Source organism: Lissotriton vulgaris, chromosome 5 (assembly GCF_964263255.1).
Source record: "Lissotriton vulgaris chromosome 5, aLisVul1.2, whole genome shotgun sequence".
In the NCBI taxonomy this organism is placed as follows: Eukaryota; Metazoa; Chordata; class Amphibia; order Caudata; family Salamandridae; genus Lissotriton; species Lissotriton vulgaris.
Genome location: NC_141693.1, coordinates 508,970,245 through 509,042,333, shown reverse-complemented (window position 1 = coordinate 509,042,333; position 72,089 = coordinate 508,970,245).

Here is a 72,089-nt window from a genome sequence, read left to right as displayed (position 1 = left end):
ATATAAAATACCGCAAGCAAAGGAAACTACACCGTGATTGCGGAGATTATGAGAGCGGGCGGATCCTGACGTATAGCCCAAAGTATGACTATCTCTACAACCAACATGAGACTACTACAAGCACTGTGAACCAAATCCATTTGGAAAGTGATCAGACCATATTTATGCATTATGCATGTATGTTTATATTTTTTTGAGTCAATTTATTTATTATATTTGTTAAAATTTACATTACATCTAAATAATTTTTTAAAGGGTAATTTTATTAATTAATGTCTTTAACATTATTTTTATATATGAAAAAACGATGTTTTGTACATCTATATTTTTAATATCGATATTATTTATTTGATATTTTTGTACTTTACGTTATAAAGATAGGATGTAGTTTTTTTTACATCGATATTTATATGTCGATATTTGTGCATGGGATTCTTTTTGTGATCGATATTATGTCAGTGATCCAATTGTTATATTATGTAAAACTTCTGCCATTCGTCTTTTTAGGATCTGGATCTCTAAATCTTCCATTACATAAATCTATGTTATCATTTACTGCTCTTCCCACATTTAGAGGTCTATCCTAGCCCTGGAAAGGTTTCTTTGTCATGCTGTACTTTAACTTCCCTAGGTTTTACATATTCAATTAAAACTCAGATGCAGTAAATGTTTTTCACCCTTGCAAAAAATGACATGCTCAATGTAGCAGGCTTCACAAACTGAAGTAACATCATAATATATTCAAATCCTATTGTGAGACATAAAGAGGTAGGATTAAAGAGCCATTACACTCTTTTCACAAGAAAATATGTCAATAATTTGAGCAATCATAATGTGTTTCAAAGCCTTTAAAGGTTACTGAGTGCAATTAGCAGTAATTGCACATTTCACAGTAGAAACTGTCCACGAGAGACAGAATTTGCTTCACGAATGAAAGGTGTGGTCTTCAGGGAATGATGCGGCAGCCCCTTGAAGTGCTTCACTTTCCACCATTTTTTTCTTTTCCAAAGTGCCAATTTAATTGGCATTGCATTGACTACACTTCTAACTTGTTATGTTCTGAGGCTTCCCCTGACCTGGTGTGGTGAAGCACTTTTTTGATTTTTGGGGGATGTTTCACGTTAGTCTTCATAAATGTTTTCCACCAAATATATCCATGCGTAATGTGCTGCTGTTTGTTCCCACGTGTTGTGGATTCTAAAGGTACCCAGAGTTTGTGTATTACCTCAGATGGAACCAAGGTAAAAGGAAAAATGTAGCAAAATGTAGTATGTTTTTTGAGAAAGCACAAGTTTTGGCTTAAAAAAGTTTACGTAATATTTTTTCACCGCAGAGTTTCCAACTTTGTAAGTAATGGTCTACCTATATAAAGTTTGTGGAAGACAGATGCGTGAAACACATTGGTGATCTCAAAATGTTTATATTTCTCAAATGTAGAAATTCAGAAGTCAGCAAAGGGTCATTGGCATAGATCAGATTCAGTTTTCCCGAATAATCTAATCATCCTCATCAAAACTAATGAAAGCAGGTGGGAAAGTAGAAACAGGTGACATTGTTTAATCTATAAGCTTTTACCTGATGTCTTATCCACAAATATATTATAGTGTTGCACCTATCATCCCCTCCTGGGTTGATTCCAAGAGGATACAGTGTTTCACCTCAGTACTTTTCGAACTTTTTTGTCTTGTGGCAATTCTGTCCCTTGAGGAGGGCATTTAAGTAATTCCTGCTTAAATGTGCCCTTTAAGGGGGAATGGGCAGACAGAAAGAAGGTCCAAAATTGGGGGGCACCAGATGCCTTAGCATGACTGTCCCCCATGCCCTATTTTAAAAAAAATGCTTCACTCCATTGAGGGCATAAAGCTCCAAAGCCCATCACGTACGAAAAGAGAGACCAAATGGCGTGCAAAACTTTATGTACTTGCACAGGGACATAACTCCTACTCCAAGTGGCATTCAGCCTCCTTCCTTTTTAGGGCAACTGATTGGAGAGTTCACTTCCTTTCTTCTTACCCCTACTGGCAGACATGCCAGCAATCTTTAGGGATTAGTGTCTCAAAGAGGAATTGCATGAGGCATCAGCCTGTGTTGATGTTGTATCCTTTACCCAGGCATTAGATTGTCTTTTTTACTGCCCTGGGAAAGCAGAATATGGGGAGTCACTACCCAAAGGGATGAAATCATCATAGAAAATCCCAAAGAAGAGGCTGCCATTTCTGCGATAGAAACAAAGCTATTGGCCCTTCAACCACAGTAAAGAGATGACAGCCTTGTCAATGAGTCCTCTAGGGGACTCACAGGATCTATACAGTATACACAGCACAGTAAACCTTAGAAGTGGTCAGAGATCATGCATGAAATCCCTTTTAGGGAGTGTTCATGACCTTATGGTCAGTTGCAGATTTCTACCATCACAATTGAACATACACCACCTCCCTACAGTACAAAAAAGGCATTCCGTGCACAAGAGGGCTGATAAGGATGGGGCGGACTTCAGCCCGCCTGCCACCTTAGCGGTCACGGGGCAGCCCGCCTGCCATTCTGCAGTCCTGCCACCTCAATCAATGATGCGACAGCCAACGCGGCGGTTGCATCTAGCATTTTAACATTGCAGCGTTTACTGCTGGCTGCAGCACCTGCCTCAATGGTGAAATGCCATGTTGTGCATGGCAACGTAGGCCTGCAATGGGCCCCCAAAGCTAATCCCCGCCAGCCTTTCCATGGTGACATTGCCGCCATGGAAAGGCCCTACACCGCACACATCATATTATGGATGGCAGTGCCTGCTAGGCACCACCACCATATTTATTTATTTTATTTTAATTTCTTCTATAGCGCAGGAATCAATCCCGTAAGGGTATCTCCGCGCTTTGCCAGCTAAGAAGGTTATTAGGTGGAGCAGCCTACGGTTTATGTGGATGGAAATGCTTCTTGGAAAAGAAGGGTTTTTAATGCCCTTCTGAAGGACAAGTGGTTTATGGTGGTTCTTAGGTAAATGGGAAGGTTGTTCCAGAGGGCAGGACCAACAGCGGAGAAAGCACGGTCACCCTGCCTAGTCTTCTTTGTGTTGGGAGGTTTTAACAGGGCTTGGTTGCAGGAACGCAGGGTCCTGCTAGGCTGGTACAGTTCAAGAGACTGGGCTAGGTATTTAGGGCTTGCTCCATACAGACATTTGTGTACCGTGCAACAGATCTTAAAGTGGATGCGCTGTCGTATGGGAAGCCAATGCAGTTCTTTCAGCAAGGGCTTGGAAGGAGTCCTGGCAGGTGCACCCATGACCAGTCTGGCTGCCGTATTCTGGACCACCTGTAAGCGGCCTACTGCATCCGTACTGGCTAATGTCAGCAGGCCGTTACAGTAGTCCAGGCGGCTGGTTACCAAGGCCTGTACAAGTGTCTTTCTACATGTGGCAGGAAGAAAAGGAAAGACACGCCTGAGTAGACCAATGGTGTGGAAACACAGACCCGCGATGTAGTTGGTGTGTTCTTTCATGGTCAATTTTTGATCAAACTTCACTCCAAGATTTTTAACATGTGTTTTGGGTACAGGTACTGGGCCAAGGTCTAGTGGCCACCAGTCAGGGGTCCAAAGGATACTTGCTTTGCCAAAGAGCAAGACCTCAGTCTTTGTTACATTACACTGGAGGCAGTTCTTCGCCATCCAGTGTGACACCGCTCTCATACCCTCAGCAAAATTCCCCTTGGTTTTAGTGTTAAGGGAGCTGAAAGGGTAGAGGAGCTGAGTGTCATCAGCGTAGGAGACCGGTATGAACCCGTATTTCCGCACAATCTCAGCAAGGGCGGCCACATAGACATTAAACAATGTAGGGCTAAGGCATGAGCCCTGTGGCACCCCCTTCGTGAGCCCCCTTGAGATGGAACGAAAGGGGCCCAGGCTGGTAGATTGTGATCTCCCGGCGAGGAAACTCTCCAACCAAGATAGTGCTACGCCTCCGATTCCTACTCCATGCAACCGGTTCAGTAGGGTGTTATGAGACACGGTATCGAAGGCTGCGGACAGGTCCAACAGCACTAGAATCATGGAGCCCCCTCTATCTTGTGACATTTTGATCTGATCTGTCACAGAGAGGAGGGCTGATTCAGTGCTGTGGTTGGGCCTGAATCCAGATTGGGATTGGTCCAGGCCCCCTGTCGCTTCGATGAAATTGGAGAGGGTGGTGTTGACGTGCTTCTCTGCCAGTTTGCTGATGAAAGGAAGGAGAGAAATCGGGCGAAGGTTGGAGAGTGTAGACCAGGGCAAGGTGGAATTTTTGCAAATAGGGTTCACTACCGCTTCCTTCCAGGCAGATGGAAGTTGGCCTTTGGCAAAAGACAAATTAAGTAGGTTCTGAATATGAGGACCCAGTATCTCGATTAGCGGGGGAATGAATTTAGCTGGTATCAGATCAGAGGGAGAACCAGATTTAGTTTGGTTAATGAGAGTGGTCAGGTCCTTAGTAGTTATTTTTGGGATGTCCAGAAGAGTTTCACCAGAAGTCAATTGCGGGGCAGTTTCAGGGACCTCAGTCCCCAAAGTGTCAGAGACTATAGTGATTTTTTGATATATTGCTTCAATTTTGTCCTCAAAGAACTGAGATATTTCATCGCATAGTTCTTGGGTGAAGGTGTCTGGACTTTCACATATTTCAGGACTAGTGAAAGTTTGAATGATTTTAAATAACTCTTGTAGAGTTGCCTGCCTCTGCGATTTGAGTGGTCAGACTCATTTTCCTAGCTTTTTTGATATTTTTATAATAGGAGGACATGGCCTCCAAGTAGTGGCTCTTGTCATCCCTATTACCTGTACGTCTCCACAATTTTTCCATTTTTCTGCATTTCTTCTTTTCACTTTTGAGGGCTTCCGTATACCATGTTTCCCTTTTCGCTATAGTGGGTTTTTTGGCATTTTTCTGTGGGGCTAGAGAGTCAATAGCTGTCATCAGCGTAGAATTGAACATGGAAAGAGCAGTGTCGATGTTGTCGATATTGGTAAGTAGAGGCTGTTCCCAGGTTTGAGTGAGTTTGGGAAGAGTGATTTTGTGCCATGGCCTACGTTTAATAGAGTGAGTAGCCGGGCGGTTAGTGGAGTTGGATAGGTGTGGTATGGAGAAGTCAATACGTTTATGGTCCGACCAATTAATATATTTAGGGGGATGGCACTGGACATTAGGTTGGGTAGTAAGGATCTTGTGGCGCAAGTCCGCCCAGACGGCAATCGGAATGTTTGCTGACCGACGGAAAAGTGGCAGACGTACTTTGAGTCCCCTGCGATACCCCCGCCAATATGGCGGGGGTAAATCAGGTTACGATGGCGATCTGCCCGCCATCATACTCAGTCCCATAGAGAGGAGCTGTGACATCTTTCTCCAGTAAACTCTTTGGAGGTAGCTCCTTCAATAATCAAATATCAGCAAACATAAAGACAAACCTTTATCCAGAATACAAATGCAGAAGCAATAGAGACATATTAAATAGGGGCAATACTTTAGGACTTCTAGCCACCAACAAAGATTTGAACCATTTGACCTTGACTTTTATGGTACCTTTCAAATTCAGGCCAACCTTCATTGGCAACAAGAATGAAGCAACAATAGTAATTTCACTTGAATAAGCAGCCCTTCTTCTTTTCAAAACACCAAGAACTGGCTGACTGGGGTATTGCAGCGTCACAAAAAGAAGTGAAAAGATGTCCATCAATACTGCTTGCAAAAGAAAACATTGAAGCACAGCATGAAGAGCAGCAACCCTGGGAACGTAGCTGGCCATATGAGACCCATCTCGATTCTCAAAGATGCCTTGTGAGCTGGAGAAAACAATAAGAGTCCATCTACGGAATCAATAACTATTTCCTGGAACAAATCAGAAGACTGATGCTGCAAAAGGATTAAAACATCAAACTGACAAACAGTTAACTGGGGATGGGTTTGAACCATGATCAATTACAGCAAAACACGTTGACTACCCTTTGAGTAACATGTCTGTGAATCCTACTGGTCAATATTTAGCTTTAAAGGTGCCTCTTTCATCCCATCGAACATTGCTGGTGCAAAAAAAGACTAGGTACTGATCCAGAACCAGAGAACTTCTTAACGTCCTGCATGCTTCTTTGCCTTCAAGAAACTTGAAAGGAGGTAGAACGGCCCTTGTATGGATATGCAGAATATTTTACACCATCGAAAAATCCAAGAAAAAGGGCCACCGAAAAGGGGTATTATCCATATATGTGGCACTCAAGAAGCTATTTGTAGTTAGGAATATGGATCTGAAAACCTCCAACAGGCTTGGAATAATAGTTCAAAATTGTTGTTTTGGAAACTATAGTGGCTCGTGTAAATAATCAGTCTCGACATCAATTCAAAATCGACCAAAAAAAACAAATCATCAATATTCTATAGCACAACATTCCAGATTTAAGCATTAAATTTGCAACATACCCTGGATAGCAACAGGAGATTTCAACTTAAACCTGGTCAACCGCCTCAGTAGAGATAACATCACACTCAGAATCGAGAGCAAGTGAGGGATTTCAATCCAGGTATCAGCAAAAAACGTAATTGTTGGTTGAATAGCCTTGTAAGCCATAGTCAAGCAGCAACCACGATCATTGTAAGAGTAAGGCACATGCAAGCGCCAAATTACCTGCACTCACCCCTTTGGTAGATTAGCATTAGAGTAGACCAGTCAGGCTTAACTTAGAGGCAATGTGTGAAGTATTTGTGCAGCACTTCAAACAGTAAAAGAGTGAAAACACAGCACAAAAGGAACCCATAACATATTTAGAAAACTAGGGTAATGTTTATTAAATAAAACAAGACCAAAATGCTGAAAATCCAATTAGTAGAACCAGAGATATTTAATTTTTGATTTGTCTGCGAAAATAGAGCCATAAAGCTCAATGCTCAAACTGGCGATATCTGCTCATGCCAGACTGGGACAAAGTCACAAGTTCAGGCCGACCATGATGGAGCTCAGGCCACCACAAAGACCCAGTTCGGCCCACTCATTAGAGTACCTCAAAGCCTTGTTGCCAAGCTTTGCATGGATCCGTATCAAAGGTACTTTGAGCAGATGAAGTGATGCATCGGTTCCGAGGTCCTGGTATCTTAGCATCAAGGAACCCACCAATGGGGTTTTGAAGAGACGTCCGATGTCGGAGAAGTGGTGTGCAGTGGACAATGCTTTGGTTCTGCGCTTAAGAGTTTATAGTTACCATTGAGGCAGATGTGGACAAGAGATGCGATGACATGAGCTGTGGAGGCGCAGCACCGTTAGGGCAATGCATCAGTTCTGAGGGCTGCGTAGGCGATGTGGGTCTTTTTGACGTGTTCAATCCATGCAGCAGAGGTGATGTATCACTTCTGCCCAGGGATGTGCCGCTCAGCTGGGGAGATGCGTCAATTCGGCTTGGGGATGCATTGCTCAGCAGAAAATATGCATTGGTTCCACTGGCAAGCACCTTAGTCCCATTTCCAAGGGTCTGTAACTGGGGTGGCTCCACTTGACGGGGTAGACTCATAGATGGTAGCATCCAGATACAGTCGCAAAGTTGATAGAAGCTTGTTATGTCCCTGAGGCTTCAGATTAGGAGGCCAGCCAATTAGCCCTTGTGGTCACTCTGGAATCTGGGTTCAAGAGAAGCAGGTTCAGTCCTTCTCACCCAGGAAAGAGGGGTGCAGGCAGCAGTTCAGCAGATCAGGGCAGCAGTTCCTTCAAAACAGCAGTCCAGCAGAGTGGCAGTCCTTCTCCTGGCAGAGTAGCCACAGGTCCAGAAGTGTACTGCAGTTGTGATGTATGAGGTAATTCTTTTTTTACAAAGTTGTGCCTTTGAAGGTGGGAGAAGCTTTTAGAGGCATACCTTTAAATTGCAGTGATGCCCTACTTTCCCTGCCCTGGCTCCAGATTAACTACAGGGGGTATGAAGTGGTATGTGTGGGGACAGGATGCAGCCTCTTCAGATATAATTGATGCAGGGCCCTGCACCTTCTTCCCATCATGCCAGTGATAGCCCACTCAGTCATACCTAAGCTCCCATTGTGTGTGGCTGTCGAGGAGGAATATACAAAGCCTGACTGCCAACTACACACAGTCATGTGGCAAAAGATAGACTTCACGCACAAAATGGCTAAGGAGAGAAAATGCCAACTTTCTAAAACTGGTACAAAAGGGGGTGGTGATGGACGGAGCATCCGAGTCAATCAGACCGCCCTGATCCCATCAGAAGCGGCCGCTCCTCACGCTGCTCCCTGCTCTACCTACCGCCTGGTATCGTAGCGCTACACCGCCAGACTGCTGTCTGCTACCTCACCTTGCTCCCACAATTGCTATTGCCTGACTGATCATTAGAATTATATCGCAGCGCTAGATTGCCTGTTTGTTTAATATTTGCTAATCTGATTTATATCGTAGCGCTAGATTGCCATAGTGCGCTTTAACAATATTCTCAATTGTGCTGTGCTGCCTGTTGAAATCATTTGTGCCTGATTGTGCCGGTGCCACTGCCATTTGCATTGCGTTCATTGTGATTGTACCCCAATCCTGTTTCGATTTTGGCTTGCTGCCATTTTGTTGGTGTTGTTTTGCCTCCCTGCCCGGATCTCCACCCCGCTCCCGCCTCCCAGCTGCTCCTCCCTCGCCCCTCCCCTCCACTATCCTCATATGACAGATGCTTTTGCACGCAGCGTTCACGTGCAGCGGAAGCGCCCCATACCCCCTGGCCCCCGCAAAATCCACTCCGCCCGCATAACATACGACTCCGCTACCCTCTCAGCCCTCAACCCCAGCCGCCCACCATCCTGCTACCAAGCCGCCCCAGGACACACACATGGACCCCTCACCTGCCACTCCTGACGTGAGTCCCATGCGCTCCACACCACTGGATTCAAGCAAGCCGGGCTGAAGACGGCTGGAATGCCAGACACCCGTCCTCTGAAGCCGTTTCCGGTCCAGGGAAGGCATGGCTTGGCAGTTCGGGCTGGACTGTTCCCATGAGGCACAGGGTCAGACTGATTTGCATATGGCCATGTCTGAACTGGGGTGGTGTGGAGTGCAAAAAAACGATGAATTTAGGCCCAGATGTCTGTACTGGGGTGAATGTATGACATTGTTCTGCATTCTGTCCATCAACTGTGGTTTTTGCATTTGTCACCCCGACTGGGATGGGTGTGCTCAGACATGAGTTTCATGCGCTCCACACCACTGGATTCAAGCAAGCCGGCCTGAAGACGGGTGGAATGCCAGAAACCGGTCCTAGGAAGCTTGTTTCCGGTCCAGGGAAGGCATGGCTTGGCAGTTCGGGCTGGACTGTTCCCATGAGGCACAGGGTCAGACTGATTTGCATATGGCCATGTCTGAACTGGGGTGGTGTGGAGTGCAAAAAAACGATGGATTTAGGCCCAGATCTCTGTACTGGGGTGAATGTATGACATTGTTCTGCATTCTGTCCATCAACTGTGGTTTTTGCAACGTTCTAAAACTGGCCTTTCCGAATTGTAATTTAAAATTTATGATTCTAAATTACGATTCCAAAGACACCAAACTTGAACTAGTCATATCACCCCATTTGGAAATTGCACTTAGAAAATGTAATGAGGCAACTCCAATGTTATCTAATGGAGAGATAGGTCTTGCAGTAGTGAAAAATTAATTAAAGAGTTTTTTTACTACCAGGGCATGTAAAACTTAAAATTACATTCCCTGCTTTTTAGGTACATTGTACCCTGCCAAATGAGCTTTCCAGGGCCTACTCTAGGGGTAACTTATATCTATCAAAAAAAGGGATACCTAAGTGGATGGCACAAGAAGTGCTGCAAGCACACTAGTAGCATTCCATTGACAGACCCTTGACTCATACCGTGCATTGTACTAGGGACTTATAAGTAAAGTAAAGTAAATATGCCAATTGGATATGAGCCAATATTACCAAGTTTAGAGGAGAGATCTCATGCACTTTAGAACTAGTTAGCAGAGTTAAAGTGCTCAGAGGCCTAAGGCCAGCACAAACTAGGTCATTAAAAATGGAGAAGAAAGGCAAAAAGTTGAGGGGAAGATCACCCTAAGGGTGTCAGTTCTAACAGTAGCCAAATACTGCAATCCTGATCAACTGGACCACCTACTACTCAGTGGCTTAGATGCTTTAGGGCTGAGTGCATCAAATGAACGTATTGATACCGACAAACCAATGATATAGATATACAATGCCACTAAGTCTAAAACTGTTCTGGATTACACCTTTTTCTCTCTCTCTCTCAGTCTCTCTCTCTCTCTCTCTCTCTCTCTGTTCCACACAATCAAAAGCTTTATGGTGGCCCCAGATGCACAAGACGATCCACAGCAATAAGAAATAACAACAGTATGGAGAAACCAGCAACATCACTTAGGAATGAATCAACACAACGTTTCTAGAAAATAGTCAATTGGAACACAGTCTCTCTGCCAAATTATAAAAGTTGGAAAATATCAGGAAATGCAGAAGCCTGGGAGCTTATAGATCCCATAAAAGCATGGGCCATGGTTCAAGCAGAACTAAAAGTTTGCCTTTTACCTCAGTCTTGCAATCAATTCTTGCATATTACTCATAGTCGTCATAACTGGTACTTGAAAACCAAAGAATACAGTTCTGTGCCTTGGACAAAGAAGTGAGGAAACCCAAATGTCTTCAGCACCAGGCAACTGAGATACGCAGGTTTAATTAGTTAAGAAAACCATGTAAGAATAAAATATGGGAAGCAAAATGAGCTCAAGAAGACCAATACTGAATCGAGATTACACAACAATCCCTTGCACAAGCTATGGAGTATACACAACAAGTTAATAATGGTGTACGAACAATCTTGGTCCATTGCTTGATCATGTAGTACAATTTGTATTCTTCTCATGGTCAAACGTAAACAAAGCCTTAGCCAGCACGTGTTTCGTCGCATTCTGCTGCTGTGAGTCGTGACTTCATCACAGCTAAGAAACATATGTAAGCAATATGGGGATCATAAGTGTACAAAATACGTTCCTAATAGCACATTCACCACTGTGACATAGCATCCAAAACAGTTTGGTTCAATTTGCCTGCTCCAACCTGTGGAAACCCATGCTAATGTAAAACAACAACATAGTGGTCTAAGATCATCTGGTGCAGTGGTAGTTCGCAAGTGATGTGTACACCTACAGATTTTTTATAATCAAGCAAAGCTTGTTTATGAACAACCCCGTCATTGGTTTCATAGGAAGATCTCTATTTCCTTTCCAGGCGGTGACATATTTGTTTTTGCAGTACCAAGGTTCAGTGTGTCTTGACCTATGGTTAATGATGGATTTAACCGGTAGCACCTGATCAATTGAACTCTTACTCCATTAATCAAAGGCAGCGGCTGCCTCACTTGGATCCTCGATGAAGTTGGGAGGATACTAACACACTGGGGTCTCAAACAAGGGTGTGTGCTCGCCCCAAGACTCTTTAACCTTTTACCTCAGATCTGAGCACTCAACTCGATTCTGTCAACTCTCACCTTCTAAGATTCGGAAGCTGCTCAATAGCTTCATTACAATGTGCCGACGAGTTTGTTCTCCTAATTCTAAGAGGGATAGATCTACGTAGTCTTTTAAATAGCTTGATCATATATTTCTGCGTGAATGAGATGGCTGTCAAATTCGAGAAACAAATATAGTGTTTTTGGAAAAAGAATGGTCCACAAAAGGCAACTGGAGTTTAAGGGGGACACAAAGCTTTTGGAATATGGCTACGAAATTGGGGCTCCCGCAAGGCATTAAAGACAAACTTGGCATCTTTAACAGTTGCCTTTCAGGCGTTTTCACACAAGACATCACCTCCAGCATTCACTCCATCACTGAAAGTGATAAAGACAAAGCTAATACCCACAATTGCTTTTGGCACAGAAGCCTTGGCAGTTAGATGGATCCAAAAGTGGCCCAGAAAGTGCCTCTCCTTAAACATTTGTTAATATAATGACAAGCAGGTCCTGTTTCTTTAAGATCATGTATTTGGAATGAGGTACATTTGGAGGAGCTCAAAAATTCGAGGGCTTGGATGATATCGCTAGTTGAGGATCTAACATTTTCAAAAGCCGAATCGTTATAGGAACACTTCCCATCATATATAATTTTTTTTAACTCTTGAATATACAAGCACACTGCCTTTCATTAACTAGAGACAAGCAAAACTTAATAAACAGAAGCCGTGCCTGGCTATCCGTTCCTATAAATGACTACTACCACAGTACTTTCAGGATGAATCAGTCAAAGGCCATTTCAAAGTAAATCTTTAACAATTGAGATCTCTGTGTTCCCTTCGTATAGACAGACCCTTTGCCAAAATGGACAGACAGCTTGCCCTCAGGAATCTGCAGACTTTGCAGATAGCATAAGGAACGCATAATTAATTTACTGTGCACCTGCACTTTCCTGCTGAATAATTGCAAGTTCTTGGCATCAAGCGATCATTTTCTGAGAGGAGAATTCACCCATGTGACTGTGCGCTTTGTCAAATTCATTGACACAGTAGGGAAACAGCTGCTAACCAAATCTGCCAATGGAGAACCTTCCAGCAACACAACAAAGAAATGGCAAACATCAGCTACAACTTGGGCCTGTTTGGTACAGATGATAAACTTTTTACATCACTTGTCTTTAGACGCAATTATATTTCCTGAGTAAGGGACTGTGAGCATCGAATCTCCAAGAAGCGTGTAATAGATGCAAAGAAGACAATAATGTTTCATGCACCCTTTTGTACATCACTGTTAACTTAATGTGAATTAACTTAAATGCCAATAACTGAATTCCAGTCTACTTTTCAATGTTAGTATATGAATGTGGCCAATCTGTTTTAATGCCTCTTTTTCATTCTTTTTAATTGCCACTGGTCTCCGTAGTGGTTTTATATTATGAATTTGTTTTCAATTGCATGTAAACAGCCATAGTTGTTGTTAACTGAATTGACTTCTATTTTTTCATGTACGACTAGGGAGGGTGCCTTTAAGCTTCCATCAATTTGGTGTGTATCTTTGGGATGAGATTTTTAGTGCCATTTGTAGTTTATATGAACCTTTCAAAAGCAGTATGTCTCTTGCTGCGGCCTTGCAGATTTAGAAATTCAGTACCTCTGATTTGTATATAATGTACCCTTTCATTCCTTCCAGTTCAAAAGTCCATCTTACATTTTTCAAACAACTTCACTACTTTTTAAAATATCATCAATAACTCTCCATAACGTCCACTCCACTAGGCCATTCATTATATCATTTTTATTTCTTATCAGGTTACCCTTCCTAGTGAGAGGAAACCTAATGTATTAAAGTCTCAACATACAAATTGCAATTTGCAAAAAAGTATCACTCACAAAATGTGATGTGCAAATTATTATGCGATAATGCAACTGATATTTCATGCAAAGTGTAATGTTTCTCAAACACAATGCATCATGGGACCGATAGTTCAAATATAACTGATCATAAAAAGAAATCCTGGCAAAGAAATAGGTAAGACAAAGTTCCCTACGATCAGTAACAATCAGAATTAGTAACAGCTGTTCAAGCGCGTTCTTGTTATTACCAATAAAACTATGTTTCTCTAGAATTCCAAAAATAATCAAGGATCAGCTTACCTCTTTGTTCTTTTTCAATATTTCTGTTAATATCTTACCCACTTCTAGCCAAAAGGCATTCACTCCAGGGCATGCTGGAACATATGCACGTCATTTGCATTTGGCAGCCCACATTTTGGACAGTATCATATTTCTCCTCCTCTTCTGGACAGCTTCTTTGGAGACAAATATACCCTGTGCAAAGTGAATAAATGTTTTTTCCTTAAAGGGGCATCATTAACAAACAAGCATAGTGTGTTCATAGATACTTGCCACAGTGTTGTTAAATTGAGGTCTGGAAGGGCCCCTTTCTTCTTTTCCTGTAGTGGTATCATATTGGAGTCTTCCTCTTGGGCTAGCATCCAGTGCCATTTAGCAGTTTCTTTTTTCTGTGGAGGGTTGTCATGTAAAACTGTTTCCAACTCATTCAAGGCTCCTACAGATGATTGACTTTGGGCCCAACTTGTTAATTGCAAGTAATTAAATTAATTGGATCTCCAGTAGCCCACCGCCTTGCGTCTTAGTTAAAGACTGCTAGACGATTTGGTAGACTAGACTGCATAAACGCTTCCATGAAGAGAGTCAATATATGGGAACCACTTGTTAGCCATGCTTTAATTTCACCTAGTCAATAAAGGTTGAAAATGGTCCAAGGATTAAGACATTTTAATCCAATAGGAGGTATGCGTGGGATTCCTCAACACCTCGAAATAAAGGTTCATAGTTGGTGTATCAGGGCAAGGGAACATCCGGTAGGCATCACATGTACACTATGTTCTGTAAACCCAACATGCACTGTAACAAACACCTTTTAGATTGTCGTATATGAGGACCAAAACATAAATAAAACAAAAAAAAGAAATAGTTATGGTCCACAAAAAAATAGATGTAATGCTTGAGTAAATGCTATTCACTGGTAATTTTTCAGGTCACATCCTACTCCATCTTTTTTTGCACAGTATTTCACCTCAGTTTATACCCAGTCATATGCACATCAGTCTTGACTCTGCTCCAATGGGAACAGTTCAGCCTGAGCTTCCAGGCTCTAAACCGGAACAGAAAAAAACCTAGCACAGGTTTTTTCCTATTTAGTCTTCATCAGCCATGAATAGCTTGGCTCCTGTGACACAGTGTGCATGGGAGCCACGTCTGAACGTAACCATCCCACTTAGGGAAATATATACTAAAGTTTACCAAAAAGTGGTGGAATGCTTGAATAATTTTAGCTACTGATAATACTCTGGCCCCATCCGAGTCCATCTTTTTTTGCACAACATGCCACCTCAGTTTGCACCCAACCGTATGCAAATTAGTCTTGATCCTGCTCCAATGGGAATATTCCAGCCCGAACTGCCAGCCAGGTCCTCCCTGAACCTAGCAAAGTCTTCCCAAAGGCATAGCTTTTGGGTTTTATATAAATGTGAGAGAATATGAACCCAAATATGTAGTGTGCCCTGTTTTTGTAGCACACTGCCTTTTGGGCTTAAAAAGCCCACTTGAGGGCTGACTTATGAATACATAAAAATGTTCCTAGGCACCTTTTATACCCAATGTGACACTGCAGAGCAGTTGAACCACAGCCCATCCAAAGCCCAGTATTGCACCTGATAAACATATACTTTGACCAAATATGCGTTGATTTAATACACACTGTAACCCACATATGACATTTAACCTTCAAATGTCATAGTTGCATTTTAGACACTATTTACCAAACTGCTATACTGAAGTTAATTCAGCGAAACAAGAAGTTTCAAGGTGCTGCACATATGTTGGCATGAGGCACAGATGTTTTACAACTGTTTAGGCACAGAGAATCCCAGAGCCAGCAAAATGAGAGAGAAAAATGGAGAACCACAACAAAAAGGGGGTAATTTCTCACAATATAAACAATCTCACCTTATATGATACAAGTATGTAATTTAATCATTTGTCTGACAACAAGCCTGGCCCTGGCAATGTATACATGGCATATCAACCAACCAGTTAGGATTAATTATGAATATACTGTTTTAACATTTTTTGTGATCCTTTTATAAGGAATTTTGATATATTATGTAGAAAACATGCATAGAAATTCTGAGTTGTGAGTCAATCAGTCAGCATTTGCATTTGTAGAGTGTGGCACTATCCCCCCTGGGGGTACCTGGGTGCTCTGGTGCGAGGTCTCGATAGAGAAGCCAGGTCTTGAAGAAAAAGCAAGAAGAGGGAAGAAACGAGTAGAAAAAGTCAAAACAAAGCAGAAATGTAAAAAAAAGGGCAGCAAACAGACGGAAGAAAAATAAGTAAAAAAGGTAAAACAGAGGGTAGAAAAACAAGTAGAAAATGCAAAACAGAACAGAAGAAAGAAAAACATAGGGAAGAAAAACTAGCAGAAAAAAGATTAAAAAAGGCAAAACAGAGGGCAGAAAAATGAACTGAAAAGGCAAAAAAGAGGGCTGGAAAGGCAAAACACAGGGCAGAAAAACAAGCAGAAAAAGCAAAATGGAGGGGAAGATAAATGAGCAGAAAAGGCAAAGCAGAGGGAAGAAAAATGACCAGAAAAAGGCAAAGCAGAGGGAAGAATAGCAAAAGAGAGCAAGAAATGAGCAGAGAAGGCACACACAGAGGTCAGCGGGTAGGGAGAAAGCAGAGGGTAGTGGACTGCAGGCAAGCTGACCAGGAAAACTGTCGTAGAGGGAGCCGGAACCAGGACTGGCTCAAAAAGACACTGTTGCAACTGTTATGGAATTATAATTAATTAATGTAGACTCATAGTGATACGTTTTTCACTTTCCAATAATATAAAGCTATGCAAAAAAATATCATCAAATGTTTTCAATATGATTCACTTTGTTAATGTTTTGAAGTAAGCATATCTTTCTAAGAACACAGAGAAATGTAAAAGCAAATGGCAAACAGTTTGTGCACCTGACAACCTGCAAAAGAAGGGAACCTTGTTATAGACTGGTAAGCTGGCTTTAGGAATTACGGGGCATATTATCAAGGACAGGCGATACATTATCGCCGCTTTTATCGGCAGGAAACTGCCGATAAAGCTGCGATAATGGCCTTGATAATATGCTCTATGAATTCCGATCGAAGCCCATGTTAGATGTGTTCACATCTAACATGGGCTTCGATTGGAATTCATAGAGCATATTATCAAGGCCATTATCGCCGCTTTATCGGCAGTTTCCTGCCGGTAAAAGCGGCGATAATGTATCGCCTGTCCTTGATAATATGCCCCTCGATTTTTACCAAATGGGTTTAGTGTTCGGGGTGATAGTCGCCCAACATGGTTATTATAGATACCTAGGGCTCAAAAAGATACAGAAGAAACAGAACCGCAAAAATGGAGGGAACAACCTAGATGACGAAGAGAACTGACCTGTGACCCAGTGAGTAGATGTAATCCCACACACAGGCTCTCCTGGCCTCTCCCAAGTCCCCAGGCCAACTCAGTGCTGGACCGCTGCAATAACAGTAAGGTCAGGCGCATGACAGAAAATAATAAAAGGTGGTGTAGAGAGTGAGTGTTTGTCCTTGACAGAGTCATCACTGACCTCATATGTGTTGATGTTGTAGTTGTTTTTGTCCTCTATCTTCTAATACCTGGAAGGCAGAGAGAGGTCTGTAACATAGCAGTCCACATCACTAAACTCCTTATGCTAGCTAGGTTCTTCTAAGGTCATCAGCAGTGGGGCTGTCAGCAGACATTCATCAGAGGATTTCAGGTATGCTTCTAATAATGAGCTAAGCGGCAACACTCAGCTTCATGTTCTGAAAAAACCAACAGCACAAGGTGGCTAAGTATGTTAGGGTCAAAAATATTTTCAATGCACTAGAGAGAATCTCGAGTTTATGTGTTCAAGTTGTCTACTGCAAATCAGAGACAATGCATTTTCCATGTTCCAAGTGTCTAACCAATAAGGCTTGAATGCAGCCGCCCGTCCCCAGAGAGGAGTGGGATTGATCTCTTCCTAGAATTCAATGCAGCGGTCATTGCCTACTTGTAGATTACCAGGTACACTGTCCATTGTATTTCTCAGTTGGGAAAACTAGGGGTATAATAACTTAAGTTTTGTGTGGGTACTTGCATGGTGCAATGCAACCAAAACTTTTAAAAAGGCATATGCGCACAGCACAAGATTGCACTGTACCACATAAATATCTACACAAAGCTTGGTACATATAGCCCTTAATATTTTACTTCCAGACAATTCGGTGAAAGTAAATGATTATGAGCAACGATGTATAACTGCTATATCGGTTATACTGACAGAGATCGCTAAGCATGTGCACACTCTGGGAGGAACACAATGAACTATTACAAAAATGCTGCTGCTAATGTGCATGAAAATCCAAGCATATCAAAATTAAAACGAAAAAACGGAACAATGGCTCTTCCCTCAAGTCTCTGAACTATATCTATCTATCTATCTATCTATCTATCTATCTATCTATCTATCTATCTATCTATCTATCTATCTATCTATCTATCTATCTATCTATCTATCTATCTATCTATCTATCTATCTATCTGCACAGAAAAAAGACAGGTTACAGGAACATTATAGCTAGGCTGACATTTCTCTTGTACACAACTTGTGAAATTCAGCCATTATAGTTAGCTGAGCTATTTATAATTCAAGCCCCTGCAATGCACTGCTGATGCCGTCACATATTTCATCACTGATGACATGTTCAGTGACATCACTGATGACATCTCAAATGACATCACTGATGAAATCATGCAGTGACTGTGAGGGCTTCTAAAAAGTTTAAGAATGTTATATACATATATATATATACAACGAAAGACTGCAATCACTAAGGCCCCGGAACAAACAGCAGACAAAGGGGCAGCAGCAGCAGCAAAGCGTGCCAGGAACAACAGGAGACGGGGCAAGCGCCGGAAAAAGCACAAAAGCGCCCAAAAAACCAAAGCGGCAATATTGGCGCAAAAACAAGTGAGTGACAACACTATAGTCAATCTATCTTCCGTTGATCTTACCATGGCTGAAAAACAACTTTTAAGCCTTGGTCTTTCATACTGTCCAGCTACTGACTTCAACTATGCTAAGACTCGCATAGATGTTTACATGTATATAAGAAAATGGAAGCTCAAAAAATTCTTTGAAATTAAGGAAGGTCTGAACAACAAGACACCACAGGGAATTGGAGCTACTACCAATGTTTTTCCAAATGTGCCCACACTTCCGGCCAGTGACACTCGAACAGCACTTACAGTTTTGAATCTTTTGGGCAATAATGCACTTACCAACGATCTCGCATCCACACAGGATGAACTGAGAGCAGCTGACATTCCCCAAATTGGAGCTAACACCAGTCCTTTCAAACAAGCGTCTAAATTTAATCCTACCATGCCCAGAGACTCTATTGATGTATTTCAGGACGTGGTAGTCGAAGACCTAAAGCATTTGCATCATCAGATAAAGCACAAAAAGCGATACAGAAGCAAACAGGAAACCGATTACCATGCTTTGGTTAAAAAATTGGGCAATGACCACAACATTATAGTAACCATGGCCGACAAGGGGGGCAATGTGGTCATCTGGCCCCAGGAAGACTACATCAAGGAAGCAAAGCGACAGCTTAGTGATGGTACTTGCTATTCCATTACCAACATGAGACACTTTGAATCTTCCAAAGAATCACTTAAAAAACTACTTTTTAAGTATAAAAGGGAAGGCATGATTTCATCACAAGAATTTGAGTTCCTTCATGTTGAGTTTCCTGTTTTGCCCAAACTTTATTTACTCCCTAAAATACACAAACTATCTAGACCAGTACCTGGCCGACCGATCATCTCGGCCATTGCTGGAGTGGCTGAACACGTCACAGAATACATTGACTACTTCCTGCAAGGACTGGTCCAGGATTTACCAACATATGTAAGAGACACAGGCGATTTTCTGGCCAAAATTCAGAATATCGAGTGGAATGATGGAATGCTCATGATTACTTTGGACATTGAATCGCTCTACACGAGCATAGAGCACATGTCGGGCATAAAAGCACTAGATTTTTTCCTTGGAAAAAGGCCCATGAATTGTTACCAACATAACAAAGTATTGATTGAGCTTACATTATGGTGTCTTAATAATAATTTCTTTCTTTTTGGGAGTGATTTGTATCTGCAAAAGCGTGGGGTCGCGATGGGGGCCTGTTTCTCTCCCAGCTACGCGTGCTTGCACGTGGGTTGGTGGGAGGAGCAGGTCCTCAGGCGGCAACACGCCCAAGTCTTTTCTGATCATGTTTTGCTTTGGCTTCGTTATATTGATGACGTTTTTTTGTTATGGCAAGGTGACAGGAACAGCGCACAACTGTTCATTGACTCTATCAATACCAATAATGAAAACCTGAAATTCACTAGTTCCATCAGTGACTGTGAGGCTGAATTTTTGGATGTTAAAACCCTTATCCGCAATGGCAAGCTTACAACTAAGCTACATCGGAAAAGCACTGCTGGCAACAGTATCTTGCACGCCAGCAGTGCACATCCTCGCCATGTGGTAGACAATATTCCTCTAGGTGAACTCTTAAGAATTAAGAGAATCTGCAGTACAGACTCTGACTTGGAATCTTGCACCAATGAAGCATTGGCTAGGTTCCGTGCTAGGGGTTACCGTGAATCAGTGCTTAGAACAGCAATGGAAAAAGCCAAGAATAGATCTTGTGCTTCTCTGCTTGAGACTAACAGCACTGCTGATACATCTTGTACTTCGGATGACAGCACCACGAACCCTAGGTTCCTAACGCCATATAGCAGACAGGCCAGGCAAATAAAATCCATTTTGTCTAAAAGATGGACAGTCCTTACCACAGACCCTGTACTAAAACCACAACTGGCAGAAGCTCCTATTGTCACCTTTAGGAAAGGTCCCTCACTCAGGTCTCACATTTGCCATGAATTTCCTGAACTTAGAAAAAAGCAGGAATGGATGAAAACAAGATCAGGTTTTATACGCTGCACCTCATGCAGGGCTTGTAAATTTGGCAAAAGTACTAGGCAATACTACACGCCGTTCAGTCCAGACCCAATTCAGATCAGGGGTCAATACAACTGTAAAACTGAATTTGCCATTTATGTTTTAACTTGGACATGTGCACTTAGGTATGTCGGTAGCACACGACAACCTGTACACGTTAGGATCCTCCAACATCTACGTGCCATCGTTAACAACGACCCAGCCTATCCTGTAGCTAGGCATTTCAAGGCAATACACAATAACAATCTGGAGTGCCTATCCTACTTTGTTATCTCTGCAATTGAAAAGCCCAGAAGGGGCGGAGATAGGGTCAGGATGCTGAGAAGAATGGAATCTCATTTCATTCTTGAGCTAGACAGTAGATCTCCCAATGGCCTGAATAATACGGAGGATCTACATGTGTTTCTGTAAATCAAGCCTTGCTTTGTCCACCTCGTTCTTTATGACTTTGGGTAGTAGGGTTTGTTCGGCTCCCCCATGTGATTAATATTATGTCTCCTTGTTGGGTTTTTGCACGTATCATTTGTACATATTATTTCACGGTGATTCACTATGGATGTATTTGTATCAATTTTGGGTACACTTATTATTTGAGGACATAGACAATATGCTTTTTCTGTATTTCCTGATTAATATGCTTTTTCAACAGTCTGATTAATGACAATGATATCCCCTTGATTTTTATACCATATAGCCCTGGCCTTATAACTATGCTGCTACAGTCGTATGTTTACATATTGCGCTGATTTGCACTTTGATAGATATAGATGCAACATTATAATGTTTACATTTAGCTTATTTTGCACAAAATCAATAGTATTACTGCTGATTTTTTATTGCATCTATTACAACATTAACAACTGTTTATACTATGCACTTTGCACTTTATTATGCATTTTTGCACTATCAATACTCACTGCAGGCGAGGGCCTTGTATATATTTTGTATACAATGTTTTGGTATATGCATTTTAAGCAGCCTAAATGCTTTTCTTACATGTTTAACTTTTATGTCATGGGTTTTCAATATTGTCAATTGTAAATATGGATTCAAACCAGTTAATGAATTTTATGTCCGACTGTTGTTATTTCAATATGTTTGGAAAACAGACTACGCCATGCATTGCAAGTAGTTTGTCCTCGCTTTCTATTACCACGAGGTGTATGACGAAAAATAGAAAAAAATGCACTTTTTCACTGTTTAGCAGTTAGTATTTAAAACGCAAGCATTTCCAACTCTGATTGTCTGTGAGCAAGGGCGGATGCCCGAAACGCGTCAGATTGCTTGGTTCAGCTTATAAATAAAATCTGTGCTTTAAATACTGGATCCGCGTGATTTCCTGGGTCGCCGTGGCCGGAGCTTGGGAGGTTGCACTTGTTCGATATATATATATATATATATATATATATATATATATATATATATATATATATTACCTACTAGCAGTAGGTAGTTGTAGTTAGGACCTTGTTTCTATTCAAAAAGCTATTTTTCTTTTCACAATAACTTTTGCGCCGGTTGACGAATCTTCGCGAAATTTTCAAAACCGGGGGGGCGCTTCGGTCATCTCCTGTCCAGCAAGTTTCGGGGTGATTTTTCAAGCAGGGGCTGAGAAAAAAGGGGATCCCAAAACACAGTTTCCCCATGTTATTTTTCATAGGAAACTTTACACAAAGCTAAAGCCTAACTGCTGAATGGAATTACACCAAATTTGGCAAAATGGTAGCCCTTGGTTCAGAAAGAACCCTTTTTGTTAAACGGTGTAAATCCGTTCAGTAGTTCCTGAGAAATAAGAAAAAGAAAAAGTTTCCATATCTGGGGCAGCCGTGGGTTCACAAACCTTACTGAGCACGAGCTTCACTGTGATTGACTGCCAACACTCTAAACCAGGAAGTGTTAACAGCCATCATGTGACTCGGTAGAACTGAATCACAAGAAAACAGTAAAACAAAGATAAAAAAAACAAAAAAAGGGGCAGGGTAGAAACACCCTGACGCCCTAGGCCTGCTCAGGTCTAGGTGAAATTTGCATTGGGCCCGCGAATCTCGCAGAACATTTTTACAAAATGCTTGGATTTCACCTGGCCTTTTAATTGTTTTCATGAACATGAGAGGTATGCCGCAGTCTTGGTGGATGCAAAGTTGAGGTTGTTGGAGGTTGCTTTAATGAGATCTATTACTACTGATGCAACCAATAATGTGTTGAGTGAGGTGTTTACTAACATCCCTGAAGATGGAAAACTTGTTTAGAAAACTGGGTATAAGTCATGATTGTACCTCTCTGTACAATCCACAAGGCAATGGGTTGAGTGAAAGGATAAACAAACTGGTCAAAGGAACAATGCAGAAATGTTGTGGTCATATTGCACCACTACACATGTTGGAACAGGCAAGAGTCAGTTTGAGATAATGATGGGCAGACGGCCTGCATTAAGATGGTACCAGCATGGATGCATAAGAATTTTAAAGGAAAAAGATTGGGTGCAGGTATAGAAATGGGACATGAAAAGTTAATGCAGGTGGAGGATTGGGTGAAGGTCAAACCGGTAGGACTTTGTAATGGCCCATATTAAGTAAGTCAACTTGGTGGTAACTGGTTGAAATTGGACAATGGTCAGACCTGAAATTTAAGAAGAGTGGCTTTGCATCCGAAAAACACTATTGTGAGAAATGTATTGGGTGCCATATTAATTGTTAGAATGATGATGAGTGGTCTTTGTGTAAGTATACATGAGATGGAGGAATATACTTTCAGGCAGAATACAACAGAAATGTGTTTATATATTGATCAAGATTTAGATGTAAAAGACTTTTAATTTGTGTTTTAAATATCATTAAAGTAATTTGCTTACAGTGCAGAGTGACTTTATAGGTATTTTTGTGATACATGAGTGTGACTGCAACCAAGGGTCTGATTTTTCTCCCTTTTGTTAACCTGATATTGTTGTGGATTAGATTGGAATCACACCTTTTTAGATAAAATATATGTTCCCTGAAAATTGTATGGGCCTTATAATCCTAACTAAATAAAACATGTTGTCAAAATTAAATTAAATCATTGAAATTATTATTAAATAGGATGACAATGATTGAGTAATCCAAAAGATATGACCTGAAATAGTTCAATAAGATTGATTTTGAGTACATGTACACCACGAAGGGCAAACCGGCTATCAGGGACAAAAGTTGCAATGTTTACTAAACACAACAGGCAGATTTTAAATACCAAGAAATGGTCCACAACCCCTTAAGTCCAAGCCATGTATGGCAAATCACAAGCAAAGCATTTCATTAAAGTAATAAACCATTGTGAATATGCCACCTAAAAACACTAAAAAATGCATAACATTGGAGTACAGTTTCTGACAGTTCTGCAGGGACACCTATGATATTGCAGAATCAACAGGGCTATACATTTTGGGTGTGGGAGTGGAGGACTGAAGTTGCCATTAAAAAAAAAAACTTTGCCCTGTTCACAAATATCACAAAGTTTAAAATCCAGAGGTTGTAATGTAATGACACTGGGGGGTGTATTTTTTAGCTCCGTTGCATCACTCTTGACCCATGCAATGTGCTGCAAAAGCGAACCAACTGAATAAATGAGATTTATAAAGCAACGCAAGGCCATCTTGCGTGGCTCTGAGTGGCTTCATAAGTCTCGGGTAAAGCTACGCAGCGCAAATCACTGCTTTGCCTTACTCTGTGCTAGAAAGGCGATCCATGGGTGTTCCCATGCAACTGCCATGGTTTTTGACACATTCCCAGATGTTCCTTACTCCAACATGACTCAATGGTACGATTGGATCTCCAGGATGCATATCTTACAATACACATCCATCATGGTTGCAGAAAATTCCTTCAGTTTAAATGGCATTGACAGACATATTGTTTTCCTTCCTTCCTTTTGGTCTTTCTTCAGCACCATAGAGCCTTACGGAACTAATGAAACCAGTAGTTGCATGCCTCAAATCTCGAGGGATCTGTCTCATAATTTATTTCGAAGATATCCTTCAGATGTGCTCAAACCTTCAGGCTCTTCAATCGCAACTAAAGCTCACTTGTTCCCTTCTGTTAGATTTGAGGTTTCTTAGCAACAAAGAAACAGCAGTACTAACTCAGTTTAAGCTGATAGAATTCCTCAAAGTCATAAATTCAAAGTTCTTTCATTTCCCTCAGCTCGCTAGCGAGAATTGTGGGTCTCCTACTTACAGGCAATTTTTCCAGGTCCCCTTCCCTATCGTGCCTTTAAAGACTAAGAATTGTACATTTACTCAGAGGTATAGCCAACTTCAACATTTTTCTTTAGATCCAGAATTCCAGCTAGAGCTTCAGTGGTGGATAGGCCATTTAGATGCCAGGAACAGCAGGACTATCTGTGCGTCAGTCCCCGATCTTGTATTAGAATCTAATGCAAGACAGACGTGCTAGAGTGCCCAATGTGGACTAATCTCGACTGAGGTACATGGTTTCTAGATGAGTCCAGGTTGCTTTTGAACTGTTTAGGGATGCTAGCAGTTTCCTTTGCAATCAAGAGCCTAGCACAAGACAGAGTGCAATGTTCCACAATTCTGCGCATTGACAACATTACTGAGGTCCAATACATCAATTACCTGGGCAACACAAGATCAAGGCAACTCGAAGAACTACCAAAAAGCTTTTGGGAATTTGTCTTTTCAACAATATCTCAGTTCATTCAGATACTTGCCAGGAGACATCAACACCACAGCAGACTGGCACCCCCACCATTTATGTGAGTAAAGCAACTGGAGACATCATCCTTTGCCCTTCAGGTCACTTCTCCACAAATGGGGTCCTCTCCCCATAGACCTATTTAACCACCAGAATCAATTCCCATCTCCCACATTTCTTAAGTTGGTGTCCAGATCCACTAGCTTTAGCTAAAGATGCTTTTTTACTGCAGTGGGCCCACTTGACCAAATACACGTTTACTCCTAGCCTGATGATAACTAGGGTTTTAGCTTGGACCAGACATCAGTTGGCAATACTAATGCTGGTAGTTTCATCCTGGAAATCTCAGGTTTGGTTCTCTCCTCTACTAGCGCAAGCAATAGACTATCCAGTCCTCCTACCGTAATTTCCCAACCTCCTTCTGGATCACCTTTCAGCCTAGCTTTAGATAACTCCCTCACTGTTTCAGGTTGGAAAATAACGGGATCTCCCAATCTTCCTCTTTCCTTTTGCCAGAAGGTTCTCAATACATAAACAAACCTCGGGCCCCTTGTACCACCAAGGCTTATAAGTCAGCTTTCTCTCTTTAGGCAACTGCTGTAACGGAAAATCTATTGATCCTTTTTTGAGGATGTAGTTTACATTGGAAACTTCTTGGCACCTGAAGCTAATGAACGTAAGACCTATTGTACCTTCAATTTGTGCAGATCAGCCATTAATATGAATCATCTATACTTGAACCGAAAACTAGTGAGAGAGCATCAGCTTGTCTGTCAACTTCAAAAGGGAGTAACGTTTTGTAATGTTCCTATACTGAAATACAGCAAACTGTGGGACATGAATGTTGTTTAGAAAATGTTTATATTTTGGCCTGATAACTAGGATCTTTTACTGAAAAGGTTGTTTGCAAGACTGAAAATTCTGTTATGTCTTATTTCAATAAAACGTCCTTGTGAAATCAAAGCACTGGATGTTACTTCTCATCAATATACTCCAACAGGTGTTCTTTTCTCAGTTCACACAATTACAAAGGCAAATAAAACCACATTGTTTTACCATTATTTTCCCAATCTACCAAAACGTTGTGTTGGGTAATATTTTAACCTGTACGAGCATAGAACAATTGATCTCATAATGTCTTCTCACCCCCAACTTCTTATTTCCTTCAGAAAACCCCTAAAACCTGTTTCTTCTCCAATTCTGGCTCACAGAGTCAGAAAGGTTATGTACTTCCTGGTAGCGATACCTCTGTTTTTGGTGCCCAGTCCTCCAGAGTTACTACGGCTTTGAAAGCTTTATGGGCTGGTTCCAGGTTTTAGGACATTCTGAGATCAGCTGATTGGTAAAATGATAACGTGTTTAGCAGGTTTTATTGTAAACCCGTTCACACTGCATCTTCCTTTGTAATTGTCTTGCTTTGAACAAGTATAATAGGAGCCTCTGGTCTTGCAATAAGATGTAGATTTTCCTGCTACTGACCAATATCCCTGCTCGATTCATTAGGTAAAGTAGCTAGTAGAGTCATCCTCGAACGCCTCCAGCAGTGGGCGGACGATAGCAGCAACTTATCTGACCTACAGTTTGAGTTCGGAGAGGGGCTAGGGACAACCGAACAGGCCCTTAATCTGACCCTGCTAATAGGCAAATACGTTAATGCGAAAGGCCGGGCTCTCCATATGGTCTACGTCGACCTATCGCACAACTTCGATTGTGTCAGCCATGCAAAACTTTGGTCAGTTCTATTAGACATGGGGGTAGAGCTGAAGCTTGTAAATTTTTTGCGTGAATTATACTTTAACACCACAGCGAGAGTGCGGTACGGGGTAAATGGAGAGTTAACTGCATCGTTCGGCGTGGAGAGAGGGGTGAGACAGGGCTGTGTCCTGGCACCCTTTCTTTTTACACTCTATACCAATGGCTTAGAGCAGGACATGGTTAAAGCGTGCCAGGACCTCCCTTACATCAATGGTCGCCCAATTCCGGCCCTACTTTATTCCGACGATGCAGTGATATTGGCCCGCACCCCTGTCGAATTACAACAAGCCCTTGATAGATATGCTTCCTTCATGGCTAATTTGGACTTCAACATTAACGTCAAAAAGACCTTCATTATGTCTTCTGGAACTGGTACGAAAAAAATCAAGGATATCTTTCTTAAAAACAAAAAGCTCAAGTGCACCGCAAAATATCCATATTTAGGGATCACTATTGACCACAAAATCAGTTGGAAACCGGCTCTAGAGTCCAGAAAGCTTCTCTTTACAAGAGCCACATCAGCACTGGTAAACTGTGCCCAAAGGCTAGGAAGAAGGCCACCCATTGTATTAACAGCAATATATAAGGCTAAATGTTTACTGGTGGCAACATACGGGGCAGGCGTGTGGCGCATTGAAAACACTGAAGCTCTACAAACGGTTGAAAACAGATTCCTGAGATATCTTCTTGCACTTCCGCGGAGCCTAGGCCTTTCTTACCTGGCTGATATTATCAGGATACAACCACTTCTCTTGTGGCATCGCATATGGACCTCAGAAAGAACCACCTTCTCCCAAGGGTTTATCATGGATTGCATTTCCTTGAAGAATGCCAACAAGATTGGTTGGCTAAGGTATATTAAGGCTTTTCTGTATGATATAGGCTTGGAGACATTTTTTAACTCACCCACTTTAATTTGCAAGCTATCCAGAAAAGCATTTCAGAAGCAGTGTCTAACACATCTTGAAGATCTGCGACTAGCCAAAGAATCAGTTAAACCTTTAAAGATGCACAGTCTGGCTATACAGACCACTTTTTCTATCCAACCGTACCAAACCCTTAGTATCACTAGCTATGTGAGATTTCTGTTGACTCCATTTAGAATAAACTTCTTCCATCGACTGGTCACCTTTCCAAAGAAAAATAACTGGTCAACAGCCTTACCTTTCTGTCCCTGTGATGGTCTCTCAACCCAGACCACTATCCATACATTTTTATTTTGTAAATACTATTGTGAACCAAGAAAGTTATGGATTATTCCGGTATTAAAATATATGGGTTTTAGGAGATGTCGACCAGCAATGATAGAACTACAGTTTTTGAAGGAGGAATGGCTAACAAAGATTATAATCAAATTTTTAAAATCAACTGTTCGACAGAGATCAAACTTAGAATAGAACAGACTATCACCCTTTCGCCTAGGATTTTAAAATGTTTGCATTGTAAAGAAACTAATACGTTCTTTTTTATTTATTTATATTTTCTCATAACTCACAAAAAGCAGTTTTAATTTAACATTTTTATCATGTAAATGTCTTTTAAATTATGAAATCCTTGTAAGTGTTGGCAGAAGATGAATTTTAACAATTGTACTTTTATGGTTTTGTTCACAACGAAAACCGTATAAAGTTAATTCTGATTCTGATTCTGATTTTCCTAGTAATTTATGAAGGAAAGTCTTAGTTTTATTCAAGCAATGGAGGCAAGTTTTATCCCAAATCAACATGGTATTCTTTCTTCCCCTGACGGATGTACCAGCATTACCACCTTCATCTGAAGGATGTTCTGGTTGGTTCTGGTTCTTCATCCTCTAACTTTTCCTATTGCGTAACTTCCTTGTGTGGTCTTTTCTGGTGTTCCGGTTACCTCTGTGGGATCAGATTCAAATATTTTTGCCAGGAAATATTTACATTTACCCTAGCATGTTTCATTGTTCTATTGTCTTAGTTTGTGAATAATCATTAACTTCTCAGACAAGAAAAGAGGGTTGTTCGCAGTCAAGTGGAGATTTATCTTTGTTTTTCTTATCCCTTTAGTTGAAAATCATTCTGTATTTGTCTCCCATTAGCTAGTAATCTTTATGCCCTATGGGAGATGTAGTTTTCTTTAAGTTCTTGAGTGCTGCTGTTAATAAAATGCAAGATTAAAGAAGAATAATACTTGCCTCATGTTTTTAATACAATTAAAATGTTTCTTCATAAGTTACTAGGAACATCTTCATTTTAGTAGTAAATGTAGGAAAGTCACAGGATGGGGTTTCGAAAAGGGGAAGACTGAATACTACAGGGGAATACGAGGGGTTGGGAGGTTTAAGGACAGGTACAGGGATAGATTTCACCCACCCTCACAAGAATAAACCAATTGCATTACTCTGTGTTTGGGGACCTGCAACATACACTTTCATAATAAGTGTACACTAGACAGTTGTCAATACAGGAAGCAGTAAACTTTCTTCAAAGAGGTAAACTCATTCAAAGTGAAACTAACCTTTGTAAATCAGTCCCACAAACTTTTCAAAGCTCTGTTGAAACTAGGCTTGACCAGAAATGTAACAGAGTCCACAAAGTTATGAGAGACCTTGACCAGAAAGGATTGGATTAACTAAAAACCACCATAAGTCAAGTCCTAATCATGAACATATTAGGCCAAATCAAAAAGCCAATCTGATATTTAAAAAAAGCTTCATTTGAGTGAAATATATGTGTTGTAACTTAATAATAACTGACATGTTCTTTTAGAACCACTTATTTTACCATAATAACCTACAAATAAGTGAGCTTCTGGAACCTGCCAATAAGTGGAAATGCATTTAAGGCATTCTTGGAGCAAAGCTGGCAATGCAGTGCCATCTGGAAGTGTGGGTAGAGCGTGCTGCTGCACGTGCATCATCTGTATCCAAGAACAATATGCAATTAATGCTTCGGGCATTTGAACTCTATACCAAACACAAAGTTACAAGATAGCTGATATAAAAATGATAGCCTGAATAATTCTCTGATTACCATATTGTGCAATTAGATAGGGAACGATATTAATGCCAAGTTGCTCCTTGGTGTCTGGGGAAACAGTTGATCGAGCAGTAATGGTTTTGTGGCAAAACCATGGAACTAATAAGCATCTTGATATTAACCATACCTCCCCTTCGTCACTACATTAATGAACATAGAATTGGATGCACAATAGCTCATCCACATATACTTGTATCCAGTTTAGGTTATAACTAGGTAGTTATAGCAAATCATATATACACTGCTTCTCCATGTACACATGGAAAGTTGAGGAGAAATAAAATCTGTACATATTTCCTTGAATTAAGCTACAACCTTCAACCAACAGTCCTTATTAAGTGGTAAGTAAACAAGACACAAAGTATCTATTTGGTGACTCCTAATACATGATTCCATAATTTCCAATTCATACTGTCAGATGATGGACCTACACCTGACAGAAGAAACCAACAAGACAACATGCATACTCACAATCACAAAGACACATGTTTTAAATAGTTGTTCATTAACCCAAGGATTTGGCCTGAAGCCAAAAATACCCACTTGCACCCAGAAGACCTTTGTTCAGTATTGTTTTGTAAATTACAGTGTTCGCAACAACGAATCCCAATTCTGAATGTAGTGTAGATTTTCAATTATTAACTACAATTGGATGATATTTTTGTAAATTGTATTTAGGACAAGATATTTATGTCAGGTATTCTAACGATGACTTTCTTTTTTTAACATATTTCAAATTCTTTTCAGAACAAAGCATCAAACCACAGTACAGTCATCAGGTACAGGAGAGAGGCATAATCAAATAGCATATATGAGTTCAGCACAGCAGTGTGCAGGAAACTTGAGTTGTAAAGACAGATATACACCCTCCTCCCGATCAAAATATACAAAATTGTGACATCCCCATCCGGCGTTCCCTAGAGGCTGCCATGCCAGCGATAGGTGCTCCAGCCACCCCTGATCTTGTCCCGCTTTTGCAGACACCCCCTGCTCTTGTACACCACTTTCTCTGCCTGCTGATACCAATCCATGTATTTCTCCCTGTCATTAATCCCAGGAGGGTCAGGTGAGCCACATATCCATGCCACATTCCTTTTAGCCACCCTGTCCCTACCTCCAAACACAACTTCAAGTATTTGGCCAGCTAAGCTCCCCATGGGCGCTCAGGAGAAACCATTTGGTAACTGTCGAGATTTCCGATGTCAGGACCCAGGACATCACTCTTGTCACTCTCTCCCATTATGTCTGGATAACCGAACATGTCCACAGAGTGTAAATAAAGATGCCCTCCAAATCTGCATCCTCTCAGACAGTGACTGAAACCTCTCCTCCAGATCTTGTAAAGCAGCATTCTAAAGTAGTTGGACCAGTTAAAGATATGGAGCAGGACCAGGCAAAACTCTGCTCTTATTGCAAAGACTCTAGGGCCCTGCAGGGCGCCCCTCCCCATCATTGTCAATCTCCCAGGTCAGCCATTCAGTCGTCCTTTAAAGTGCCTAGTCTTTCTGAGGCTTTATTCATTTTCTTTTTGTATGTACGTGAGATGGCCTTATCCACAATGGGGTCAAGATGAAGCCCATCTTTCAGCTGCAACTACACAGCTAGCTCCACCTTCTCCTTTATGCACACCCTAAAGGTGTGTATCAACTGCAAAAAGCAGTAGTGCTCTAGGTCCATCAGGCTATATTCCCTCTGGAGTGCCTCATATGTCAATGGGCAGACCCTTTTCACAAGTCTCCCAGGCAGTGTATCCCAAGAGTCTCCAACTGGAGAAACCTCCCCAGCAGGTCAGAGTCCCATACGGGAGTCTGCTCCATCAATTTCATAGTCCATTTTATAACTTTTGTGGCCTCTGTCCACATGCCCGCAACCATTAGAGTATGGGCTGCTAATAATCCTCCCGTCCCTCACACATAAAGCAGCGAGGAGTAGTCTCTTGGTCCCATGGCTTCCCTATCAACCTGATGCACAAAGACCCAGTCAATTATTACTATTAGTTACAAGGCCCAGTAATATTTGAGAATATCTGGAATGTCAAGGCCCTCATTGTACACCTCCCTCAGAGGTTGATAGGAGTCTCCACCATCGCGCAGGAGCAACCGGTCTTTGTGATTTATTTTACAAAAGAAGATCTGGATTATGGGAAATGGTGTATTTTGGAGTACATATAAAAATCAGGGCAGTGGCATCATATTGTAGAGAGTGACCATGCCTGTTAACCCCTTCACTGCGGCGGCAATTCCGCCGCAGTGCTAGGGGCTGGGGGGGTCGCACGGCTCACCTGCGCTTGTGACGGAACCACTCGGTCACACGCCTCATGTGAGCTGTGCTAGTGATGGAACGGTTCCGTCACGAACGCGCCCGCTCAATAGAACGTGCCGCACAGGCGCGAAATCAGCGCCATGCACGCGCGTCGAGCGGGCCGTGACGGAACCGTTCCGTCACTAGCACAGCTCACCCGAGGCGCGTGATGGAGCGGTTCCGTCATAAGCGCCGAAGGGGTTAAGGACAACAGCAAAAATCTCCAGTGACTAACATCACACCAAGAGCTCGTACAGGGTCATGTGGTCTTTCACATGTCATATTTGACTAGGTATGTGAAACCCACTAGTGTCAAAGGTATATTACTCCTCATGGACCAGACAGGAACTCCCACAGCAAGTGGGAAAATAGAGGACTTATCCCATTTGATACGGTAGCCAGAGTATTCTCCAAAAATACGCAAGATCTGCAACACTCTGTCCAAGGGCAGTGTAGACTGAAAGAGGTACAGCAGCACTGCACCTGAATATTGCAATATGAGCTCCTCCCAGTCTCCTTTGTTGCTCACCCCCGTAACAAAGGGTCCTGACAGGCCCAGATGGCCAAAGGCTCCAGCGTCAACACAAAACTAATTGTTGAAAGCAGACTACCCTGTCTTGTGATCTTGTGCAAGGTGAATGACTATGGCATTGTGTTGCTGAACCTCACTCTCGCTACAGGTCCTGTATACAGAAGCCAAACCCAGCCTCAACACCTAGGACCGAGTGCAAGCAGGTAAGGTCTGCAAACAGATAATTCCATTCCATGCTATCAAACACCATTCTAGTGACAAAAAACACCACTGCTGGGACATGGGTAGACCTCCTTTGTCATGTAGAGTACACCATACAGGCGTCTCAGATTTAGTGTAGGCCGTCTCAGATTTAGTGTAGGCTCTCCACTCTGTTCCTACAAAATGTCGATATCCATGGTTCTTGCATACCTTATTGGGGCCCCTTGTTTTATGTAATATTTAGGCATGTGACTGAACAGCTTACTGGCCATACCTTTATACAGTTCGTTAGGAAACCTATGTGGACCCACCGCCTTCCCTGACAGTAGGTTTCTCAATGCCATTACTATTTCATCCGCTGTGAGACCACTATTAAGGGCCATCCGGACTTCTTCCAACAGAGGCTAGATATGAAAGACTTTGAGGAATTCAGTACAATCCTCATCTGTAACATTGAGCGCCAAAGCATTTACCACTTCACAGCGGCCCGCAAATGAGTCTGTAATTTCAGTGCTGCCCCTCCTCACCTCCCATGCAATGTCCTGTATCTTCAGTTCCCAGTTCCTACCTTGATCCCTTTTCTCAATCAATGCCTTGCTCCCCACATCATCAAACTGACTCTGGGTAGCCAGGGCATAGACCCGAGTCGCATTCTCCACCTTCTCCCGAAACTTGCTCTGTTGAAGTCGAAGCTAATGCTGGAGGTCTGCGTACTATAGGGTTAGGAAGTGACGCTGCAGTTTATAAATGTCCCACTCAAGCATATCTAAGCAGGCCTGATGTGCCCTCTTCATTCCCACAATCATGGGGAGTGCCTGACACCTAGTCACTATCTTGAATGCCCCCAGTAAATCACATGCAGAGTCCACTGTACCAATGTTCCCTGAAAATAGCGCTCAGAAACCTCTCTAAGGTGTCCCCGCAGGGCTTTATCCTTCAAGCAACATGGATCAACTATCAGGACTTCATCACCGCAGGGTGCCATCCCATAAAAGGTGACCCCCCCAACTGAAGAGTGTTCAGAAATACACTGCACTTTGTGAGATGCATTCCAAAATCTATGTGCATGCAGGTATTGAACAAATAGATAGTCTAGCCCAGATAATCTGTCATACACCACTGAGAAATAAGTGTACTGAAGATCAAGATGGTTATGATTTCATACAAAACCCCACCAAGCCCAATGCCTCCTTAAATGCTGGCAGCTGGCAGACCCTTCCTTCGCAACACACTTTACTCACCCTGTTGAACTCGGGGTCAACCGCTGCATTTATGTTCCCCAGGATAGGGATGTCAGGTGGCATATCTAGTACAAGGGTGCCGAGATTAAGCAGTGTCAATGCATGGAGTCACAGCAGTGCAGAGACCAACCAAATGTTTACATTTAGTCCCGACCAGCTACCAGGCTGTGCCACAAATATATCAGATGAATTGTACCATGTATGGCACAGAATGAAGGGCATAGATGTTTAAGCAGTATCTACATTCCCTTGAATTTGAATTTGAATGTTAACATATTTGTAGAGCGCACTTATACCGGGACGGTTTCATGGTGCTAGGTAGCGGTGAGCCAGTGTACATAGAGACAGAGACTAGACTACTAGGGATCTGGAGAACAAGAAGGTCTTGAGATGTTTGCGGAATTCCGCATAGGAGGTAGAGGCTCTGAGGGCAGAAGGGAGAGAGTTCCAAAAGGATGGAGCTAGGACCGCAAATCTTGTCCCTCCGGACCTCCTCTTCCTGAAGCGGGGAATTGTCAGGAGGGCCTGGTGAGATGAGCGGAGCTCTCTGGCCGGAAGGTAGGGTGATATGACATCACAGAGGAAGGCAGGGGCAGTCCCTGACCTAGCCTGATAAGTCATGCAGCCCAACTTGAAGAGAGCCCTCTCCTTCACCGGTAACCAATGCAATGATTGCAACAGCGGGGTAGCATGATGAAATTTAGGGAGTCCGTAGATCAGGCGGGCAGCCTGATTTTGAATCTGTTGAAGGCGACGGATCAGGTAGTCTGGGGTGCCATTGTAGACCACATTCCCATAGTCAAGGAGCGATAGCACCATGGCCATGAGGATAAGCTTAAGGGCGGAAACAGAAAAAAAACGGGACACCTTGCGAATAGTGCGAAGTGAAAAGAAACAAGAGGACACCACTGAGTGAACCTGCGTGTGAAGGGAGAGCTGGGAATTGATAAAGATGCCCAGGGTTTTGACCTTTGGAACCGGAAGGGGAGGGGAGCCAAGTGAGTTGGTCCAAAAAGACGGGGACCAGAGACTGCAACCACTCCCGGTCAAAACCAGTTCGGTTTTGTCGGGATTTAGTTTGAGGTGGTTGCAGTTCATCCAATCTTGGATGAAGAGCATCACCCTCTGGAAATTCTGGGCAGAGGAGGAAGAATGGGACAGGTTAAAAATAAGTTGGAGGTCGTCGGCGTAATTTAACACCGAGACCTCCATTTGCTGTAAAGAAAAAATGAGGGGTGAGATGTATAAATTAAATAGCATGGGGGACAAAGAGGAGCCCTGGGGAACGCCGCATGTCACTCTACGAGAAGGGGCAGCGAAGTCGGCCAGATGGACAACCTGCTCCCTGTCCGTTAGGAAGGACCGGAGCCAGGCGTGAGCCGTGCCCCCAATGCCCGCCGCCTCGACACGGGTCAGCAGGATGTCATGGTCCACCGTGTCGAACGCGGCGGACAGATCTAAGAGGACCAGGGCCTGAGGGAGGCAGATGTCAATGCCCTCCCTCAGTTTGTCCATCACCGAAACTACCACCTTCTCGGTTGAGTGCAGCGGGCGAAAACCTGCCTGACAGGAGGAGAGGCGGCCAGTGGACTCCACAAAGGAGCTCAGGGTCCCGGTAACATGAGCCTCTGAGACCTTTGCTAAGTAAGGGAGAAGGGAAATGGGACGATAGTTAGCGGGCAGAGATGGATCGGCACCTGCCTTTTTCAGAATCGGAATAATAACTGCTGATTTATGGGCGTATGGGACGATGCCAGTTTTAAGGGAGTGGTTAATTAATGTGAGTGGAGGGGAATAACAGCTGGAGAAGATCTCTTTCAGGGCAAAAGCCGGGCTGATGTCCTGGGGTGAGCCCGATTTTACCCGAGCCAGTAAGGGGAGAAGGGTTTCTCGTGTCAGAAGGGGAAGCTGAGTGAGGAGTGGAGCAGCGGGAGGCGGGGAAGCGGTGGATGGTGTCGGGAGTGAGGGAGGGATGTTGGCTTTAATGAGAGCTACCTTCTCGATAAAGAAGGAGTTGAGGGAATTGCAGAGTGATTGAGACGGAGGAATTTTAGAAATCACCCTGTCGGAGGCAGCGAGCTCGTGTACCGTGGCGAATATTTCCTTAGATTGATTTTCCGCTGCCAGAATTCTACCAGAAAAGTACTCAGATTTAGCTTTTAGTATGTCCCTTTTATATTCATTGAGTACCAGGCAGTACTTTGCTCTAAGAAGGGGGCAGTAGGTGCGTCGCCATGCTCGTTCTGCTCTGCGCGCCGCCAACTTCTTGTCCCTGAGGAGAGGAGTGAACCACCTGTTGGCAGCGTGGGCCCGTTTAATAGCCACTCTCTTAAGGGGAACAACGCTGTTGCATGCCTTTAACAGCCAGTTGTTGATGGCTGTGAGCTGAGTGGGGAGGGATAGATCATTAAGCTCAGGGCTGGATGCCGCAAGGGAAGAGCAGACATCGGGAAGATCAGCCTTGTCCCACTTTCTAACCCAGATGTTTTTGGGCAAAGGAGGTTTAGGCGACTGTCCGAGGTTTAGTGCAAAGGAGATAAGGGAGTGGTCTGACCAGGGACAGGGCGAAATGGTAGGAGAGTTGGTTGGGATATTGAGGGTCCATATTTGGTCAAGCTGATGACCTTGGATGTGAGTTGGTGTAGCAAGCTGGGGAAGGAAGTTGAGGCTAACAAGCAGGGCTGTGAACTCCTTAGATCTGGCGTCCTCCGCCGGGTCATTAGGCCAATAGTTTAGATCTCCGAGGACCAGGACTGCTGAATTGTTCACTACTAAAGTGGCCAAAAGGTCCTCAATGGAAGTGAGAAATTGGGGAGTGGACTGAGGGGGACGATAGATGAGTACACAGGTCAGGGGAACCCCAAATGAGGTGGAACGGACTACTAGACAGTCTACAGCGGGAATAGGGGAGGAAGGTAGTGTCTGGAAGTGAAAATCAGTGCGGGTTATCAGGGCGACACCTCCTCCTGTCTTTCCCCCAGAGCGATCCATTCTAATGGCCGAGTAGGTCGGGGGCAGCATGGCTAGAAGGCTCGGAAGGGAATCATCCCTGAACCAAGTTTCCGTGAGAAACAATAGGTCAGGATGACGAGAGTCGAGTAGGTGGAATAGCTCAAGCTGATGGCCGACCGCTGACCTGGTGTTGAGGAGGATCGCGGTGGTGGTATGCTGGGGGCTACAGGGGGTGCACGGAGGGGTGTAATCGAGAGTAGGTGCTGGATGAGCAAGGGGTGGTGGGGCATGAGGCCGCTGGTGTATTAACAAATCAGGACGTGAATATGCAGAGGGAAAGCTGCATAGCCCGAGAGAGGCGATGCGCTCTAGCACTAGAGAGGGTGGAGGACACAAGTGCCAGAGGGAGAGCATGGCCGCCGGGGGGTATTTGATGAGTGGTGGGGCAGAGTGGCGGGCCCCTAGCCCCGGCCAGCCGCGGACGGGCGCAGACGGGCTTAACTCAGGCGCAACTCCGGCGCGCCTTCGTCGCGCCCGCTGCGCTCGTCCGCTGCGCTGACACATGCTGCCCGTATAAGTAGGGAGCAGCGTGGGGGGAGTGGCTACCAAGTCAACTCGGCTTTCAACCCAAGCCAAGATGGCGCCCGCGATCGCGGGAGCCCCTCGCCCAGCCCACAGCAAACTCCAGAGCCCCTGAAAACGTAAGTACGGGTTAGACACACCTGTTAACTTTGAGTACAGGGGATAGACAATAAATGTACAGGTAACAGTTAAAAAACAATGCAGCAGCTCGTAGTCAGCAGCGCATGAAGTTAAAAAGCGGAAACTGTGTCCACAGCTCCTCGGCAGTGCCAGGTAAGACCCTCTGCCACTGGGTCAATTGCTATCACCTTGCCGGGGGCCGGAACTGCAGCTAAGTAGGGAGCAGCGTGGGGGGAGTGGCTACCAAGTCAACTCGGCTTTCAACCCAAGCCAAGATGGCGCCCGCGATCGCGGGAGCCCCTCGCCCAGCCCACAGCAAACTCCAGAGCCCCTGAAAACGTAAGTACGGGTTAGACACACCTGTTAACTTTGAGTACAGGGGTTAGACAATAAATGTACAGGTAACAGTTAAAAAACAATGCAGCAGCTCGTAGTCAGCAGCGCATGAAGTTAAAAAGCGGAAACTGTGTCCACAGCTCCTCAGCAGTGCCAGGTAAGACCCTCTGCCACTGGGTCAATTGCTATCACCTTGCCGGGGGCCGGAACTGCAGCTAAGTAGGGAGCAGCGTGGGGGGAGTGGCTACCAAGTCAACTCGGCTTTCAACCCAAGCCAAGATGGCGCCCGCGATCGCGGGAGCCCCTCGCCCAGCCCACAGCAAACTCCAGAGCCCCTGAAAACGTAAGTACGGGTTAGACACACCTGTTAACTTTGAGTACAGGGGTTAGACAATAAATGTACAGGTAACAGTTAAAAAACAATGCAGCAGCTCGTAGTCAGCAGCGCATGAAGTTAAAAAGCGGAAACTGTGTCCACAGCTCCTCGGCAGTGCCAGGTAAGACCCTCTGCCACTGGGTCAATTGCTATCACCCCTCACTCCCTTACAATCCGATGTGTAGCCTGCATGTTCTAACAGGGTGTAGTCACATCTGTCTAGTGCCTTGTAGTGGTTGACCTTGAGGTGTGTCTCCTGCAATTGTATTATGTCAGCTAGGGGCCTCTCCAAGGATTGTAATTTCATAGTTCTTTTGATATTACTCCTTAGCCCATTTCCATTCCATGTTAATACATTCAACTTCTTATCATCTGGCATTTCTCGGCTGAAGGCGAGCCAGAATGACCCATAGGGTGTGCCATACTGACCCAGGGGATGACAGTGACTGGGACAATAAAGCAGGCTCCAAACTGCCCTTCACCCCAATATGCACCCCAATACGCAGGGTGCTTGTTGCCCCATCAACAACATAGTTAAATCACAGGTGTGTCTTGAAGTCGCCTAGGAAAGAAATTAGTAAACAGATATAATATATATTTTGAAACAAAAAGCTGTCCATGACCCATAGTTTGCATGCTGCAACTGGTCAAGTCGCAGTGTCCCCGTGCCCCCGGAGCTGCAGCACAGAGAAAAGTGCCCACATCCCTTAGTGTAGTATTAGACAGTCTCAAAGCCACCAAAGTCATGAGTGTCCATTTGTCTCTGATTATTAAGTACAGCATCCACCCACACTGACTCACAGTTCCTCCTAACTCAACTGTGCCTCCAGATCCTCTGCATGGATAGTCCTCAGTTTGCTGTGCCCAAGTCCACTCTGCCTCTCTGCCTCTATCCTCCTGGGGCACGCTAACCCTCCAACCAGTCCCAAGTATCTTCCAGCGTCCCAAACTGCCAAGTCTTGCCCTGCGCGGTAACTCAAATCCTAGCCAGAAACAGAGTAATATATTTCTGTTTTGATGCTCAAAGTGCTTTTTGACCTCCATAAAGCTGTGGAGCTGCCTCTGCACCTTAGGCGTAGAGTTCATAAAGAAGAGTATTGTGATATTTTCAAGTTTCGCATCGCCCTGCGTACAGACTGCCTGCAGGATGGCATTGCGATCTTTTTGGTTGAACACCCCTGCAATGATGGTCCTTGAGGGGGCACTAAGATTCAGGGGAGAGACCGGTGCCTTGTGAGATGTTCAAGCATGAAGAACTTGGAGAGTCTCCTCATCCAGAGAGTCTTAGTCATAAATATTCCAAGAAGAGCTCAATGCTGTGCCTCTCCACCCTCTCAGGTACTCCTGCACAAATGTTGTTCGTACTTGCTTTGCCCTCCTGGTCATGTCAGTAGTATCCTGCCTGCAGCTGATTCACCTGGCACTTCCCTGGTTTCAATGACTTCCGCTGTTCTTGCCAACAGGAGGGCCCCCGGGTACCCAGATACAATTCCTCACTGGGCCTCACACTTTTGCATCATCTGCTCTTTCTGTGGCACCTCGGGCACAGCTCTCATTCTGCCACCCTCCGTGCCCAACGTCTGTCCCTCACTCAGGCAGGCCACAGGGCTGGGTCAATGCCCACACACTGGCGGCACCACTCACCAACCAGTGCTTCATGTGCAAGCCAGGAGAACCCAACCACTCTACTCCAGCGCTGATTAGAGAGACACCCCCCCTCGCCGCCAATATGAGTCTCCTTAACACAGGGGGCAGTCTGGTATGTCGGTTTTGAGCAAAATTGTGGTTGGATGGGGGAAGATTCTAATTACGATGGTGGAGCCAACTTAGAATGCAACTTATCTTCCCTCTAACAATGGTTTTTTAGAACAAAACATTCAGAATGGGGGCAATGCCTGGTGTGAGAAAGCTTAACACCAACCAATACTAGTGAACCATTGGCAGGATACGTGATGATGCTGATCTGGTGAAGAACAAAATTCCAACTTGTGGACACATCCACCACAAGAAATATGACTCCTAAGACTCCATAAATGTCTTAGATTGGAGGGCATAAATTCAAACACAGTGCATACATTGTGGATGAATGCATAATGTAAACCCAACATTTATAACTTAAGTCATGAGAGAGTGACAGGGCATAGAAAAGCTTTTCACCTTAATTTTGATTAACCATGAGTTTGAAAATGCATCATCTGCAGAGTTTTTGGTGGTGAGGAGAGTTTTGCAGCAGATGTCGACCGGCATGTCTTGAAGTGAAAAAAATATTAATATGTGCAATCCCAAAGCATCACCTACTATAACAAGAAAACTGCTTCCAAGAGCAAGGCAGATGTTTAAATCAAAAGGGTATTTCATTGATTAGATTTTTGATTTCATGGATCTTATAAAATGTGCAGCTGCTCTAAGGAGTATTCTGGCACTAAGGACTCATGAGTCAGAGTTTAAAAAGGTAAAGCCTGAGCGGCCATCCCTCCTGACTTATATAATCCTTGGAAGTACAGACAAGGTCTCTTGAGAACATAATGATATACTCTGTCAATGTTTGAGGCCTCAAATGAAAAAAGGCCTTCTGAATCAATAGCCAGAGAATTATAAAGAATGTGTCTATACCAGTAGCCAGTGAAGAAACCTCAAGTCAAGTTTTAGTGATGCCCTGAATGGAAGTTTTAGAATGAGCCAGGTAGCATCATTCTGAACTGTCTGTAGTCTCTTGATCAAGTAGTCCAGAATGACCAAACCGAGAACATTAGCATAGTCCAGTCGAGATATGATTAGGGCCTGGACAACAGTTTTCATTGGCTCCAACAAAAGAAACTGCTAAATATTCTTTAATGCACTAAGCAGATCAAAGGATGTTCCTACTACAGAAGACATTTGCCACTAAAAATATAAGAGATCAATTTTGATTCAAAGATTTTTTACCAATATCGAAGGAGTTGGTGGAGAAGGGGCTCTATCACTCCAACAGTCAGACCACCAGTTGTGATGGAAGGAACCAAATAGAATGTTTTTTGTCTCCTCCTTGTTACACATTTGCTGCTTAAGACACATCCATTCAAAGATGGCCGAGAGGCACAAATGGATAGCACCACAATCCAGCTCCACCTAACTAGTGGCACATGGTGTCAAAGAGATCCATTTCAATTAGCACCAGCTTTACTACCCCTGCTCAACGGGCATTTGATTAATTCAGACACCTACAGTTGAGTAGTTTCAGTACTATACTTAATGCAGAAACTAGACTTCCTGGGGTGCAGCAGTTTATTAGATTCCAAATATTCTGGAAGTTGCTTAATAATATGTTTCTCCAAGATTTTAATAAGAGTTGGCGGTAACAAAATAGGTCCAAACTTGGTCAAGAAGCTAGGATCAGCAGAAGGATTTCTTTTGAAGAGGAAGCAGTTTAGTCTGTCTCTATCCTCTAGGAACTTTGCAGTGGATAATGAAGCATTTAGTAATTCATTCAAGATAGAGTTAGCCACACCCACTGCCTTAATAAGCAGATCGATAGGGCAGGGATCAGCACATGAACCTGAAATCAGCTGACAAATAACACTCTTAAAATTTGCTGAGGAAGTCGGAATAAAATGAAGCAAAGAACACTACTCATTCACAAAAACTGGACTGAGATAAATTAGCAACGGGGCAAGACCCATAGTAGCTTGAGCATTTTGAAGGAGAATGTGAGAATGGCAGTGTCAATGATTCCACACCAACATAGTACATCTAGTATAGATTGAAGTAGGAAGTAAATGTCTTCACCCTCGACTATAAGTTGGGTGAAGTTTATACCTGGGTGGAGGTGAATGCCCAAAGGAGGAGAAATCGTCCCTACACCCAAAACACTGATACTTCATCCTCAGGCAGTGATACATCTAACAGATCCCAAAGAGGAAAAACCCAAACAGTATTTACAGCAGGTACAACACCGCAAACTGAATCTGCACAAACATCAATAGCGACAACCAGCACTTTTTTAGAGGAAGGCCAGTTAGAAAAAGGAGACCCAGGAGGGGAAAAAGGAAAAGAAAAGGAACATCCCAACACAAGGAGTACCACTGCACCAAAAAAGGACAAGGAGAAAAAGTAAACAATTGTGAAGGACAATTAGTAATCAACATATCTGACTATGCTTTAACATCAGATGAGAAAACTTTATTGCAAAAAGGAACATCATTCCTTCCCACTAGACAAGACCTGAAGAAATAGAATTATAAGAGGAAAAACAAGAAGAATGTGACACAAAAAGACCTGGGTACAATAAAAGATTGTCAAACAACAATGAAATAACTTGTGTTAAGGCTGACAAAGGAGGAGCGTTAGTGATCATGAGTTCATTAATGTATGAAACTAAAGTCAAGGAACATCTATCTGATTCTAATACATATATGAACTTGGAGAGTAATCCTACAATGATATATACTAAGGCACTCATAGCCATAATTGACAAAGCATATGAAGCTGGGGTGATCAACGAAAGAACCCAAAACTTTCTCATTAAACAAAACCCAAAAAGCCCTGTGTTTTACATGATTCTCAAAATTCATAAGAACTTGAAGGATCCTCCCATGAGACCGATAGTTTCGACATGTGGCAGTCTACATGAACCCATAGGTCAGTTTTTGGACAGATATCTACAACCCACAGTTAAGAGTATGCAAACCTACATAAGGGATACCACTGACTTTCTATTAAAACTTGAATCAATCAATGTGGAAGAGAATGAGGAGCTTATACTATGTACAGCCGACGTTAAATCGTTGTACACATCGATCCCACATTCTTCTGGTATTGAAGCAGGGGAACAGGCCTTAGTTAACTCCAACCTAGATTTACCAATGCAAACTTTTCTCATGGAACTCATGTTGTTTACTTTGTACCAAAGTTATTTTAAGTACAACGAAGAATGGTACCAACAGCTTGTGGGTACTTCCATGGGCAATTGTGCCGCACCTGCGTACGCTAACATTTTCATGAAGGAGTATGAACAACAACACATTTTTTCAGACAAGGAGTAGTATGACAACTTTAAACTAATGGTACGGTATATTGATGATATTTTTATCATTTGGAAGAGTACTGCCGACAAATTAGAAACAGCTTTAACCCTCCTTAACACGCGTGATGAACAAATCTCCAATTAACTTGGGAAATTTCCAAACGAATGGTCACTTTTTTAGATGTTGCAGTTACACTGACGGAAAGAGGCCTGGAAACAGACTATATACCGTAAACCTACGGATCGGAACAATGTGCTACATTTTGCAAGTTTTCACCAAAAGTCCTTGAAAAATCACCTCCCTTTTTCACAAATGTTAAGAGTGAAAAGAATCATATCAGATCATCTAAAAGTACAACAAAGACTAGATAAAATGGGTGACAGATTCCTAAAGAGAGGATATCCGGAGCCAACTATTGATGAAGCAAAGGAGCATGTTACAAAGAAAAGCAGATCTGACCTTTTAAAAGAAAACCGAAAGATTGACAACAATAGAATTGTTGCAGTTTCTAAGTTTTCTACTTTGAGCACACGGTTTAAGAAGATGATTAGAAAACATTGGACAATTTTAAACCTTGAACCAGACTTCATTGAAATCTTTTCCATGCCACCTTTATTTGCCCATACCAGGGGTAGAAACATAGGGGAAATGCTTAAACAGAAAACCAAGGACACAACAGGCCACAAAGGAACAATACCCTGCCATAATTGGGCAATTGTAACATCGTTAGTGGAAACGTGATATCACATCCGATGAAAGGTTTCAAAATAAAATTAAAGGTCACAGCCACCTCTGACACTTCAAATGAGGTCTACTCATTAAAATGCCTGTGTGGCAAGGTATATGTAGGCAAGACTGAAAGGAAAATAAAAACGCGAATTACTGAACACAAATCAAACATTCGTACAAAAAACATGAAGTCTTCAGTTGTGCAACACTTTGTTGAAGAGCACCATAACATTTCACAATTAAAGTTCATCATATTGGAATGTATTGAGAAATAGGAAGGAAGATACAATAATAAATATCTTCTACGGAGAGAGAATTTTTGGATTTATAGACTGAACTCGATCAAACCAAATGGTCTGAATGATCACATTGAATTTGCTTGTTATCTATGATGCATATACTTCTTGTTAATATACTGTATATTATGATTATTTCCTACACTGTTAAACTGTTTAGAGCCAATTGGCGACTACTCCTTGGTTTGTTTAGGAGCTGACTGTGTGTTTTGTTTTTATCATCCATTGTGTACAGATATGGTTCATTTTTATTTATTTTTTTACTTTTATTTTTATTTTTAATTTGTATTTTTAGTCTTGTTTTGCTACCTTCATTCACCTAGGAGCACTATATTAACACATGTGTCCCTTTACTCTCCCCCGTCTCATTCTTTATTCCAATTTTTTATTCCAATTTTTTATTCCAATTTTTGATTCCAGTTATTATCCCGTTTTTATCAGTTTCTATTAGATTTCTTATCACCCCTGATGTTAGCATCACTAGTTTATTAACCTTCCCGTTATTTGGGATCATGAACGGTGAAGTCTGTCTTCTGTACCTATCCGTAACTCTACGCACGTGATGCGGAAGAGGTTTTGCGGCTTTCCATACCGCCTTCATTGATATACGCTTGGAGACGTGGTCGTGCGTCCCGGTGAACTTTTTGCAGAACGTCACGATAGATTTCAAACTCTTCAGATTTACATGGTGAGAGTCATTATGCGTTATCATCTTATGGCAGTTTTCTTTACCGTTTTTTCTCCGTTTTCCTTAACTTGCTCTTACTTTCGTTTTTAGGATTTCAAAGGCAACGATTGATCATACCTATGTACGTTTGTAAATCACGTTTTCGGCGCGTTTCTTTCTCACTTTTTTTCCACATCTCAGGTGGCACAATTTGGTTGCATACACGGCACAATCTCGGGTATTACACGTTCGTCCTTTACATTTTTGCACTTGGCGGTCACTAGGCACTATGAGTTTTGATTATATGTTATGATTATATGTTACTATTACTATAGCCTCATGTACATATTCTGTATTTTCAGTGATTTCTCCCTGAGGAAGGGCTATTTTAGGCCTGAAATGCATTGAAGCCAAGATAAAAATTCATGTGATGTTATAAATGCAAGATAAAGAAACAAGATAAAAGGATGAAATGATTAAATAATTTCATTTATGAACAATTGAGAATAAAACATAAAAACTCAAATGATACCACTTGTGGTGTCCTCATTGCAAGGAACCCAAAACAGTGTGCCCAAAGGGGATGCAACTAATGGTCCATTAGAAGCACACTTTGACCATCTTAGTGTCTAACAAGTTTCCCAAATTGATATAGTTTGGAGTGGGAATAGTACATGTCACCCCTTTAGTGTCGAACACCTTCTCCAAATTGGTACAGAGTGGAGTTGGAATAGTAAACATTATCCTTTGAGTGTCCGATACCTTCCTCATATTGGTTTATATTGGAGTGGGAATACTAATTGTCATCCATTTGGTGTCTAACACCTTCTTCAAATTGGTATAGGTTGACGTGGGAATGGTCAATTTTACTCCTTTCATGTCCAGCAACTCCCCTAATAATTTTAGATTGGAGTGGGATTGGTAAATGTCACCCCTATAGTGTCCAGCACCTTTCCCAAATAGGTTTACATTGAAGAGGGAATAGTAAATGTTAGCCATTTAGTGTCCAAACACCTTCTCCCAATTGGTTTAGATTGGAGTGGAAATAGCAAATGTTACCACTCTAGAGCCCAACAACTTCCCCAAATTAATTTAGATTGGAGCGGGAATAGTTAATGTCAGTAATAGTGTCTTAGAAACTATTTATGTTGGAGTGCAATTATTTCATTTTATAATTTTTGTCTAAAGACCTAGTTCAGATTTTGATGGTCTTACCCCATCCCACGGCGGCATCTGTATCATGTACTCCACCAAGTCGACTGTCTTTCATCCTCCCTATTTAGATGCATACCGGCTGACTTGCTGTCTGCGTTGACTGAGGTTTTCCTGCCGCTGTCATGGCACACATTTACTGATGCCGGGGACTGAAATGCTGAGGAAGAGTACTCCATCGCCGTCAGAGCAGTGGGTTCCTGCCAAGTTTATTTAAATTTCACAATTGTGCTGGTGGTCTTCTAGCGTCAGTTATATGATGAAGGTAGCCCATCATGGTAAGCGCTCAACAATGCACATCACTGTGGCCATTGGATGGATGCTAGTAGAACACATTTGATGTCCATTGGCCAAATGCAAATACCTCCATACCACACTATAAAACGAACCCAATTTCAGACCATGATCCTTTGGCATTCCACTGTACCATGATATTTTCTTTTAGAGATTTTGAGAGTTCAGTGAGGGTATTTTGTTCCTTTGCCAGTAAGTCCCACAGAGGGCGATTGCTGAAAGGACTTTGGAGTTCACCCCTTCTTTCTCAAGCACTCAGCAAACCATGCATCCTGGTGCACTTGTGTTTGGTGGATGAAGTACACTTGACTCTAGAGTGTCCTTCGGGACACACAAGCCCTCCTGTTACCTCCAGTAAGTGCCACACAGTGGAATTGCTACGAGGTCTTCAGAGGCAACAGCCTCTTTCTCCTCCACTCCACAAACCCACCTCCTGGCGCACTGATGGTTGGGGGATGAAGTCCACTTGGATGCTGAAGGTTCTTGGGGGACCAGAAGTCCTCCTGTTACCTACAGTAAGTCTGACAATGCATGATTATAAACTTGTCAGTGGCACTGCCCCTTTCTCCACCACTCTGCAAATGTGACAACTAGTTAAACAACTATAGAAATTCACTTAAAAAACCAAAGGTAACAGGGACATTATAGTTAGGTAATAGAATTTGAAAAACCCTAGAAATGTCTTTAAAAACCAAAGGTCACAGGGACGTTATAGTTAGGTAATGGAATTTGAAAAACCTTAGAAATGTACTTAAAAACCAAAGGTACAGGGACGTTACTGTTAGGCTCAGAGTTCACTCATACAAAACAAGTGAAGCTCAGCAGTTATAGTTACCTGAGTTCACTATAACATATGCCCCCACAGAGCAGTGCTTATGACCTCCCATATTACATCACTTATAACATGGTCAGTGATATTACTGATGACATCCCTTATGACATCTCAAAAGACATCACATATGACATCACCCACAAAACCCTCACACACCCACTCACACCCAAGTACAACCTTTCTTACACCTATTCAAACACCTGCATAACCACTCACATACCCATTCTAGAACTCACACACCTACTCACTCACTTGTACAGCCACTCACACACCCATTCTATCACCCATACAGCCACTCATATAACCAGTCACTCACCCATACATCCAGTCAAATACCCACACACTGACCCATACAGCTTATCACACACACGCGTATTTATCTACACAGTCACTGCCACATCCATTCACTCACCCATACAGTCTCTCAACACAGCTACTCACAAACCCATATAAGCACAAACATACTCACTCACTCACACACCCACACAACCACTTGCATACCCATTCACACATCCATACAAGCACTCACACATCTGCTAACTCATCCGTATCTCTATTTACACAGACAGTCATTCTCCAATACAGCCACTCACATATCAGCTCATTTAACCAAACACCTGCTCAAACAGCTACTCACCTACCCACCCAGCAACCTAAAACACAGTCACTCACTCATACAGTCAATCAATCAAGGTTTTGTTAAGCGAGACTCCTCACCCGTAAGGGTCTCTAGGCGTTGGGGGAGCGGGGTCAGCAGGTTCCAGTCCATCAAGGAGGGGGTCTGTCGAAAAGCCAGGTTTTGAGGTTTCTTACGAAGATGGGGAGCTATGTTGTCTGTCTGACGTGGAGTGGAAGGTCGTTCCAGGCTCAGGCTGTGAGGAAGGAGAAGGTGGTATTTCTGGTGTGGGGCACTACTGCGTAGGCGAGCTGGGCTGATCGTAGGGTTCTTTGGGGTGCATGGAATTTGAGTCGGCTCTTCAGGTATGCTGGTCCGGTTTCGTGGAGGGCCTTGTGTGCATGGGTGAGCATCTTGAAGGTGACGCTTGCCTCGATGGAGAGCCAGTTGAGTGTGCGCAGGTGATGGGAGATGTGGCAGCATCTTGGCAGGCATATTGGATGTCTGTAGCTTGCGGGTGAGGTTCTTGTTTATACCGGTGCAGAGTGCGTTGCCCTAGTGGAGTCAGCTGGTGACCAGGGCATGAGTGACGGTTTTCCTGTTTTTGAGGGGGATTCATCCTCCATACAGACATGCAGATACCCAGTCACTCACACATACAGTCACTTACATACCCTCTTGCCTACCTATGGAGCCACTCATACCATTGCTCACTCACCCATCCATCCACTGACACACCCACTCACCAATACAACCATACACACACCAACTCATTTACCCACAAAGCTACCCACACACCCAGGTATGTACACATACAGCCACTCACATACTCATACACACAAAGATGCATACAGTCACACAGCCACTCACATTATACAAGTTCGAAGCAGTATCACTCAGTAGAGTGCACCTAGTAAACCAATTACATTTTTGCAGTGAGTTAGTATGCTTGTTCAACAATCATAAACTCTTATAAAACACTTGCAATCACTGGATGATGTCATGAGTGATGTCATTTGGGATGTCATTAGTGATGTCAGTGACTGTGTCATGAGTGATGTCATATGTGAGGTCATAAGCAGTGCATTCTGTGGGCATAAATTATGTTAGCTCAGGTAACTTTAACTTCTGAAATTCACTAGATTTGTATGAGTGAAATCTGAGCCTAACTATAACGTCCCTGTAACCTTTGATTTTTTTGTGAATTTTGTATATATATATATATATATATATATATATATATATAGATCAATACATTTATATAGAGACGTTTATATATGCTACAAACTTCATGTACTGTAACACCTCACAGAAAAAATCCTTTCTGCATTGGAATGCCCACATGCTGAGCAATTAGAACATAGAGTCGATATATACAGGTTTCTTACATCTGTGATGCTACACCAGCCTCAGGAAGGGATTCTAAAGAATGTGAGTGAAACAACAGCATATATAAGAAGCACTCCAACCGGCACAGTTTCAGTTACGTCAGAGTTTCCATCAGAAAAGTATTTTATGTTTTGCTAACAGCTTTGGTTCCATTTGATAGATCAAATTAAACTTTACAAAAAAGTCCATCCACCACTGCTTGTTCCTGAAATGTTTCATGCTGATTCATCAAGCATGGGGAGGGCAAGAAAAAGGTGAGGTGTGCAAAAAATTTGTTTTACCATGTCAATTCCCCGAATAAACGTCTGTTGCAGATACTGAAAAAAATATTTAGATGTAATTACATCAATTTGGCAAAAGTTAGAATGTTATTTAGAAAGTGTGCATTTCGTTATTTGATGTCCACACATTCAAGAAGTGAAGTTTACAGAGGTGCTTAGGGTGGTCTTGAAGGGGTAAACTAGTATCTGGTCTGTTGGTCCTATGGGAGGCCAGTGATACCAATAATAAAATAAATAATTGGACCGCATGATTGTACCAGGGCCCATTCTCTTCTACTGGGCATTTAACTACTGTGGTTCCCGAGAGCAATGGAGGGTGGTTGGGAGGGGCTACGAAGCACACTGACAATGGAGGGAGGACAGGAGGGGCTGGGTGAGGACACATATAATGTATAGGAGACAAAGGAAAAGCAAGCTGACTCTAGAGAGGACATGGGAGTGACTGAGGGAGCACATGGAAAGCAGAAAACAGGCAGAAGGGTCAGGGGAACCACATGGACAATGAAGGGTGAGTGGTAGGTGCTACTTGGAGGGCAGGCAGAAGTTACAGGGGATGCAACCTGAAAACTAATGGTGGGAAGGAGGTTCTGAGGAATTACATAAAGGAGGGCAGGAGAGAGGGGTTCTGGTAAAGAGGGTTTACTGAAGTCCGTGCACAGAGGCAAGTGGCCAACCATGGTGGGTTGGGTGCAGCCCTAACAATAGGCTATGCGCATTATGGAGTTTGATTGCCTGTGGTTGGTGTTGGCTGCATTCAGCAGGGGTTGGGTGCGGGCCCTGTAACCAATATCTTTCTGAGCATGGCTGAAGGCCATGCACAGCAGGGGGATTGCTGTCTGCAGTGAGGTTGGGCACAGGGTCTTGAACACTCACTGTGGCCACTCCCAGATTTGCAAGGCTAAGCCAAAGGATGTGTGTAACAGGGTGTTGGCCATCCCTTGAGGTTTGGAGGCAGGTTCTGGTAGAAGCCAAGCCCTTTGGTACACCTCATGCTGCACACAGACAAAGGGTCAGTACAGAAAGGGGTTGGTTGCCCAGACGGAGGTGGGGACAGGGGTTGGCTATAGGCTGGGAGTAACAAGGATTGGCTGCCTGTAGGTTTTGGGCACAGGCCCAGCTGTAGACCAGGCCATGCAGTTAACCCCCACTGCACATGGCCAAAGGCTGTGCTCAGTGGGGTTTGGCTACATGTGGAGGGGTGGGCAGAGTACCAGGCCAGACGCTAGGGCCTATGGCCAACCCCTCAACTGAGCACTGCTTAAAGATTTGCTCAGCAGGGGAGTTGACTGAATGATTCTAAAAAAAAAATCACTAGAAAACAAAATTAACATTAACAGGATGTTATTTCAACCCACTATGGATTGTACCACCTAATATAAATGTCCAAAACAATAAATGGATAAATGTCCATCCAATAGTTGTTCATGTTCAGATTTTCCTTATTCTTCTTTATGATAAAAACCAGGCAGCCAACGCGTTTCATTCTTATAAAAAGAACTTTGTCAGGGCAATTCTTTTAACCATGAAGATATGCTATTGTTTGAATGCGTATTCACAGACGACTTGATTTTGGATTCTCCTCTCCCTCCTTTATTCTCACAAGTCACCTGAGGTGTCCTTATTGGCTCTCCCGTCCCTTCTGTCTTCGTACTCCTTTCTGGTAACAGCATTAGTCTTTGACATGGAATTACCAATAATAACGAGATGCTGCTTGCACTCCTGTTTATGCTCTCTTGCATTTAGCTATATTTTCCTAGTACACAATGCATCATCACATTTACTTTGGACAAAATAGGCACATTATCTGTGAAATAACTTACACTAGGGGCCTTATTACAATGTCGGTCGGAAAGCATTACGACTGACTCCATGTCATAATCGTTTTCGATCGACTCGGATTCAGGGAGCCCGACAGACTGAATACGATGGTTCCGAACACAATTCAGTTGTACTCCCATTAACTTCAATAGGAACCTGTGTTCAAAACGGACCATGTAGGCTCCCATTGAAAAATGGGGAAGGGGTCCCTGTGGAAAACCTTGCACCCTGTGGCGGGCACCCCATGGTGCCTGCCACATTGTGCATGGTTGGAAAGAGGGGATCCATTGGTACCCCCCACGGGATCCAATCACAATCAGTTGCAGGGTGAACAGTTAAGAGTCACTGAACCTGTGCCAAACCCTTGGGAATTTAGCACACAATCGGGCAGGCTTAACTCAAAGGAAATGTGTAAGGTATGTATGCAGCACACAAACTGTAATAGAGTCAAATGCAACACAAGAAAAATCCCAAACCAAATTAGGAAAATAGTCTATATTTTAATAAAATATTTGACACCAAAATGAAAAAAACCTAATAGGTAGAAGTGGAAATATTGGTTTTTAAAAAGATAAGTGAAAATAGTTCAGAAAAGCACTAAGCACTGACAAGGGAAATCTGGCTGTGCTGGACGAGGCCAAAGTCAAAAGTTCAGGCTGACTGCGATGGAGCACGGGCCAGCTAAAAGGACCAGGTTGGGCCCTCTGATCAAATGTACCTTAGTTCAGGCTGTGTCAGCATTAAAGAACCTATCAACAGACAGGCTGAAGACAGCAGAGGGGGATGCATCGATGTTCATCCATATTCTGGTGATGAGCTGGTTCTGGTAGTGCAACAGCTGCATTGTGTCGGCTCCAATACGATGTGGAGTTTCAGCTTCGATATCATTGCTGTTGGATGGGAAATGTGAGGACTTCACCTTAAGAACATTGCGCAGCGGTGGTTCTGAAGGTGGAGGCAGGAATACGGCGGTTCTGGTACTCACAACAGAGGTAATTTGCCGTTCCGATCCCTGCATTGTCAAAGATGCGTCTGTGCTGACCACACAAAGGCAGCAATGTGTTGGTTCTGTGTCAGTGGTGATGTTAAGTTGAACAAGCACCTTAGGCTCACTTCCAAAGTGTCCAGGAATGGGGTGGCACAATTTGTCAGAGCAGACTCACAGATGGCAGAGTCCACATGTAGAACAAGGATAGTTGGAAGTCTTTTATGTCCCTGAGTCTTTGATCAGAAGAAATGCCAGCAAGCATTTGGATTCACTCTGTGTTCTAGTGATGTACGCCCAGTCCTTCTCAAGCAAAACAGGAGGGCAGCAGATCAGCACAGCAATAAAGCACTTCTTCCCGAACAGCAGTCCATTAGAGTGATAGTCCTTCAGGAACACAGCAGTCCTTCTTCCTGGCAGAGTCTTTCCAAGTCAAGAAGTGTACTAAAGTGGTAGGGCAAGAGGTCCAGTTCTTCTACCCAGTGGTGCTTTTGAAGTGGCGATGACTTCAAAGAAGGGTCTTTGAAGTGAACAGAGGTCCTCCCTTACTGCCCTGGCTCCAGACCCATAACAGGGGGCATGAAGCCCTTTGTGGGGGGACAAAACATGGCCTATTCAGGTGTAAGTGTGAGGCAGTGCACAGCTCCTCTCTCCCATCCTCCCAGGATGGCCCATCAAATCACACGTATGCTACCATTGTGTATGGCTGTCTAGAGGAAATGCACAAGGTCCAGATGTCAGAATCCCCAGACCTGTTTTGGAGACAATCTGCAGACACAGAGGGCTAAGAGCAGAAAATGGCATCTTTCTATAAGTTGGAACAGCATTGTATCTGGCTGTCACTTATGTTGCTGTTATCTACTTAAACAGAATAAGGTCAGTAATGAGTTTTATTGTTCCTGGTTATTTATTTAACCATCATTCTAAACATTTCATTTTTTAGTGTCAGAAACAGGGAAAACACTGTTTGTTTCAAACAATTAAGTCACAACAAAAGTATTCAATAATACTCATAGACAAAAAAATTACAAAACAGTACGAATACAAAGCCAATCAGTGAAAACAATATTAAACAGTCATTAGTTTCTCAAATGCAGCAACACTGTTCATAATTCATTTTAAGATGTATACAGTCTTTTGAAATGTTGCGGCCCACTGGGAACACACTTTCATGCTACTAAGGTTTAGATGTTTCAAATAGTCCATTAGAGCCGATCCTACTCCTATGTGTTTGTTTCCCAAGTGGTAAATGATGCCATATGATGATATATCTTTCTACAAGTGGCATTTATATAATAGTAATGATGAATTTGTCTTTGTCATTAAAGATAATTTATCATTTCATTTCCAAAGGTACTAAACATGACAGATCTACTGCCTTCAAATTGTGTATTACAGCTTATTAGATGTAACAAATAATCCCCAATGTTAACCCATGGGAGGCGTAGGCCTCACAGTAGAGAGAGAGAGAGCAAATGGGGAGTTTTTTACTTCAGGGATATGTAATACTTAAAAGTACATGTCTTACTTTTTGAGTACACAGCACCCTGCCCTATGAGCGACATAGGGCCTAACTTAGGGGTGACTTATATGTCACAAAAGGGGAGTTTAAGGCTTGGCAAGGAGTTTTAAATGCCAACATTATATGGCAGTGTAAACTGTGCACACAGGCTCTGCAGTGACAGGTCTGTGACATGTTTGAAGAGCTACTTAAGTGGGTGGCACAAGCAGGCCCACTACTGGCATTTAACTTACAGGCCCGGGGCCAATGTAGTGCACTTTACTAGGGACTTATCAGCAAAATAAATATTCTAGCTGTGGATAATCCAATCAAACCATGTTTAGGGGAGTCAAAGCAAGGATGTTAGCACTGTTTAGCAGTGGTAAGAGTCCCAAAGCCAACTAAAAAGAATCACCCAAAATGAGGAGGAGAAAGGCAAAAGTTTTGGAGTGACCCTGCACAAAGGGCCATTTCCAACAAATCTTTTTGTAGTAAGGTGATTAAAAGGACTATGGGCCAGAGAGAGGAAACAACTATGGGAGGTAGGTGTAAGGGAGAAGCTGCTCCCACATTAAGAAAAATAGGGGAATTAAGAAAAATATAGTAGAAGACAATATAGAATGCCATGCTGTACAATAAAGAGTTGAGTTGAATTACTGTTAAATTAAATGAGATTTATGGGTGAGCACAATTTGTGTAATTGGTTTTCATGAAATTATGCAAGATTTATGCCACATTGTATGGAATTATGCACAATTATGCGAAAAGGAAATCTGTCATTTTACCCTAGTAGTAGTAGAGAACTTTATTTCAGCCGAAAGGCCGTAAAAGTGCTTAGTAAAAACGTAACACATTCTTTACAACAAATCAGAAGACCGGCCATAAAATCACAAAATGCAATAGCAAAACAATAAATAAAATCACAAAATGTGCATATAAAGTGCATTTAGGTAAACAAAAGCAATTAGCAATCAGGCTAAGTCAAGTGCATACAAATGAGGCATCATAAATCGATTAAGTTTTCATGGCCTCAGGCTTGATGTAAAGAGTATTTAAAAACTAGTAATAAGTTGGGGTTACCAGGGGATGTTCTTTGGTCAGATCGAGTTACTGTAGGGAAAGTAACTTGAACATGGAAAAATAAAGACAATCTTAATGTGGTGGAGAAATGTACTCACAGAATATGTATCTAAAGTGCATTAAGTAAACAAGAGCAATTAATCAAGTAGTGTGCATGATAATGAAGTATCATGAATCAATTGAGTTTTACTTGGAGCAAACTGACTATATAAAATATTTGAGAACTAATAATTAGTCAGGATTCTCAGGGGAAGATCTTTGCTCAAGTTCAGGTTCTATAACAAAAAAACAAGAACAAGGGAAACGTAAGAGTTGGTCTAGCTTAGAAGGCAAATACAAAATGCTAAATCTTTTTATAAAAATCTAGGTTGAGGAAAGTCCAGAGCACATGGACAAGGCCACAAACAAGTACCTGCTGATTGAGCACACCATAATGCTGGAGAAATCAGAGAAACAAATCCTGTGGGCATTCAAAAAGCTGTCCAAAACAAGATTAATGTACAGAGAAAAAATCCATTTGCATCTAGGGCCAGCATAACAGGGACAGAAAAAATGTCCTCATATTTGTACACACACATATTGCACTTAGTCGAATTAGAAGAGCTTGAGGATATGTTGGTAAAAGGTTTTAGAGGTAAAATGCCAAAGCAAAAGTTTACGTAAAGACTTCAAAAGAGGAGGAGAGATCTCCTCTAGAAAGGTCTCACATTTAGAAGATGGTTTATGGATAAAAAATTGGGTGGAAAGAGTTCCCAAATTGGTAGAGTAGTGCCACAGTGCCACTAAGAGTTCTCAATAGGAATTATGTAGGGGTGATTTGTACTTTGTATTAATAAACACAGGAGATATGTAAACTGTCTTGAGGCTTAGATGTATGATCCATTCATATATGTGTTAAAACCACTTGATTGTGTTAACTATACCAGGGTTCAAGACTTCTAGGAGATCCCTTCTGTAAAAGTCTAGATCACAGTGAGACCAGAGCCTAACCCCTTATAGAAGAGGTTTAAAGGCAGTGAGCGATTTAATTAATTTATAAGCAGTGTCAGTGATTATAGGTATAGATGGTGCCGCCTGGGGTTGCTTAAGGTTGGTAGTTCCCCATATCCCCGAGCAATAGAGCGTCGGAGATTGGGCTTTGGCCCAATAGACCTTCAAGGATAGGGAAATTGAATTTCAGAAGAGTTATGCAATTTTAGAATGTCAGTCAAAGTATGAGGGATGATCAGACTGCTTTTGAGGATCTGAAGGGACCATGAGAGAGAATTAGTGATTCTTACCCTAAGATAGTCGAAGGTTTGTACCGAATGTAGGGCATTAGTGCCTAAAGTAAATGTATACTTAAAGTTTCAATTGGGTGTAAATTTCATTATTTTAATCTTTTGTGAGTTAATTTCAAGCCCGCTGGAAAGGCAGAATTTCTCAAATTTAGTTAGGAGGTTTTCCTAATTGTACAGGGTTCTGAAAGGCAGAAATATTGTTCGTGAAAAGGAGTGCAGGGTTCTTGATTCCGCTGAGCTTTTGGGAATCAACTTTCCCAATATTAAGATGATCAACGACCCCATTAATATAAAGTGAGAATAAAGTGGGCCTTAAAACACACCCCTGGTGAGCTCCCCTACATACAGGAAAAGGCTCTGCCAGTTCAGCACCTAAGCCCCATCTGACACACATTTTGTTTGACCGGTAAAGTGCAAACACTGTATCTAGGATAGAAAAGTGAATTCCCATGTCGCCAAGAACTTCACAAAGAATATGTCTAGGGACCAGATCAAAAGCAGCCCGAAGGTTGACGAAGGCCACATAAAGATGGTCATTAAGGAGAGTAACATATTTCCAAATAATAAGAAAAAACAGTAACACTTGTTCTATGATGCTGATCTTGCAACGAAAACCGGTCTGATAGGGGGACAAAATGTGGACTTTAACTAACAAGTCATGCAGTTTAGGTAGGAGCTAAGTACAAAGGATTTTTTGTGAGTTTTCGAGAAGACTTATGAGTCAGTAGTTTTTCGTATCAAGACTGTCACCTTTTTAAAATATTGGCATAATGTGAGCCCCAGGACTGGTAGAAGGTAGATTAGCACCCTTCAGAATTTCATTTGAGTAACAATTATTGTAAGGGGCCCAGATGTCTAGCTCTGACTACTATAAGTCACCGGGGATGGCATCAGGTCTGGGGGGGATTTCCTTGATGTAAAGATTCAATGGCTGGTCTGGTGTTTGATCATGAGAAGAAAAACTCGTTAGCCGCAAAAGTGGAGGTAGGAGGATAGTTGGATCTGGGTTGTTCATGTAGAGTGTTAGCATAGAACCTCTTGGATGTGGACTAAATGCACATACAGCTCTCATTGCTCAATGACATGCTGAGACTAACTCAGACCAGGCTTACCCTGCCCATGTGAGATGACCACCAAAGCACCAGAGTGAAATGCTAGGAGAGCACCAGTGGATCGGGCAACCATTCTCCCCCTTGTCTGCTCTGCTGCCCGGCTACCATCCCACTACCTGTACTGCCCGTGCCTGTTCCTTAGCCACACATTGCTCAATGCATGGCTCCCTGAACAGCTCACTGAACACAGGCAGAGCTTGTTGTTAATGGGTGTGGCATATGGCATGCAGCATGTGGAGTGTGGTGCTGACATTAGATGTCTGAATACACCTGAAACGCCAAGTAGATGGGCCTACAGTCTACAGATGCTGACAGTTCCCCACCCCAGTGTTCAAAAGATCTCTCTAATCCTCTCAACTACCCTCCCCAGAGGTAGGAGGGGACAGCTGTACCCAGACAAAGGCTCAGACCATAGTCCAAGTGGCTTGAGAAAGAGCAGAAGGATACCACCACACCAGAATGTAATTAGGGGGAGGAGCAGGGTCCTGCATGTCTGCATTATGTGTTGGCAGCTCCCTTCTCCAGCAGAAGCGGCCAGCATTAGGGCAGTGCAGCTTGTTGGGGTTGTCGGTGGCTAGCCATTAGACAGTCCTCCCCCCTACAATATGACCAGTGAAATTATTCATAGGTACAAGCAGTTTCAAATGTAGTACAAGACAATTACTAGCAAAACAGTCAGTACTAAGTGTCCCCTCCACACAGACACACAGAGGATCCTGGTGTGCCTGTGCCTTTCCTATTGCATTTTTTCCATTCAATACCCTTGTGACAGCACTGGGAAGAAGGTGGCATCAGCATGGCTGGAAAGAAAAAACAACATGAAATCAAGGGGGTAGATAAAGCTGTCATGCCTCCAACACAGTTTAATCCATGCAGCAGTTCAGTCCAGTTCAGTTTGGTTCCCAGCAAAAAACTCAACAGAATCCTTACTGAGGCACATGCACAGAAGGGTCACAACCGTAAACTTCAATAGATCTATCTTAAGCACAGTACCTTCCTTAATACCAAAGGAACAGCTAAGGTGTGGTGTAGTTCTCTACACTTTAGGTGTTGAGCCACAAGTTTGCAGAGATGGGCCTGTCTAGGTTCAGGTGCGGTTTGAATACCCTAAGTGAGCTCTCTCACCTTTTGTCACTCGTCTTCTACTGCAAAAGAAACATAAAAAAGTGAAAAGAAAACTATAAAGAACTGTCACAAATTAACTATTTTTTATTCCATGACTAGCTTACCCGTCGTGCGTTGCTGCGATCTCAGAAGAAAGTAAATTTAAGGAAACTTGTTATGATAACATTTAATTTACATTGTGTCATTTTTATTGAAACATATTCATTTTAATATGGAAAACATTTTAAAGTGTTGTTTTAATTCAGTTTATTTATTCGAGTGCTTGTGGATACACGGTATTTTTTGTTTTTCGTCTGGTGCGTACACAAATAAATCAGAAGGTTTTCCGACCCGTGAGCTGGCCACATACAGATGTCCATGTGAGAAGCATGGATTCTCCAAATCTAGTCCACACACTTGCAACGATTTTCCTTGTGCTTTGTTGATGGTCATTGCAAAAGCGTCTCGCACCGGAAACTGTAAACGTTCAGTATTGGAAAGATTATGAGGGCCCTGGGGGTTCGGGGAGTCGATATTATTATTTTTTTTTTTGCCAGAAACCTTCGCGGGACTGTACTCAACAACTTTTAACAACTTTTTTTTTTATATATATATTTTGTTTGGGCAGAAACCCTCACAGGAGTGTACTCAACAACTTCAAAAAGTTTCATGCTGATCGGATGAATGGTGTAGTAATGCATAAAGCACAAACAGACATACTTTTGTTTTTATATATATATATATATAGATAAGGATGGGTCGGTCCTGAGGGCCGCCCCATTTCCAATCAAAAAATATTAACTTTAAAATTAATATATCCGTATTCAATAACAACCTGACACCCTTCCAACTGTGAATAAAACCACCTCAAGGGTCAATCAGGATCCAGCCCAAAAGAAGTCTTTCTAGAGACACAGAGAGTCCCACCAAACCAGTATCAAGAGATGGTCGAGGCACACTAGTTACGGCTGCAGCAAGTCTGCCATTATTCGAATGTGGATCACAAGATTGCCCAAGCAATCCTCCTGTACAAAAAACTGCATCATCTGACCTTCTTTCAGGATCAAGTATGCTGGTCATAAAGGCACAAGTCCATTCCGCACAGGATATTATCCCACCTCACACAGATGTTGCTCCCTTCTTAAGCTTGAAGCAGCAAAAGTCAAGAAAAAGACATTGCACAATACACTGGTGTTCAAAGTTCAGGACATTTTAATTATGTATCAGAAAAAATACATCTAGAGGAAAGTTGAAGTTACAATGTTACTGTTATTACTTTCTCATTCAATCCAGAATCGATTTTAATTCAAAAAAGTCTCTCTCCCATTGGATGTCTCTGAGTAGGTCAGCACTAAAGTTGCCATCACTGAAAAAGAGCACCCTAGGTTCAAACATTGCAAGCACTGCCCAAGCGACTCTTGATGGAACAAACTATAACAGACTAAAGGACAAGCCCAATCCAGATCCCTTTAGCCCAGTTCTTATATGTTGCAGGAAAGTGCATGATCTAAACCCGACACTTACACAACAGTAAATAAACTTTGAACATCTTCAGTCATAACCAGACTTTGAACCTTCTGAGGATAAGAATCTATCTTCATTGAATAATTCTTTTAAATCGGCTGACCTCTCTTTTCTGGTGAATTGTGACATAAATAACATTGCATATTTAACCCCCCCCTCGACGATTATCACCAAGTTCACTCAGGAATTTGGAGCAACATGCTCAATACCATGGATGCAATTACCACAGCACTAAACTTTCACTCTGATAAATTAAATATACAAGTAGACCTGCTTCATCCTCTGGCTCGATGTTGCTGGAATCCGCTCTAGGCTACTCAAACTGACAAATTTAGTAGTAAGAGTCCAATTAGAAAAAAGACAACCTATTAATTTCTTGCACATGTGTCCACCTTATAGATACATTTTAAGAATTTCCAAATACAGCTGGGGCTCTTGTGGAAGAAGTTAAAATGATGGCAACATTACAACAATCTCGATCTAATGGACACTGCAACAATACTTGGCCCTAGCCAAGATATATACCAAGCCAATGGTGAGCTAACCTCACAACTAATACACCAGTTTCGAATAATAAAAACACTATTGATAAGAAAATCATCACATGTAAAGAACAGGAAATTTGGCAACTGGAACCTGACACGGATACAATGAACAGTAGAAACTTAATATGAGGGAGAAATCATCCATGTAATAAACACCTTTGATTCCTCATCTCCCACCAAAACTCCAGGAGATCCTGGATTCCCTCAATCAAGGAGACTTCCTGACCAGGATCGATCTCCGGGATGCCTACTTCCATACTCCAATCCATCCTAGGCAACCAAATTCTTCGGATTCACAGTAGCCTGCACTCTTTACCACTTCAAGTTGCTCCAATTGGATCACAGATCCATTTGGAGCTTTGAAGATTTACAAAATGTCTTGAATGGGTACTGAACCAATCAAATTTGGACGCCATAGTCCATCGATGGGGCAAGCCAAAACTGGATCTCTACTCATCTCAAGCGATCAACAAATGGCATATTTACGTGAGCTGGTACCCTCAAAAAAGGTCCTTTGTGCATGCATTTTATGATAAGTTGGTCAGGGATCAATGCATACGCGTTCCCCCAATCCCTCTTATTCCCAGGGTTCTAACGAAAATGAAGAGAACCATGCCGGCTAATACTCTTTGCTCCACAATGGCCGAGGAAACAGTGGTTCACTGTTTTTCTACTGTTGGCGGACAACCACATGCAGTTGAAACCCCAGACATACCTGCAGTGAATGAACAAGCAGGTTCTTCATCCGGACCCGATTTTTCTGAACATAGAGAATTTTAATGTTTGTCCTATCTCATCACTTCCCAAATAGATGTTACCTTATTCCCTATCTCTAGCCATATCTGGTCTGGTGCACCCTTCTATAAAAGTGCACTTAGCTGCTATTCCAAGGTCTAGAAGGGCTTTAGGATCTCCTTTGCCGCAGTCTAACAGGCTAGTTGTACAATTTCTTAAAAGATTATTCAACATTTCCTCTGATAAAGTCACCGCCACTGACATGGCAACTCAGCACGGTGTTATACAAATTCATTAAAAGCCCTTTCGAACCTATTTACCGGGCAGAACTCAAGTTCCTCACATGGAAGGTGGCTTGGCTCTTTGCTCTTACTTGCACAAGAAGAGTGAGTTGACGCCAGGCAGTCACAATAAAGGTACCCATCTTGCAATTCAAAGACTGCAATGGTCTTCTCCAAACAAATCCCAAGATAATACCTAAAGTTCCCACAGATTTCCATCTCAATCAACCTATAATGCTAAACACCTTCTCTCCGAATCCTCAAACACCACCAAAAACATCTCTACCCACTCTCAATGTAAAAAGATGCTTACATTGTACTTACATCACACGAAGCATCTGTGTACTACAGACCAGCTTTTTGTGGCTGATGGAAACAATAACAAAGGAGATCTTTACATTTTGCCATTCTAAGACCTGTAGGCCTTTAGGACAAAAGGTTAGGGCAGTCTCAACAATGGCTTCCTTGTTTGCTGGAGTGCCTATCGAAAGTACATGTTGTGCTGCAACCTGGAAGAGCAGGCACACTTTCAGCCAGCATTACTGCTTGGATTTGGCACAGAGCAGTGATTCAGCTGTGGGTCAAGCATAATTTCAGCATTTTTTCCAATAAGGTGAGCCTGGTATCATTAAATCTATAATGTTGTACCAATCCTCCGCTGCTGTAATTATGTCTTATTTTATTTTTCATGTATTTAACTGCTAGCTATTCTGATTAAAGCATGTGAATCTATCAAAGATACTCCAATACTGGAGAAAAAACATGTACTTACCTATAATTCTTGTTCTCCAGTATTGGTATCTTTCATTGATTTACATGTGGCCCACCCTTCTCCACTTTGATGCTCCCCTCTTGGCACATTGTAACTGTTCCCACTACTGCTTGAAAATCTAAGGTAAGATGCCTCGGCTGGGAGTGTTCTAAGGGTGCTGTCATGTGACTGGCTTGCGTTTGGTCTTTTTAAATGGTGCGGAAAAGATATTAAATTCATTGGTTTTTGCCACTGTAAGCTATGTTCATTACTGCTACTGCTTTAAAATATACCGTGGGACTCCCACCTTGACGATGGGGATGATGCAAGCATGTGAATCTACGTCCAATACTTGAGAATGGGAGTTACAAGTAACTGACAAGTTTTTTTCTCCATTTTTTTTAATTTAGCAAGAAGAAAATGCAACAGAGGATAGTTTTGGGGCAGTAACATGTCCCTTCCTGCACAAAAATAATCCTGTCTGCAGTTCACGCACAGAGCGCAAGGGTGCCTGAAATGGCGCTAGGCTCCACACATAGTGAGCCAGTGCAAGGAAAGGACAGGAATGCGCAGTATAATGATTAATATGGCAAATTCCTTCCCTTTCAGGCAGCGCAGCAAGGTGCCTTGCTCTACTGTGTGAAATGTTGATAAATTTGCCCACACATTTGGAAGGAAACAGTTTCGTTCTGTAATAATGGAAATGATTAAAAAGATTAAAATAATAAAGGGAACAAAAAACTTAAAAATAGATCGACGAAAAAACATATGCACCCCACAAAATTGTGTTCATTCTCACAACAAATATAATACAAAATGCTTCACAGCTTTTGTATTTAACGTATTCTGAAATATAGGCACAAGTCTACGTAAACGGAAACAGCACCCATAATGAATTTCGTTTCTTGCTTATAGAGATACCATATAATGGGGAATTCACAACGCATTCTTGCCACTGCCATTATGTATTTTTATTTAAAATCGGACGTGCTCCTTAGCAACAGGGTGATAACGTGAATGCCGTTTATGAGATTTATAGTGCATTTTGCATGACAACCAAACGAAGAGTAATCTGCAAACAAATTGGTTATCAACAAATTCCATTAAAGATCATCACATAAACCAACTCCAAGTGATTAACGTCTTCTCCTCCGCATGTTAAGAGATAAAGAGGGCTATTAGCATTTATAAAACATTTCACTTGGCCTGGTAGGTTTTTGTTATCTTTATCAGTGTTGTTTTATGAGAGGACCTATGCGAGACGCTTTTACACTGCATTTGTCTGGGGACTTACATGCAGCACATTTGTTTCGGGTGACAAATTAAAAACACTTGGAATATGATAACAAACAACTTGGTACAGCTGCTCATGACCTCTAATGATCACCAATTCCCACCTGCAGTCGTATGTCAAATATACATGGAATGCAAAGCCAAATTGCATTTTATACACATTGAGTTGACAAATATTTTGTTTTTGACTCCTCTTTTTAATCGATTCCTTTGAAAATAAAATGAGTCGATGACTCATCTGCCTTAGAGGTTTTTGTTTCTAAAGTAACATGAAACCCGAAACATTTACATAATGTCTTATAATTAGGTTGTGTGATCTCCCAATCAACGTTTAAAAGATGTGGGTTAAATTGTATACCGCTGCTAAGAGTAAGTAGTGTGCGCAGTTTTGGGAATTCTGAGCTGTGTAACAATTGCCACACCCGCTGTTTTCCCTCTGTCAGGTTTTGCACTGTCAAACTTTCTGAAATTTGATGGAAAAAGGCCTGGAAAAGTGTTTTTTTTTTTCAAAGAATGTGTGGGCATATTAGCAAGAACCTCGTTAAAATTATCGCCGATTTATCAGCAGGAAACTGCCTCTAAAACGGCGATAATGGGCTTGCTAATATGCGTTATAGAATTCCAATAGAAGCCCAGGTTAGATGTGCAGGACTTTGCTAAAAGGCCCGTGGTTCTTTAAACACTGATAAATACAAATGTAACAACCTCTTATCTGGCCTATCTTATTTTCAACAAGGTAATAACTCTAATCATAACATTTCCTCACAGCATAGAATCTCATCACACTAGCAAACTTTCTTTTTAGATTTATTTATTTATCAAAAAATATTTTTTGATATATTTGTTTTTTATTTTCACACTCTTTTTTTAAATTCAATTATATAAGCATACATAATTGTACATAAAATAAAATCACCTTACTGTTTCAATTAGAAAAGAGACATCCTTTGGCTTTTCTAGACAGTGATTTATATTTCTAGTAACCCCAAGATTACTCATTATTCTTCCATTCTCACCTTTCATTCTACCCATACATACCAACTATCATACCACACAAATTCCCAATTAAAACACATTAGAACAAGAGTCCTACTCGCTTATTCGGTTTGTATTTTGATCCATAGGTTCCACAGCTTAACACTGGCCTACGTATGTTTCGGTGAAACCAGATTTGTATCACCTTCATCAGGACCAGGAAAGTACATATTCCATCATTGAAGTGGTCTGGGGGTCTATCTGTAATTATACAATATTGTGTATGAGGACATGTTCTATGCTGTACTTATTAAAGACGCAGTCAGATTGCTTTCAAAAACATATATTAGTAATGCCTCCATTATTGTGCTTTGATGTTAAAAAAGAGACAAACTCCTGAGTCACAAAATCCTGTGTTAGAAAGAATGGAAAATGTGATGGGGTTTATTATAGAGAGCATTAGGAGAGCTCCCAAATGATGGACGAGTCACAGCCATAAAAGAAAATCCTGTTAGTAAGGACAATTAGACAAAAGTGATGTGATAGAAAATACCTGCACCAAATTGGATAAAAACAAAAACTAGTCTTTGACCTACATTTCTCACGAGTTGCTGGAGGTGTTTTAAATCCTCTACAGTATGGAGCAGTCCAAGCGATTATAAGATGTAAAGATGATTCAGTTGACAACGACTGAGATTTTTGGGAATTCATTTTTGTTGTTTTTATTAATTATTGCTATCCTCAGAGACTAGGCACTGGAAGTACCAGCTTACCCTTGAAGGATAACATCTTCTCTATAAGGCAAGAGTCTGTGATACCAGAGTTAGGGAGCTTCAATCAATGCTGGTCATCCATATTGTGGGGTTTTAGTGCCTCTGTTTGCAGCCTGTAATGTAGGATTTGTTTCAAGATTATCAGGTATATTATTGCCTTGGATCTTTTAGAGACAATAATTCCCACAAAGATCTTAACTAATATCAAACGTTGCTAAATGGTATCTCGATATCAAGGCAGTTTCTGTATTAATTCAGGAGGGTTTAAGATTCTCGGACAGGCAATCTGCAAACATAGGAAATTTGCAAAGATTTACTATTACTGAAACTGCATGTGTTGAAAAAATAGTGCCTATAGCATGCTCTTTACTCAATATGTAGCATCTTGGCAAAATGATGGTGCCAAACAGTCATATGCTTTGTTACCAGGGACCATAATGCAATTGGAAGGTTTCTACATATTATTCTTATTGCTCTCATGTAACAATGTTAGCGGTCTAAATGGCCGTCGTCTAGTTCTTTTACTAGGTTTGACCCTGTCACTGTTTCAAAAATGTAATCCTATGGAACAACTATGTATTTGCAAAAAAGTTTATGAAGTATCCCTCAACACTAAGCAGATATAGATTTCTAATATGATGTGGGGAAAAATGGAGTAGCGTTTCAAAATTAAATCCTACAGAACAACCATGTATTGGCAAAAAAGTTTAATGAAGTATCCCTCGACACTGAGCAGAAGTGGATTTCTAATATGATCTGGGGAAAAACCGGAGTAGCGTAACCGATTAACAAAGCAGCATGTCGGGACCCAAGTATAATTGCATCAATATCCCGCAAGTATGTAAAAGCCGATGTAAATGCCGATATGTTATCCAAAGCTGATCTACTAGAACAGCAGTCCGCCTGAGAGGCGTGACAATATATCAGAAGTAAAACACCTTATCTAGAAGATACCGGGATGGTAGTCCTCAGTTTAAGGATTATTTATCTACTCACCACAATAACAGGCGTTTCCCAGGTAGTATAGATGTCAGAGTCTATTAAATAAGATAAAGACTAATGGGTTTGCATAGGACCAGAATCAGGAACCTAGTGTTTTAGAGGAGCCTATCTGAAAATGTCGTGATAGTAGTCCTCGGTTCAGGGATTCTTATGCTACCCTCCGTAAAAGCGGATGTTTAAAAATAAGAAATACGGGTGGGAAAGCAGAACAGGAAAAATAGTGGATGCCAGGTTCACATGGGACTAAACAAATAGCCAGTGCTAAAACATGGGGAAGTATAACTCACCCGGTTCCTTAGCTCACGCCCACGTCTCTGTCCGCGCGGAAAAGCTCTGCCAGAAACAGTACCTATGGAGAAGTGTGGCCCAATGGTTAGAGTGGCAGACCCTGATGCAGAGGTCTAGCCCGGGACCAGGGTTCAATTCCCCGCCTCGGCGGGTCTTGGCCTCAAAATTCCACGGACCTGATAATTCTCGCCTCGGTGCCTATTCCAATCATGGAGTCCCACTCTGCAACTCTGGGAAATAGCTTGCTTAATCTACACAACGGCCCCCACAACGCTAAGGATGCCTGGCCTTCACCTTAGGGGTGCCCAGGAGTGGACGCCTCACAGGGAAAGTCAGGATGGGTTCCACAGCGGTATTTGTACAAGCGCCTTGAGACCCTTGCGGGTGAGTAATGCGCTGTACAAGTATCAATTTACATTTACATTTACATTTACCTAGCCTACGTTCGGTGTTTATGGCGTAATAACGTGTGACTTCAAGGGTGTCCTCGCGATATCACGCCATGAAAAATAAACATCTTCCCTCAATGAGCGCCATCTTGGAAGAGGCGATTCCACTTCAAAAAGGAGCAGTATAATATAAATACACACCAGCAATGTACAGTGTTTGTTACTAAGAATTGGTAAAGAACATACGTGTGATACAGCAAAGATATATTCGAACTTCCAGGATGTAATCGCAATATCACGCCATGTCAAGCAAACACATTCCTTCGGTGGGCGCCATCTTGGAAGAGGAGATTCTACTTCAAATAGAGCACTATAATGTAGATACACACCAGCAATGTACAGTATTTTTCATTATTAAACTTAGTGGGAAACATACTTGTGAAAATTATTTAGGGCTACAAATACAAATTATACAAAAATACAAAATGAAAATATATTTTGTACAAATTTGCAGCTAAAATGATATATGAGGAAAAACTAAATACAATTTAACTGCATACCCATTGCTAACCTGTCCATTACTTTGACCAGTTTTACAATGAAATAGTAGGACAGCACAAATAGTTAAATTAGATACATACGGAGTTAGAATAGTAAAGTAGCCCTGTAATATAATGAGCTGTTGGTTGGGGAGGGTGCAAGTCTTACTCGTCTAGTTGAAGGACTGGGTTATTTAAGACCCAGCGGTGCCAGGGGACAACACCTGAAACCTTCGTGGGTAACCTGCTCCGGCGTACAAATGACAGAGACACGGGACACTTCCTTCGGCGTCAAAGATTCGAGGTTTATTTACTGCAGGGAAACACAGAAGTCACAGGAAGTACAACGAGTGTAGGTTCGGTGAGACTGCTTCAAATTGCTACTGTGGATCGCTCCTTTTATACATAATTCTCCCATAGGTTTACATGGTACACAAAGGTTTACGACTCGGTTCCCATAATTATCCCCGAGAGGGGTCGCTTTGGTCACTTTGATACATTCAAGGTCCGGAACATAAGTGCGGAAACATTTGGCGGTTCCCAACTGTAAAAACCCATCTTCCCACCATTAGTACATTCCAATCAGCAGTAAAACAGATCGAAGAAGGAACAAGAACAGGTGCAGAGGAAGATGGAAACAGTGGGGAGATTGGAAAGGGTGTAAAAGGGGAGGTATCGGGGAAACACGAGCTACAGGCATCAAAAAGACGTGCCTAATGAGATGCACGGCTGAGACAATAAACCGGCACGGCAAGATGAGCCTCGAGCGGGGCTATCTGCCTTACAGTATCATCCCCCTCGTCATAAAGACACTTTCAAAGAACATGTTTCTTCCGCAGATATCTTGGGAATCCCAGGGTCGCGAAGCGGACAACGTCCGTTCGCTGGCTACTTGAGGGCAAGAGACAAAATGGATGCTGTATCTAAGATGGAACCCGTGGGTACAGATAGAAAAACCCACGTAACAGATGAACAGTTTAGGTTAGCTCAGCGAAACTGCGTACACCCACTAAACTCGTCATTTGCGGTTCGTAGATACCAGACTCGACCATATTCGTACGAGTCGAAAACACCACTTACAATTGTCACGGAACCTCAGACGCTCCTTTTGCCCTCATGTAGGCAAGCACTAGTCGGAATCATACGCGATATTCATCAGACCATCTAGATGTTGCTGTAACATAGCTCTGTCCAACCGAGCTCCTTTGGTAACAGGCGGCTGTCTTATACACGTTGTAGCACAGAGGCCACATAAGGCAGGGCCACACTGCACACAAAGGCAACACGTGAACAGGCACACCACAACAACTCCGATAATCATCAGAATCTTCCAACCCCAAGTCGACATCAGGCCCCAAAACCACCCAAGTAGCGTCCAATCCCCTACATCCACGTGTATGGATTCAGAGATTTTATGCAACTTTGAGATGGCTTGATAGACGGTCGGAGCGTTATCTGGAATGAAAATACAGCAGCTCGAATGGATCACCCTACATACCCCACCTCGATCTGCTAAGATCACGTCTAAAACCATACGGTTTTGTAACGTCATAAGCCTATCCGCCTGAAGTTCTGTGGTGATATTACCAAGGGCACTGGCAGTAATATTAGCTGTCGATTCCACCACTCGAGTCAACTGTCTCAGGTTCCTACTATTAACCATAGGCCCCCAAAACGGGAGGAAACCCTTGAAAAAGTCTCCTGCCTCTTGACCGGCAGTGTCCTCTTCGCTAACTACGCCTCTCACAACTCTCGTCTTGTGATAGTCTGCGTCTACAGTGAATGTCGGAGGCAACAGATTTGCGATAAAACATGAGCCCACAAAGTCGGAGGGCAACCATGCATAAGCACGATCATGGCAGACAAAGTATGTACCCTTGGCAGCCAGAAACACAGGGGACGAGACCATCGGCAGAATGTAATTTTCAGTGCAAGCACTCTCTCCAAGTCGAGCTTTCGATCTTCGGCCACGACCCATTAAACAAAAATTACCAATGTGGGGTACGACCCATATCGGAGGCGAGCTTTTAAGCTGTTTTTCACTCGTGAGCGCACTATACTCGACCTTACTCAGGACCCTATAGGCTTGTACCTCTTCCTCTGGGATGAGCGACGGCTCATAGATATCTCTATCTAAATCTTCTATCGCTATAGACAAAGGCTTATGATACGAGCCAGGGCCAAAGTAGGGAGAACGTGGCTCTCGACTGGGGTAAGAATCTAGTGCGCTTCGAAACATTGTTTGGAATGCTCGAGCTGAACCCTGGGAACTATACGGTAAAACCAGATATGGAATTCCCTTATCCGTAGTATGTGGCATCAGCCCACACACCCAACAATTAGTAGTGTTAACCACTAACTGGTGCTGATGAAGGAGCTGAATAAAGGAATTATTACGGAATTCTGCACGTCTAGCCTGCTCGTGTTCGGGTAAGATATGGAAAGAATGAGGGGATGCAGTGGAGGTAAGTTTAGGGTCAGAAGTAGGATTAGGTATGGCAGAAGGTAAGAAGTACGACATCGTGTAATACACCCCACCCGCCAATAGTGCAGAAACAGTCAAAAGCAATACGAATATTTGAAACATAAAACATTTGGTACGACTAAGTTGTTGTAGCTTGAACCTTTGCGCCTGAGCTTCTTCCAAGTCCATCAGCTTTGAGAACGCCATCCCCTATGACCGTCCGTAACGTTTCTTGACGCACTTCGTTCTGTGTAGCAGTAGTCAATCCCTAGGAGTTCCCAGGAACCGACGGTCTTTAACCTAGCGTCAAGACCTACTAACCAGAAGGAAGTACACGCACGGCCCTACGGCCTTTATTTACAATGTATATACAAAATGTCTCTCAGCTGTGGAAACAAAAATACATGTGGAACGAAACTCAATATATACAAAAATAATTACAATGATACGGTTTTTCAGACTGATCGTGGAAAACGGGATAATGCAATTGTCAAGGGACAGAACGAAATCTTTTTATTTGTCCTTAGTGCTGGATCGCAAAAAGTATCGAGTTTTCCCAGGACGTGTCTGTTCATCAAACAAAGGATCCGTTGAGGGAACAGAGTTCTGCTGATCAGTCGAATGTTCTGGTCTTGAGTCTTTTGGTAACAAATGTTCAACAGTGTCTTTCTGCTGTACTGAGGATTCTCCGACAGGTTGTGCGTCGCTAAAACGTACAAACGCCGGCAATCCTTCGGATTCAGCTGAAGCAATGCCCCTCCTCACCCTTGAGTCTGCCGGTAACGGTATAGGAACTTTCTCCGTATGGGTGGCATGCACCCAATTTTTCCGGCCCTCTTGACGGACGGCAGTTCTCGTGGCAAGGAGGACCTGGTAGGGTCCAGTGAAACGGGGCTCTAAATTCTTCTTACGGGCAAAGTTACGCGTTACCACCCAGTCTCCAGGCTGGAGCTGGTGGCCTGGACCCTCCGTCTGTGTCGGCAATGCTTCGTAAACCTGTTGGTGAATTAACCTCAGTTTAGCAGTCAGATCATGAAGATAGTCAATCAACATTGGATACTCAAGACTAGAGAACACACCCGGTCTAGGGACCCCCCAAACATTCGCAGGACGACCGAACACTATTTCATAGGGGCTGAGCCCTACTCGGGAGTGTACGGTTGCCCTTGTTGACAGTAAAGCTAAGGGTAAAGCGTCAGGCCACGAAAGACCAGTCGTAGCCTGAATCTTCGCTAGCTTTAGTTTAAGGGTGCCGTTATACCCTTCAACCAAACCAGCTGACTGGGGATGATTGGCGCTATGGAATTTTTGGTTAATTCCAAGGCCCTTGCACACACTCTTCATCACACTCCCCACAAACTCACTTCCGTTATCAGACCATACAATTCGAGGCATTCCGTACCGAGGAAAGTATTCCTTCAGTAGGATTTTCGCAGTTGACAAAGCAGTGTTGTCTTTGAGAGGATAGGCTTCAATCCATCGGGAGAACGCGCAAACCACAACTAAAACGTACTTCAGGTTATTGCATCGCTCCATATGGATGAAGTCCAATTGAATCACCTCAAAAGGACATGAAGGGGGAGCAAAACTACCAGGAGGTGTTGGAGTTCCCTTACCAGGATTGCATAACATACATACCATACAATTCTTAACC